Below are 72,089 nucleotides of genomic sequence, written 5' to 3' on the forward strand. Positions count from 1 at the left end.
AGACTGGATTAAAAGTCAGAATCCTACTATATGTTGTTTACAGGAAACACACCTGAAACAGGGTGAGACATTCAAACTAAAAGTAAAAGGGTGGAGCAGAATCTATTATGCTTCAGGCAAAACCAAAAAAGCAGGAGTAGCCATCCTCATCTCAGATCAAGCAAAAACAAATATTGATCTAATTAAAAGAGATAAGGAAGGGCATTATATCCTGCTAAAGGGCAGCATCAATAATGAAGCAGTATCAATATTAAACATATATGCACCAAGTGGTGCAGCATCTAAATTCTTAAAAGAGAAATTAAGAGAGCTGCAAGAGGAAATAGATAGCAAAACTATAATAGTGGGAGATCTCAACCTTGCACTCTCAGAATTAGATAAATCAAACCACAAAATAAATAAGAAAGAAGTCAAAGAGGTAAATAGAATACTAGAAAAGTTTGATATGATAGATCTTTGGCGAAAGCTAAATGGAGACAGAAAGGAATATACTTTCTTCTCAGCAGTTCATGGAACCTATACAAAAATTAATCATATACTAGGGCATAAAAACCTCAAACTCAAATGCAATAAGGCAGAAATAGTAAATGCATCCTTTTCAGACCATAATGCAATCAAAATTACATTTAATAAAAAGCCAGGGAAAAATAGACCAAAAAATAATTGGAAACTACATAATCTTATACTAAAGAATGATTGGGTAAAACAGCAAATCATAGACATAATAACTTCACCCAAGAAAATGACAATAATGAGACATCATACCAAAATGTGTGGGATACAGCCAAACCAGTAATAAGGGGAAGTTTTATATCTCTACAGGCCTACTTGCATAAAATAGAGAAAGAGAGGGCCAATGAATTGGGCTTACAACTAAAATTGCTAGAAAAGGAACAAATTAAAAACCCCCAGACAAACACAAAACTTGAAATTCAAAAAATAAAAGGTGAGATTAATAAAATTGAAAGTAAAAAAACTATTGAATTAATTAATAAAACAAAGAGTTGGTTCTATGAAAAAACCAACAAAATAGACAAACCCTTAGTAAACCTGATTTAAAAAAGGAAAGAGAAAAAGCAAATTGTTAGTCTTGAAAATGAAAAGAGTGAACTCACCACTAATGAAGAGGAAATTAGAACAATAGTTAGGAGCTACTTTGCTCAACTTTATGCCTATAAATTCGATAACTTAAATGAAATGGAAGAATACCTTCAAAAATATAGCTTGCCCAGATTAACAGAGGAAGAAGTAAGTAGTCTAAATAGTCCCATCTCAGAAAAAGAAATAGACCAAGCTATTAACCAATTTCCTAAGAAAAAGTCCCCAGGACCAGATGGATTTACATGTGAATTCTACCAAACATTTAAAGAACAACTAACTCCAATGCTATGTAAACTATTTGAAAAAATAGGGATTGAAGGAGTCCTACCAAATTCCTTCTATGACACAGACATGGTACTGATACCTAAACCAGGTAGATCGAAAACTGAGAAAGAAATCTATAGACCAATTTCCTTAATGAATATTGATGCTAAAATCTTAAATGAGATATTAGCAAATAGACTTCAGAAAATCATCCCCAGGATAATACACTATGACCAAGTGGGATTTATACCAGGAATGCAGGGCTGGTTTAATATTAGGAAAACTATCAGTATAATTGACCATATTAATAATTAAATTAATAAAAACCATATGATCATCTCAATAGATGCAGAAAAAGCATTTGATAAAATCCAACATCCATTCCTACTAAAAACGCTTGAGAGTATAGGAATAAATGGACTACTCCTTAAAATAATAAGGAGCATATATTTAAAACCTTCAGTAAACATCATATGTAATGGCGATAAACTAGAACCTTTCCCTATAAGATCAGGAGTGAAACAAGGTTGCCCACTATCACCATTACTTTTCAATATAGTACTAGAAACTCTAGCCTCAGCAATAAGAGCCGAGAAAGAGATTCAAGGAATTAGAGTAGGAAATGAGGAAATCAAATTATCACTTTTTGCAGATAACATGATGGTATACTTAGAGAACCCCAAAGACTCTGCTAAAAAGCTAGTAGAAATAATTCAGAATTTTAGCAAAGTTGCAGGATACAAAATAAATCCACATAAATCCTCAGCATTTTTATACATTACCGACAAAATCCAACAGCAAGAGATACAAAGAGAAATTCCATTCAAAATAACGGTCGATAGTATAAAATATTTGGGAATATATCTACCAAAGGAGAGTCAGGAATTATATGAGCAAAATTACAAAACACTTGCCACAAAAATAAAGTCAGATTTAAATAATTGGAAAGACATTCAGTGCTCTTGGATAGTCCTAGCGAATATAATTAAGATGACAATACTCCCTAAACTAATCTATTTATTTAGTGCTATACCAATCAGACTCCCAAGAAACTATTTAAATAACCTAGAAAAAATAACAACAGAATTCATATGGAACAACAAAAGGTCGAGAATTTCAAGGGAAGTAATGAAAAAAAAATTAAGTGAAGGTGGTCTAGCTGTACCTGATCTAGAATTATATTATAAAGCAACAGTCACCAAAACCATTTGGTATTGGCTAAGAAATAGACTAGTTGATCAGTGGCATAGGTTAGGTTCACAGGACAAGATAGTGAATAAAAATAGCAATCTAATCTTTGACAAACCCAAAGATCCCAAATTTTGGGATAAGAATTCATTATTTGACAAAAACTGCTGGGAAAACTGGAAATTAGCATGGCAGAAACTAGGCATGGACCCACATTTAACACCACATACTAAGATTAGATCAAAATGGGTCCAAGATTTAGGCATAAAGAACGAAATCATAAATAAATTGGAGGAACATGGGATGGTTTACCTCTCAGACTTGTGGAGGAGGAAGGAGTTTGTGTCCAAGGGAGAACTAGAGACCATTATTGATCACAAAATAGAACATTTTGATTACACCAAATTAAAAAGTTTCTGCACAAACAAAACTAATGCAAACAAGATTAGAAGGGAAGTAACAAATTGGGAAAAATTTTTACAGTTAAAGGTTCTGATAAAGGCCTCATCTCCAAAATATACAGAGAATTGACTTTAATTTATAAGAAATCAAGCCATTCTCCAATTGATAAATGGTCAAAGGATATGAACAGACAATTTTCAGATGATGAAATTAAAACTATTTCTACTCATATGAAAGAGTGTTCCAAATCACTATTGATCAGAGAAATACAAATTAAGACAACTCTGAGATATCATTACACACCTATCAGATTGGCTAAGATGACAGGAACAAATAACAATGAATGTTGGAGGGGCTGTGGGAAAACTGGGACACTGATGCATTGTTGGTGGAGTTGTGAAAGAATCCAACCATTCTGGAGAGCAATCTGGAATTATGCCCAAAAAGTTATCAAAATGTGCATACCCTTTGACCCAGCAGTGCTACTACTGGGCTTATATCCCAAGGAAATACTAAAGAAGGGAAAGGGACCTGTATGTGCCAAAATGTTTGTGGCAGCCCTTTTCATAGTGGCTAGAAGCTGGAAGATGAATGGATGTCCATCAATTGGAGAATGGTTGGGTAAATTATGGTATATGAATGTTATGGAATATTATTGTTCTGTAAGAAATGATCAACAGGATGAATACAGAGAGGCTTGGAGAGACTTACATCAACTGATGCTAAGTGAAACGAGCAGAACCAGAAGATCATTATACACTTCAACAATGATACTGTACGAGGATGTATGCTGATGGAAGTGGATATCTTCAACATAGATAGAGAAGAGCTAATCCAATTCCAATTGATTAATGATGGACAGAATCAGCTACATCCAGAAAAGGAACAATGGGAAATGAGTATAAACTGTTATTTTTACCTTCTGAATTCAATTCTTCCTGTGCAACAAAAAATTCGGTTCTACACACATATATTATATCTAGAATATACTGTAATATATTTAACATGTATAAGACTGCCTGCCATCTGGGGGAGGGGGTTGGGGGAGGAAGGGAAAAAATCTGAATAGAAGTAAGTGCAAGGGATAATGTTGTAAAAAAAATTACCCATACATATGTACTGTCAAAAAAAAGTTATAATTATAAAATAAAATAAAAATTAAATAAAAAAAAAGAAAGTTTAGTATGAGGTTGCTTTTCACATAGGGTATATTTGGTGACAATCTTATCACTTATTTTCTGTCTCCCAACTCCATCATCTTAAAATAATGTTATGTTGGTGCTACAAAATGAGATTTTCATCTGGTTCAAAAGACTATAATGCAAAAAAAAATTACAAATATGTATAGTTATGCAAAAATTATTTTCAACACTACCTATTTTCAGAAAAAGAAAATATGCTTCAATCTTCATTCAGAGTCTATTGGTTCTCTATCTGGAGGCACATAGCATGTTTCATCAAGTCATTTTGAATTGTGATTCATCACTGTATAGATAAGAGTTCTTAAGTTATTTGTCTTTACAATCTTGCTGTATTGAATATATATTCACTATGTATCAGTTCATACAAGTCTTCCCATGTAATTTGAAATCAGACATTTTGTTATTTCTTACAGCAAAAAAATATTATGTCACATTCATATACCATTAGTTATTTAGCCATTCCTCACTTGATGGGCTTACTCTGAGTTTCTCATTCTTTTCCACTATAAAAAAAAATGCTCTAAATAATCTTGTACATACTGGTCCTTTCCATCTTTCTTTGATTCTTTTTGGATATAGAACTAGTAGAGAAAATGCTGGATCAAACAATATTCACAGTTTAAGTGTTTTCTGCACATAGTTACAAATTGTTTTCCAGAATGTTTGGACTACTCAACATTTTTACCCACAAGAGCATTAGTTTACCAATTTTCCTACATCTGTTCCAGCATTTGATGTTTACTAATTTTTTTAAACCTTAATCTAATAGCAAAGTAGTACCTAAGAGTTGTTGCAATTTGCATTTCTCTGTTATTTAGAATATTTTAAAATATGTTTGTTGATAGTTTGGATTTTTAAAACTTAAAATTATCTATTTATCCAATGGATAATGGCTCTTTTTCTTGTCAATTTAATTTAGTTTTTTATATAATCTTATATAATCAACTCAAAGAAACATTTCTCAGCATCCTACTTTGGTTTCATTTGTGCAAGATCATTACTTTTATGTAATCAAAATTATCCAGCATACCTTCTATGAATCTTTTTCTTTTCCTTAGTCCTAGTCTCTTCTCCTATCCATAGATCTCACAGGTAATTTCTTTCAAGCTCCACTCCATTCGTTTATCATCATAAGCCCTTAGCCTTTGGCATAAGGTCTAAGTCTAGCTCTAGATCTAAATTTAAAACTAGCTCTCCAGTTTTCCCAACAGTTTTTGTTAAGTAGTGAGTTCTTTTCTCAATAGCTAAAATCTTTGGATTTATCATCGACTACTATGTTACTGTGCTCATTTTCTTTAATATATATATATATATATACATATGTATATGTATATATATATATTGTATTTCCAACTTTTTCTAATGCTGAACTTCTCTATTTCTTATCAAATTGTTTTGATACATGCTATTGTTGTAATTACTATTAAGCCCTTTCTGATTTTTAAAATTGATTTTTTTAGTATTCTTGATCTTGTCTTCCTCCAGATGATTTCATTTAGCTTTTTTTTCCTAGCTCTAGAAGGTAATTCTTTGGAATTTTGATTGCTATGGACTGAATAAGTAAATTCATTTATGTTGTATTGTCATTTTTTATTATATTTGTTCAAACTACCCAAGAGCAAACAATAATCTTCCAGTTGTTTAAATCTATCTATATTGATGTAATGAGTGTTTTGTAATAGTGTTCATAGAATTATGATATTTTTCCTAACATTTGAGATGTCCAAGTAGTTTATACTGCCCATAATTATTTTAAATGGAATTTCTCTTTATTTCCTGCTCTATTTTGTAGATAATATACAATAACATAAATGATATTTGTGGGTTTGTTTTATATCCCAAAAGTTTGTTCAAGTTTTTAATTGTTTTGGTTAGTTTTTTAGTTGACTTTAGGGTTCTCTGAGTAAACAAATTATATGCAAAAAAATGATAGTATTGTTTCCCTTTTTCTATCTTTAATCTGTCAATTTCTTTTTAATCTTACTGCTACAGCATTTTTATTAAAACATTGCATAGTAATGATGATAATGGAAATCCTTACTTTATTCTTGATGTTCTTAGAAAATGTTATCCCCATTACAGATAATGTTAAGTCTTGATATTAGATGTATACCATTAATCATTTTAAGGAACTCTCTAGGGACAGCTAGGTGATGCAGTGGATAGAGCATCAGCCCCGAAGTCAGGAGGACCTGAGTTCAAATGTGGTCTGGGACACTTAACACTTACTAGCTGTGTGACCCTGGGCAAGTCACTTAACCCCAATTGCCTCAGGAAAAAAAAAAGGGAACTTTCTGTTTATTGTTTTAACTTCTAGTATTTTTAACCAGAAATGTTATATTTTGACAAAAGCTTTTTTCCCATTTATTGAAATAATCATAAGATTTTTGTTGTTTTGCTATTAATATGGTCAATCAAGTTTATGGTTTTCCTAACATTTATCCTAATATTGAAAAAAAAATCCACCATGATCATAGTATATTATCATTGTGATATAATATTATAGTAATTTCTTAGATAATTAATTATATTTAAAATTTTTATCATGATTCATAATTTTTTTCCCTAAAGAGTTTATGAAGCATTACTGTGAATTATTCTTTAAATGTTTTGTAGAATTCATTTTCAAATCCATCTGGCTACATTCCTCTTCCTTTCAAGATTCCACTTGTATTTTTTTCAAGATCTTTTTTTCTAAAAAGAGCTAAGTATCTTATTTTCCATTACATTATTCTAGAAAAATTATCCATTTTATAAACATAAATTCATTTTCTTTAAGTTGTCAGTTTTATTAGCACTAGATAGTTGGGCAAAATAGCTCTTAATAGTTATTTTTGCTTCTTCATTTGTTGTAAAATCATCTTTTAAATTTTTATATTGATAATCTGTTTTTTTATAAAATTAATTTGCTGGCTTCTCTATTTTATTTTTTAAACTACTTTATATTAACAAATAATTTATTTTTACTTGCAATATTGCTAATTCATCTTTGGTTTCAGGATTTCTATTTTGATATTCAATTGGGAGTTGATTGGTTGATTATCCATTTTTTAATGGTTCTCCATTTTTTAAAATTGCATGTAATTAATTGATCTGGGCTTTCTTTTATTAAAAAGCAAATGTTCAGAAATATATATTTTCTTCTAAGTTCTGTTTTGCTGCATCCCACAATTTTAATATGTTTCCTCATTTTTGTCATTATATTTAATGAAATTGTTTATTGTTTCTACTTGTTGTTTCATCCATCCTTTCTTTAGAAGTAATTTATTTAATTTCTATCATAAGCTCCTGAAGACCCCTGAGAATTGTAAAATTTCATATAATCTCTGTATGTAAGAATGTAAAAAATTTTCTCAGTTCTCTTATAATTTTGTGCTTCTCTTGATTCCTCACTTGAATGTCAAATTTTCTACTCATTCTGATATTTTCATCATTTTCTGCTTGAACATACTCTATTTCATTTAAAAATATATCTTTTTTCCCTATAGGAATATCTTCAGTTTTTCTGGATATCTTATTCTTGGTTTTAATGCTAAAATCTTTGCCTTATATAATGTCATAGTACAAGTTCTCTGCTGCTTTATAGTGGTGACTCATAAGTCTTGTATGATCCTGATTATGACTGCATGGCAAAAAATTTTCTTTGATTCTGCCATTTTGATTTGTTAACCTGTAGAAATGTTTTAATATAACAAGTTAACATATCCAGTATCTCCATTTCCCTAGCAAACTAAAGAGTTTCACTGTAATTACCTCATAAGCATAAGGATAATATAAATGCATATATTTAAAGAAAGATATGCTCATAAAGAAAGAAAAATGCTCATATCAGCTTCAAGAGCTCTACCTATTTATATGTCTACACACACACACACACACACACACACACACACACACACACACACACACAGAGTATAGATTACAAAGTACTTTATTTTATGCAAAAAGAGAGGAAGTCATAAAGAAGACAAATTGAAGCCAGAAAATAAAACTACAGAATCCCTCCCTTCTGTTTAATGCCTAAGACTGTAATATTGTGTTTGCTGAAGTTAAATGATTACATGTTTATATTTTATTTCGGTTTAAAATTAGTATATTATGATGAAATATTTAATAAAATTGTGGTCTAAATGCAACAGAGAAGACCAAAATTATCTTGTAAAATGCCTTCATAAAAGCAAGGGGTCTTAAGGATATGTGGATTTAATATTCAGAATTTTAACACATTATAACAACTAATTTTTTTTTTGTAATTTCTTTTAAACATATTTCTTAGTTTACTAAGAGGACAGGAAATGATAATGAGAAATATGGAAGTGAATGTGAGAAAACTGGGGTGCTAATACATTGTTGGTGGAGTTGTGAACTGATCCAACCATTCGGTAGAGCAATTTGGAACTATGCCCAAAGGGCTATAAAACTGTTCATACCCTTTGATACAGTAGTATCTCTCAAAGAGATTTGAAAAAATGGAAAAGGACCTACATGTGCAAAAATGTTTGTAGCAACCCTTTTTGTAGTGGCAAGGAACTGGACCCTGAATGGATGCTCATCAATTGGGGAATAGCTGAATAAGTTATGATATATTAATATAATGGAATATTATGGTTCTATAACAAATGATTATCAGTCTGATTTTAGATAAGCCTGGAGAGACTTATACAAACTGATTATAAATGAGGTAGAACTACAAGAACAATATATACACAAACAACATGTGAAGACCAATTATAATAGGTTTGACTATTTTCAACAATGGTCAGGTCAATTCCAATAGATTTATGGGGGAAAGAGACATCTGCATTCAGAGAAAGGATTATGGGGACTGAATGTGGATCACAACATAGTATTTTCACCTTTGTGTTGCTTGCTTGTTTTTTTTTTTTTCTATCTCATTTTTTTTTCCTTTTTGATCTGACTTTTTTTGTGTAGCATGATAAATGCAAAAATATGCTTAGAAGAATTTCATATATTTAACCTATATTAAATTACTTGCTGTCTACGGAAGGAAGGAAGAAAAACATGGAACACAAGGTTTTGCAAGGGTTTATGTTAAAAAATTATCTTTGCATGTATTTTGGGGGAAAAAAGCTATTATAAAAATGTTTCTTAGGTAAATTTAGTATCTAAATTTGTTGAATGATTAAAAATAAAATTTCCACTTTAGTTTTTCCATATATCTTCACAATGTTAGAGGAGATTCCAGATCATTTTGTGTGTTTGCATTTATATGTGTGTATGAGTGACTACATGGGTATAGGGAAATGTGTTCTGAATGAAGGTCTTTCCCAATTATAGTAAACTATATATAAGACACTAAAGTAATGTAGAAATTAAAGAGTCAAATACCTCTAAAATCTTAACTGTAACATTCTTAATCTTCTTTGCTGACTCATCATCCTCAGTATCTGTATGTTTGTGTGTGTGTATATGTGTGTGTGTGTGTGTGTGTGTGTGTGTGTGTGTGTGTGTGTGTGTGTGTGTAAGGGTGCCTGCTGCTCGTGCTGGGCTAAAGTTAAGAGTTGAGTGCCAGCTAAACATCAAAGATGGATAAATAACCCTTAAAAAACCCAAAATTTTAGCAAGTGAAGAAAAAAAGGAATAGATCTTGGTTGTATTTCTAGATCTTCATGTTGTATGTTTTAGAAATCTTAACTGATCAAGAAAGATTAAAGAGTGTGGTCTGGCTTGGGATTAAAATTGAAATCTTTTAACCCAACAAACATAATGAAGGAATAAACCACTGTATATGGCCTTGCCACTATCCCATGAAGATAGATATATATATATCTCACTATCTCATATAAAGATAGATAGATAGATAGATAGATAGATAGATAGATAGATAGATAGACAGATCAAGTTGATGAATAAATCATTTACTAAGTGTTTACTATGTTCCAAGGATGTGTTAAGTGCTTAAGAAGTGATGAAATAATTAGATGTTTCATAGCTCTTTCTATTAGCATTTTAGTGCTTATCAGCTTGTTCAATAAGTTAATTGTCACCTTAGAAGGAACAGATAGACTATTCTAAGCAAAATTACATAGAAGATTTTAAAAGTTTACATGGGAAGAACAGAATCACAGAATCATGAATGCAGTCATATAATTTATATAGTACCCAGTATATTTTATGTTACTTAGTTCCACACAGAAAGAAATTGAAATAACCTTTATAATAGACAATGAATTTAGAGATTGTCTAAATGAGGTAATCTTAGTTTAAGATCCATGAACTTGTTTTTAAAAATACTTTGGTCACTATTTTTCAATAAAATTGATTTTCTTCTTAATCCTATGTATTTTATTTTAAAACAACTCACTTATGGTTACCTAAAGAGAAAGGGGGGTGACTCAAAGGAGAGAGTACTTCCTGAGTACTAACTCAGGAAGACTTGAATTCAAAACTGACCTCAGATCTCAAAAGTGACCCACACTAGTTATATGACTGTGGGGCAAGATACTTAATTTTTGTCTTAATCCATTGGAGAAGGAAATGTCAAATCACTCCTATATCTTTGCCAAGAAAGTACTTTGGATATTATGATGCAGAAGGTCATAGAGTCAAAAACAGTAGAATGACTGATCATTCAATAAACCCTTGTTTATTGGTGTAACTATCCCAATCTGAGATAAATGCAAAACACCAATGTAAAACAGAACTGGTCTGCATTTCTAAATTTCATGGTTCCTAACTTTCTGAAGACAAGAATACTTAGGGAAAGACTTCTCTTTAAAAAAAAAAAATTATATTGCTGAAAGAATTTATTTGAAGTTTACATTTGGATTTCTTCTTTGTTCTGACATAATCTACCTTGCATTATTATTTTTGTGGCCAGCATATTTTTGACTGAATTATATATGTATTGAGGAAAGGAATCAGTTTACTTTTCATTGGTATATTACCACTATCTAATACAACTAGTTTAATACATTATTAGTACTTAATAAATATTTGCTGAATTGAAACCTTTAAAATTTTAACTAGATTAGAGTTATCATTGGTGGTGTTGGTGGTGGTGGTGGTGGTGGTGTGTGTGTGTGTGTGTGTGTGTGTGTGTGTGTGTGTGTGTGTGTGTATAAGAAAAAAAGAGAGAAAGACATAGAAACAATCAGCGTCAAGGCAGACAGTAAGGCAGTAAGTAAGAAAGAAGAGTAAGAAGGGAGAGAAAGAAAAAGTAAGAAAGAGGAAAGATAAACAGAGAAGAAGAAACATAGAAAATACATATTGCTAGGTGATATTTACTTATAAATTTGAAAGCTTAATATCTCAGACCTACATAATACTGTCATAATATAGTGGTATAATATTAATCACTATCTTGAAATATTTTTACTTCTTAGATTTCTAAATTAGTAAAGAGCAGATGAATTATAATTTATGTAAAAAAACTGTGTAACCAGGGGCAAGTTTAGTTCATTTCTCTGAGCCCATTTCTTCCAATGGGCTGATTAGAAGCCTATTGAAATCCAAATAATACTTGTACTACCTACCTTAAAGAAATATACCTTTCCATTGGTTTATATGCTGGGTAATTAGACTCCCTATAAATGTAACTTGCTAATTATAGAGATAACTTCTCTTTCAGAAGCTTCTCAAATACACTACTACATCTCAACTATACCAGCACAACAAATCATAAAAAATACTCCCTTATTGGTAGTATATCGCCCTCTTCTTTAAAATCTGTTAATAATTTCCATTACTGCTCATTAATATGAAACTCTTCAACTCAGTAATTTGTAATTTAGGTGAACTATTTTTGTTGTTTTTCTGTTGTTTGTTTTGTTTGTTTGTTTGTTTTGGGCGGGAGTTCATTGTTTAACCTTCTTATTTTTTTAAAAAATCGTTCTATACTTTGAAAACCTGGAAGTCTAAAGTACTATCACCATGTCTTAACAATGAAGATTAATGAACTTTGATGCCACATTGAAAAGAATTTGTTGTCAGAGGAAATGGCTTCCACTAAGAACATATGCAACCCCAGCTAAATCACATAAGCTTTCTGAGCTTTTGTCCTCATTAATAAATAAAATGAGGGAACTGGAACTAGATGCCCTCTCAAGTCCTCTCCAGAATAAAATCTATGGTCCTTTGACTACACCTGGGGTGAATCAGCCTCCTGATTCCAGCCTCTTCTCCTAAAGGGGAGAAATCAAATAAACCAAAAGATACATATATATATTCAATGATTTAATAAGATCTATTTAAATCCACATAGTAGCTACAAAATCTCTTAATGAGTTGAATAAACAACTTTAATAAAGTCACCCTGAATCTTAGGATCAAGGTGACTCAAAAAAAAAAATTCTGTGCCTGTACAGGATGAACTCTGGTCAATTTGACCAAACTAGAAAAGTTCTGAGTAGGAAACCCATGAGACACTAAATTTGCCTTATGAGGATGAGGCTAAGTATGGAGAAACTTCTCAAGAGAAAGCTAGCCACCAGGTTGGTAACATTTTGCCCACAGAGACTCCTGTAACAATCTACCAAAAAAATATATATATACATATATACACACACACACACATATATATAAAGGGACTTGTGATTTGCATCACTGAAAGAAGAATCTATACAAATGAAATCACTAAACTTAGAAGCATTAGAAGAAAGTAAACAAATCAGTAAAACATAAGTTCACTTTACCTAGAAATAGATCCAAGTTTAATATTAAAAAATTAAACACATCTGGTGTTTTAATAAACCAAAGGAATTGGCAAGATATTTTGAACTATTCTGTAAACAGAAAACATTTCTAGATTTCATCATACTTCACAGGTGTATGATCTGTGAGGAAGGGGGAAAGCTGCCAAGATAATGTGATATTAAGTTTTTAATAAAAACAAACTTCTCAGTAAAAGAAAGGAAAGAAGGAAACAAACAGATGAAGAAGTTAGTCTTTTCTAGAAGCGAACATAAAGGAAGACGAGGAAAGGCAAGGGAAGGGAAAGGAAGGGAAGGAAAGGGAAGGCAAGAAAAGGGAGATCGGTACAATACACCTAAAGTAGAACCTGTAGGTTCTAAGCTAATTGTTTGCTTTGTTTAACTAATAATTTATCTTCCTTAAAGGATTATTATAATATTATAATATTAAATATTATACAAAAAGAAAATCTTTGTTAGTAAAATATACATTTTGATGTGCTGAGTAATTATTACAATAAATAAAAATGGGTTCATAACAAAAACTGAATTTAGTAATCTAGAAAAAATTGATAGTAGGTACCCACTATTTATGTACCTTATTCCTCTACATCATAGATTTAGAAATGTAAGGAACATTAGTAGATTGGGGATTAAAGAAGTATTTTAATCTAATTAATCTAAAAACATTCTGTCAAATACCACCTATAGGCAAGACTTGTGTTAAAGTCCTGGGAGATAATGCATGTATAATAGTCAATTTTGGGTAGATATACTCTTTCATTTCTCAAGGGTATCCAGGTCATTGATAAGAGAACATGAATTTTATCACCCACTGAATGCAGAGGATGGAAACTCATTTATTCTCATGGAGATCTCAAATAATTTGGCACTCCTTTAAATTTTCAGGTAGGAGGTACATCCACAGTTTTCTTCAAACAAAAGCTGGAAATAACCTTGAGCACACCTGAGAAGCAGGCATCTGTCTCCTGTCTATAAGTGAAATGGAAAAAATAAGTAATATAGGAAAGTTTACTCTTTCCCCAAAACTGTCCAATTGAGGTAGGAAAATTGTGTTACCTTAGGCAAGTCATTTAGTTTTTATGAGCCTAAGTTTTCACTTATGGAAGATGAGGGAATTGGACTAGATGATGTCAATGATTTTGTATCTTTTTTTAAAATTTTGTTAGTTCTGTTATTAGGACTTACTTTAAACAGAAAAAAAATACTCTAGGGTGCTTTAATTTCCCCCTAGGTACTAGTTAGAGCACAAATGTTTCATAGAAAGATTCAAAACTGAATTAATTTCCTCCTGATGTAGAGACAAGTAAATCTTGATCATGCTTTTTGATGTTGACAGTTTTAAAGAATAATTTAGAGTAGAATGGAGAATATTTCACATATCATTTAATTTTTTTAAATCATAAGTTATTTTGCTCCTTTTTATGTCACAATCATTTCCCACATTTCACCAATTTAAGTTTGGAGCATCTAGATGACATAGTAGATAGAACACCAAAGTTCAAAGCTGACCTCTGACACCAACTTATTTGTGACCCTGGACAAATTACTTAGCCTCTGTATGCCCCAGTAATCTTATAAGTAAAATGATAATGATAATAATATTATTCTAACCCTTCTAACTACAAAGACTGTTGCAAGGATCAAGAGATATAATAATTATAAAGTGCTTATCACAGTGCCTGGCCCATAGTAAGCATTCTTTTTCTCTGTCTCTGTCTCTCTATGCATGTCTCTGTCTCTTTCTTTCTCTGTCTATCTCTGTCACTGTCTCTGTAGGTCTCTGTTTCTGTGTCTCTGTCTCTGTCTCTATCCATCCATCTATCTATCTATATAAATATATCTTAGGTAGGTATAACTTGTTATTTCTAGAGATTATCCTTCCCACACACACACTTAAAATTGTCATTATAACAAAAGCAATTAAAGAGATACAGTCAACTCAATGCAACATTTTAACTGAGTAGTACCTCACCTCTCTGTCAAAAGAGGGAGTTATGTTTCATTATAAGAAAACTCTTCTGCCTCACAGTAACAGATTTCTACCATGATAATAAGCCTGAAATGGCTGGTTCTATGAAGATCAAGCTCCAAGGAAAAACTCAACACAAATTACACAATGAATTTTGGTATTCCACTGATTAACTATCCACTTTACTACCATTTGGCATTTACTGTGGGAGAGAAGAATAAAAGATATCACACCCTTTTTGAATGTCAACAGAGAGTTCAATTATTCAAAAAGGATGATAGGTTGGCAAGGACCTCCAAAGGCTTATACCCCAGCCTCCGGGAAGGGCCACACCTAAACCATCTGAGAAAGATTAATATCTCTCTTATATTTGAACTATCTCCATAAAAGAGATTCCATAACCTGCTTTAGTAATCCATTCCCATATTTCCCAAGTTTGTTATATATAATTTTATTTTCTACTGAAATGTAATCCAAGCCATGTTATGCAAGGATCTGTTGAAAAAATTAGGAATGTTTGGTTTGAGGAAGAGGAAAATTAAACATGATATTAATGTAGCATTCAAATATTTGCATTGTTGACACATGGAAAAAGAATTATACTTGTTCTACTTGGTCCCATAAAACAAAACTAAGATAAATGAATGAGAGTTCGAGAGAATCACTATAAGAAACAACTTTCTATCAAGTAAAACTAGACAAACATAGGAGAGGATGCTTCAAGAAGTAGGGAATTTCCTACTATTAGAGTGTGCAACCAGAGGGTAGATCATTACTCGTCAGGGATGTTAAAGGGTAGGTGATTCCTATATTTGAAGGAAAGCTGTACTATGTAACTCCTGGTTGCCCTTATAAAATTTTAAGTTTTGGGGGAAAATCTTGAGTCTATTTAAGGAAAGGATTCTCATTTTTGTGTCATGCACTCCTTTCCCAAGTTGTTGAAATCTATAGACCCCTTCTTAGAACAAATATTTTAAGTCTATACAAATATCAATAAGATAACAAAATAATACAATATTATCTGAATAATAATTTAAATTAAACACAAATTCAGTCATACCAAGAATCCCTGGTATAAAGTCAGAACATGCTTCTGTTATCAAAACATTATAGTAAATCATTGATTCTCAGTGCAAGTGTTATATTTACCAATCTTATTTTATTCCTCACAAATTTCCCCGTAGGATTCTTTAGCATTCACAATTCCATTACTACAAATGTTTGTGAATGCCTGTTATGTTATCTGGCTGGCTTTCAATTTTTTGTTTGTTCACTTTTCATTGTTTTTATTTATTTATGTATTTATTTTTGTAGTTAAAAGTTTGGGGCACATTTTGCAAATCAATGATTATACAAAAGTATGGAGCATGATACTAATCTTGTATGCTCTTGTAAAGTTATGGTTATTGGCAAAGGCTCCAAATCTTTTCAAGCACATAAACTGAAAAGTTGTCAAGACTGCTATATATTCCCCAAATATACTTCCTTCCTCACCCTGGCCAGGTGCTCATGACTAATTTCCCCTATAAACCTCCAGACTTATCTGACCTATGGATTATTTCTACTCAGCCATAAGAGGAAGAAAGACTAGAAATAAACTATCTCAGATAACCATCAATCACGGTCTATTTGTGTTTTTCCTTGCCCCTGGTGTATATCATTTAACACAAAGCTAGAAATATAGTGCTTAATAAATAGATTTCATTCATTTATTCATCCATTCTTCCCTGATAACTTTATTTTTATCTTTCTAAACTTTGCCAGCATGCCTCACCTGTGTCATTACCTGAGGCTTTTTCATCCTGGAAAATCCCTAAGTCATAAGCAGAACCAGGAGAACACTGTACACAGGTATAGCTGTATTCTAACGGAAATCTAATGGAGATCAAAACAATTCCAAAGGACTCATGATGAAAAATGTGTCTACCTCCAGAGAAATAACTGATGAACTCTAAATGAAGATTCCTCTTGTCTATTTTTCTTTCTTGGATAATATGGAAATGTTTTTTATTACTTCATATGTAAAATTTTTCAACATTTTTATAGTAGTTCTTAATTATATTATGATCATTGCATCTTTAAACTTTTTTTTTACTTTATATCAGTAACTCTAACTCTCCCTACGTGTCTGTGAATTCACCATGTGTCATTTCTTACAGCACAGTAATGTTCCATTACATTACTGTACCACAATTCCTCAATCAATGGACATTGATCTATTTTTTTTTCAAATTTGTTGATATCATAAAAAGTGAAACTATAAATATTTTGGGATATATGGAGACTTTCTTCTAATCAATGGCCACCTTTGGACATAATTGATCAAAGTGTATGAATATTTTAGTCATTTTATTTGCATAATTCCAAATTACTTTTCAAATTACTTTCCAAAAATGTGTGCTGATTCATATCTCCACCAACAATGTCTTCCCACAATCTTTTCAACTTCAGCTATTCTCATTTTTTGTCAATCTCTGTACAAAGATTATAATAAGAGTTGAAATTTACATAACACTTTAAAGTTAAAGTTTTCTTTCATTTAATTTAATTGAAAGAAAAGCACTATAGGAAATATTTTCCATTTTGCAGATGAAAAAATAGACTCGAAAAATTAAGCCTGTGCCTATGGGTCTCAGAAGAAAGGTCTCGGTTGCTCAGTGTAGAAAGTGCCCAGAATCAGAACTAAATTCAAATCCAACCTCAGATACAAGCTGTGTGATCCTGGACAAATAATTTAACCTTTGCTTTAATTCACTGGAGAAGGAAATAATATCTTTAGTAAGAAAGCCCTATGAACAATATTCGTGTTTGATAGTCTATGAGGTCATGAAGAACTGGGTAGAATTAAATGAATGAATAATAATAAATAGCCACATAGCTAGTATTAGAGTTGGAATTAAAACCCAGGGCTTTCTCAGCTGTGTTATCCTGCTTTCTTATATCATTACTAATTATTATTATCTTTTGGAATATAGCAAGTGCAGGATGTGATTAATACTACCAACCAGTTCTGTTGGTTGTGACCAAGGTTATACATGATCTGGAGCAACATAGAACCATTTCTTCATATAAAAATGAGAGGTTTGGATTAGGTTAAAAGGTTTTTTTGTTGTTTTTTTTTTAACATTTTTTGGTATCATGGACCCCTCTGCATATTAGTATCAACTAAGAATTCTTTCTCAGGATAATCTTTAATCAGAATAAGATAAAATAGAAAGGATAATAAAGAAAAAAGCTAGTAAAGATAAAAATGCAGTTTGTTTGTTGTTGTTGTTTTTTTTTTTTTCCATTCAGCTTCATAGGCCCTCTGAAATCGTTCCATATATCTCTAAGGAGTCTATACTGAATGAGATGTTAGATAATAGATTAGGCTACACAGAAAGCATTTACCTACTCAAGGGCCAAATAAAACTTCCCAGACCTGGCTTTAGGATTCAGTGAAGAAGTCAGATGTCTATATGATGTAATTTCAAGACATTTTGCCCCTCAAAATATCTTCCCAATTAATTCAAAGCATATGTTTGAATTCTGGAATTAGTATTTCTTTGGCTAATAATAAGAATAAAAATGATAGCTAATATTTACATAGTGCTTTAAGATCTCCAAAAAGCTTAACAAATATTATTTCACTTGATCCTCAAAACTGAAATTAGATCTTTTTATTATCTGTTTTAATAGATGAGGTACCTGGGGCAGATGTAATTAATATAAGTGACTTGCTCAGGGTTAAATAGCTAGTATACCTTAGGCTGCATTGGAACTCAGCTCTTCCTGATTCCAGGTCCAGCCCTCTATGTAGTGAGCTACCTAGAGGCCTTATTTATATTTGTTAAATAAAGCAATATAATATGGGTATTGCAAAATTGTCCAATCTTTGAGAAAAATCATCGAGGCGAGCTCTAAGCCAATAGGACATTTTAAAAGGGTCCATGGTTCCCTGTAATGAAGTGGACCTTAGCTCTTCATGATCTGACATGAACCCTTCCTCCAGAGCCTTTGTAAGATCAAAATTACCAGTGATCCCATAACAGTACACTCTAGTGATCTTTTTTCATTATCATCCTTTTTGATCTGTTTGCTACATTTGACACCACTGATTGTTCTCCTTCCTCTAAATGCTATACTTTCTTGGATTCCTTAACACTATTTTTTCATGGTTCAAATACTTTCCACATATCTGCTCCTTCTTAGTTTCCTTTGCTATTTCATTGAGCAGCTTAATCTGAGTATTCTCTGTGACCTGTTCCAGTCCCCAAGACCATATACTTTCTTTCTTGGTGATGTCATCAGTTTCTATTGATTTGGTTATCTATGTCAATGACTCTCAGATATATAATTTAGGATATCTATTATATTATAATATATAATATTATATATAAGATATATTATAAGATATACACAATATTTCACCCCAGCTTCCTGCTAAAACTTTAACCTTGTTTCACCAACTGCTTATTGGATATTCCAAAGAAGATGTTCCAGAAACATCTTAAATTCAACATCTTAAAATTAAATTCATTGTTTTCTATAATTCTCTTTTTCTCTTAAAGGTACCACCATTCTTTTAGAATCCAGTTTTATAAATTGGTATTATTATAAATAATGTCCTCTTTGCCCTTTACCTCACATATTAACTAGTTGACAAATCTTGACATTTCTATCTCCACAATATCTTTTGCATCTGACCCTTTTTACAAGCTAATACTTTAGCTGCATCCCTTTCCTAGACTATTATAGCATCCTCCTCACAGGTCTCTTTGTATCATCTCTCTTCACCTCAATCCATCTTCCACAGTGTTACAAAATTGATTTTCAAGCGCAGATCTATCCCCCATAATTCCTTTCTCAATAGATACCAGTGTCTTCCAGTTGTCTAACATTGAATAGAAACTCCTGTTTATTTTATAAAGCTATTCAAAACCTGCCTTGTAACTACACTCCATCTCCCCTCCATAAACATTCTGATTTACCTTAAGCTTGTGTTATCTCTATTCCTCAGTGTACTTTTGCATTGGTCATCTATCATGCCTGGAATACCTTTGGTCTTTACTTACTTAAAAATGCACAGAAATCACCTTTAATATGAAGCCTATTTTAATTCTCTCAACTGAGAGTGCCCTTTCTCCCAAATTACATTGTATTTAACTGCTTTTTTTAATTTGTTTTACACATACAAGAATTTGCTTCATTTTGAGTCTGACAACATTTATTTAAAGTCCCTCAATTTACAGATGTAAAAATATTCAATATATTCAAACTCAGATCCTCTCACCTCACATCAAGTATGTTTGATCCTAAGATTCTTTCCTGTTCTAATAGCTTTATGAGCATATATAATAAAAACAACCTAACTATCAGCAATATATAGTGAAGTATTTTTTTCTGATCTAAATGGATTAATAATTGTTTTTAAAAATCTGATAAATAGAAATCAACTAAATATGGAGTCAATTCTGGGATAAAACTCATTTTAAAATGAACTATTCATATTCTGAATAATAAAATAACGATCATTATGCAATTTGTCTCTGATGAGAATAATTTTTACATACAATTCCATATAGTTTAATTTAGATGCCTTTCAAAATATGAGAAATGAAGTAAAGGGAACAGACATTTATTAAATCCCTATTATGTTTCCAGGCACTGTGGTAAGTGTTTTACAAAGAACTCCCATTTGCTTCTCACAAACAGATAGGAGCTGTTACTATCTCCATTTCACAGCTGAGGAAATTGTGTAGGCCCCAAGGTTGTGACTTGCCCAGTATCACATGGTTAATACTTAAGTATGGACTTGAACTCATATTTTCTTAACTTCAGGTGCAGAATTCTAGGTGCTAAAAAAGAATAAATAGCTCTAGTTAATGAGAACAGACTACTTATACTTTTACTTTTTTTGGGGGGGGAGGGAGAGTTGGCAGGGTAGAAATCCAGAATTATAATTTTTTGTGTAAAAGGAATCCAAGTATGGAACCTCCTTCTTTCTCATACAGATTGGCAGTTCATTTATAATTTAAAGTCTTAGAGAGTTAGGTGACTTAACCAGTGTTACATAGTTAATATGTGTCTGAGGCAGAAATTGAAGTTCTGTCTTCCAGACTCCAAAATCAAACCATTTTCCACTATGATACATTATCTCTATTAATGTGGCAACTATGTTAGCCTGGAATTTCAAAATCAGCTTCAGTCACTTACTAGCTGTAACAATTCATTTATTTTTTTTTCTCAGTCTCAGTTTCCTCATCTATAAAACGGGTAAGAGCAACACCTATCTTACAGAGTTGCTAGGAATTTATTACTGTTGATACATCCTTCATTCTTGAAGAGAGTCAGAATTGGATGCAATTTCATTGGCTCCACAGCTGAATGAGTAAACTTCTGTCAGGGCAAATCAACATTTTCTCTAATGTATTAAATTTACTTAGAGCATTGAGAGGTTAAATGACATGAGCAAAGTAGGTGTCAGAAACCACATTTGAATTCAGGTCTTTCTTGCTCTGAATCCTGTTCTCTGTTTACCATGGTGGTACAAGATTGTAGAGAGAATCAAAGAAGATAATATATCATAAGGCACTTTGCAAAACTTTAAATATTAGGTAAATTTTGTTAGCTCTCTCTTATTGTTGCCTTCTTCATTAGAATGAAAGCTCCTTGAGGGCATGCACTAGTTTTTTGTGTGTATTTTTGTTTTGAAGGCTAGGGACAATGCAGGGCATAGAATAGGTGCTTAACTTGGTGACTGTATTTGATTAAATATTTTCTATTATCATGATTGTTATTAATAATAATAACAGATACCTCATTACTCAGGCAGTGGGTAGTTTTTTATTCCCTTCCTCCCTTCATCTCCTGCTCCAAGAGATGAACACTCTTTTTCTTTCTGTGACTTGTTTCTCCTCAACCTATCTCTCCTTTCCTCAGGAAGAAGCAACTGTTGTCCTGTATGTTCTCAGGGTGTTATGGATAAATCTTATGGGTGACTATTCCTATTAACACTGTAGCTCATGAATGCTCACTAGTTTATTTTTCATAAATAAGTCAGAACTTAATACTCATTTCATATATATTTTTTCTGGGCCAAGATGGCAGATTGGAAACACACAGCTGCTTGAGCTCCACATTTTCTCTCAGAATTTACTTCATGACAACCCTTGGAATTAATGCTTGACTGAAAAAGAAACCCACAAATAATCACCAAAAGAAGACATCCTTGAAATTCTCCAGAAAAGGTCTGTGTTTGCTTGGGGGAGGGGACAAACAGACTGGGTGCAGCCTGTGGGCAAGCAGCAAGAGCCAGGCAGGCAACTCACAATGCTCAGACCATAGAGGGGGAGGGGTACAATCTTTTCTGTTTCTGCAAAACGACCTTTAACCCAGTGTGGATATTCCGTCTTGGCAGCAAGTCAGGGGCAGCAGAGAAGGTGTAAATACTGAAGGTAAAGAATAAAACTCCAGAAAGCTAGCATCTCTCCCTACCCACCCCCACCCGGAGTGACTCAGTATGCAGACACAGCAAGCAGCCATCACTGTTCTGTTACTGCCTCACTGCTGTCTCCCCCAGTTTGTAGAAAAAGCCTGGTAACACCATCCAACCCCATCCCCCCACCCAGAAACAGACTAATTGTTTCACTTGTCAATTTGTTTTCTCCGAATTCCCACTCTGAAAAATTGAACAAAAAATTTTAAAGGGTTCTAACCATTGACAGCTTCTGTATGGAAAGAGAGAGCAGACTTTAAACCCTGAGGAGTCTAAAAGCAGACTGTCTCCAAAGGAATCCCCTAAGGGGGATATGATCTGCTCCTCAATACACAAAACTCTCATAGAGGAAATCAAAAAGGTTCTCACAAGAGAGATAGAAGAGAAATGGGAAAAGGAAAGGGAAGCTTGGCAAGACAGTCTGGAGAAGTCATCCAGAGGGGATAAAGAAATCAAATCATTGAAAAATAAAATTAGTGAGTTGGAAAAAGAAAACAGCTCTCTAAAAAATAAAATTGATGAAATGGAAAAAAATTCCATAGAAGATAAAAATTCAATTGGACAATTACAAAAAGATATTAAAAAAGTGAGTGAAGAAAATACATCATTGAAAATTAGACTTGAACAAGTAGAAATGAATTACTCAAGGAGAAACCAAGAAGTAGTCAAGCAAAACCAGAAAAATGAAACAATTGAAAAGAATGTCAAGTACCTGACTAGAAAGACAACAGACCTGGACAACAGATCCAGGAGAGACAATTTGAGAATAATCGGACTCCCTGAAAAATGTGAGGAAAAAAAGAGCTTGGACACTATTTTCAAGGAAATTATCAAAGAGAACTGCCCAGACATTTTGGAAACAGAGGGTAAAATAGACATTGAAAAAATTCATCGAACACCTACTGAAAGGGACCCTAAAATCAAAATGCCAAGAAATATAGTGGCCAAGTTCAAGAACCATCAGACAAAGGAAAAGATATTGGAAGCTGCTAGAAAAAAGCAATTCAGATATGGAGGAGCCACCATAAGGATAACCCAGGATCTAGCAGCATCCACATTAAAACAACGCAGGGCCTGGAACATGATATTCCATAAGGCTAAGGAACTTGGTATGCAGCCAAGAATAATTTATCCAGCAAAAATGAGCATCGTTTTCCAGGGAAGAAGATGGACATTTAATGAAATAAATGAATTCCATCTATTCCTGATGAAAAAAACAGATCTACACAAAATGTTTGATCTTCAAATACAGAATTCAAGAGATTTCTAAAAAGATAAAAAGAAATCTTGAGAACTATATTTCTTCCATAAAGAACACATGTATAATTTGTCCTAGAAACTAGAGGTGGAAAGGAAATTATATCATAAAAAAGTGTAAACTGATAGTACTACATCTCATGAAGGGGCAAAGGTAACCTATTATATTTGAGAGAAAGAAAGGAGGGGGATGAACATAGTGTGTATCAATAGACATATTCAATTTATGGTGAAACTTCTTCCACTTCAGTGAAAAGTGGGAAGGAAGGAGTAAGCTAAGGGAAAGGGGATACAGAAATTGTGAGGAAAAGGGGTAAAATAAGGGGAGGAACTTTAAGGTAGGGGAGAGACACTAAAAAGGAAGGGCTGTGAAAAACAAGTGGTACTCACAAGATTAATACTGGGGAGGAGGGTAAGAGGGAAGGAAAGGAGAAAAGCATAAGCAGGGGTTAACAGGATGGCAAGCAATATAGAATTAGTCATTCTAACCATCAATGTGAATGGGGTAAACTCCCCCATAAAGAGGAAGCGGTTAGCAGACTGGATTAAAAGCAAGAATCCTACTATACGTTGTTTACAGGAAACACACCTAAAACAGAGTGAGACATTCAGAATAAAAGTAAAAGGCTGGAGCAGAATCTACTATGCTTCAGGTGAAGCCAAAAAAGCAGGGGTAGCCATCCTCATCTTAGATCAAGCAAAAACAAAAATTGACCTAATTAAAAGAGAAAAGGAAGGGCATTATATCCTGCTAAAGAGTAGCATAGATAATGAAGCAGTATCAATATTAAACATATACACACTAAGTGGTGCAGCATCTAAATTCTTAAGAGAAAAATTAAGAGAGCTGCAAGAAGAAATAGATAGCAAAACAATAATAGTGGGAGATCTCAACCTTGCACTCTCAGAATTAGATAAATCAAACCACAAAATAAATAAGAAAGACGTCAAAGAGGTAAATAGAATACTAGAAAAGTTTGATATTATAGATCTTTGGCGAAAGCTAAATGGAGACAGAAAGGAATACACTTTCTTCTCAGCAGTTCATGGAACCTATACAAAAATTGATCATATACTTGGACATAAAACCCTCAAAATCAAAAGCAGTAAGGCAGAAATAGTAAATGCATTCTTTTCAGAACACAATGCAATCAAAATTATATTTAATAAAAAGCCAGGGGGAAAAGACCAAAAAATAATTGTAAACTAAATAATCTTATACTAAAGAATGATGGGGTAAAACAGCAAATCATAGACATAATTAATAACTTCACCCAAGAAAATGACAATAATGAGACATCATACCAAAATGTGTGGGATACAGCCAAAGCAGTAATAAGGGGAAGTTTTATATCTCTAGAGGCCTACTTGCATAAAATATAGAAAGAGAAGTTCAACGAATTGGGCTTACAACTAAAAATGCTAGAAAAGGAACAAATTAAAAATCCCCAGAAATTCTAAAAATAAAAGGTTAGATAATAAAATTGAAAGTTAAAAAAAAAAAAAAACTTTTGAATTAATTAATAAAACTAAGAGTTGGTACTATGAAAAAACCAACAAAATAAACAAATCTTTAGTAAATCTGATTAAAAAAAGGAAAGAGGAAAAGCAAATTGTTAGTCTTAAAAATGAAAAGGGAGAACTCACCACTAATGAAGAGGAAATTAGAACAATAGTTAGGAGCTACTTTGCTCAAATTTATGCCAATAAATTTGATAACTTAAATGAAATGGAAGAATACCTTCAAAAATATAGCTTGCCCAGATTAACAGAGAAATGAGTAAATAGTCTAAATAGTCCCATTTCAGAAAAAGAAATAGACCAAGCTATTAACCAACTCCCTAAGAAAAAATCCCCAGGACCAGATGGATTTACATGTGAATTCTACCAAATATTTAAAGAACAACTAACTCCAATGCTATATAAAATATTTGAAAAAATAGGGATTGAAGGAGTCCTACAAAATTCTTTTTATGATACAGACATGGTACTGATACCTAAACCAGGTTGATCGAAAACTGAGAAAGAAAATTATAGACCAATCTCCCTAATGAATATTGATGCTAAAATCTTAAATAAAATATTAGCAAAAAGACTTCAGAAAATCATCCCCAGGATAATACTCTATGACCAAGTGGGATTTATACCAGGAATACAGGGCTGATTCAATATTAGGAAAACTATTAGCATAATCGACTATATCAATAACCAAATTAACAAAAACCATATGATCATCTCAATAGATGCAGAAAAAGCATTTGATAAAATCCAACATCCATTCCTACTAAAAACACTTGAGAGTATAGGAATAAATGGACTATTCCTTAAAATAATAAGGAGCATATATTTAAAACCGTCAGTAAACATCATATGTAATGCCGATAACTGGAAGTGAAACAAGGTTTCCCACTATCACCATTACTATTCAATATTGTACTAGAAACACTAGCTTCGGCAATAAGAGCCAAGAAAGAGATTCAAGGAATTAGAGTAGGAAATGAGGAAATCAAACTATCACTCTTTGCAGATGATATGATGGTATACTTAGAGAACCCCAAAGACTCTGCTAAAAAGCTAGTAGAAATAATTCAAAACTTTAGCAAAGTTGCAGGATACAAAATAAATCCACATAAATCCTCAGCATTTTTATACATTACCAACACAATCCAACAGCAAGAGATACAAAGAGAAATTCCATTCAAAATAACGGTCGATAGTATAAAATATTTGGGAATATATCTACCAAAGGAGAGTCAGGAATTATATGAGCAAAATTACAAAACACTTGCCACAAAAATAAAGTCAGATTTAAATAATTGGAAAGACATTAAGTGATCTTGGATAAGCTGAGGGAATATAATAAACATGACAATGCTCCCTAAACTAATCTATTTATTTAGTGCTATACCAATCAGACTCCCAAGAAACTATTTTAATGACCTAGAAAAAAATAGCAACAAAATTCATATGGAAGAACAAAAGGTTGAGAATTTCAATGGAAGTAATAAAAAAAAAAAAGATCAAATGAAGGTGGCTTAGCTGTACTGGATCTAGAATTATATTATAAAGCAGCAGTCACCAAAACCATTTGGTGAAATAGACTAGTTGATCAGTGGAATAGGTTAGGTTTATAGGGCAAGATAGTGAATAAAAATAGCAATCTAGTGTTTGACAAACCCAAAGATCCCAACTTTTGGGATAAGAATTCATTATTTGACAAAAACTGCTGGGAAAACTGGAATTTAATATGCCAGAAACTAGGCATGGACCCACACTTAACACCACATACTAAGATAAGATTAAAATGGGTCCATGATTTAGGCATAAAGAACAAAACCATAAATAAGTTAGAGAAACATAGGATAGTTTACCTCTCAGAGTTGTGGAGGAGGAAGGAATTTGTGACCAAAGGAGAACTAGAGATCATTACTGATCACAAAATAGAAAATTTTGATTACATCAAATTAAAAATCTTTTGTGCAAACAAGATTAGAAGGGAAGTAGCAAATTGGGAAAACATTTTTACAGTTAAAGGTTCTGATAAAGGCCTCATCTCCAAAATATACAGAGAATTGACTCTATAAGAAATCAAGCCATTCTCCAATTGATAAATGGTCAAAGGATATGAACAGACAATTTTCAGATGATGAAATTGAAACTATTTCCACTCATATGAAAGAGTGTTCCAAATCACCATTGATCAGAGAAATGAAAATTAAGACAACTCTGAGATACCACTACACACCTGTCAGATTGGCTAAGATGACAGGAACAAATAATGATGAATGTTGGAGGGGATGTGGGAAAACTGGGACACTGATGCATTGTTGGTGGAGTTGTGAAAGAATCCAACCATTCTGGAGAGCAATCTGGAATTATGCCCTAAAAGTTATCAAACTGTGCATACCCTTTGATCCAGCAGTGCTACTACTGGGCTTATATCCCAAGGAAATACTAAAGAAGGGAAAGGGACCTGTATGTGCCAAAATGTTTGTGGCAGCCCTTTTCATAGTGGCTAGAAGCTGGAAGATGAATGGATGTCCATCAATTGGATAATGTTTGGATATAAATTATGGTATATGAATGTTATGGAATATTATTGTTCTGTAAGAAATGATCAACAGGATGAATACAGAGAGGCTTGGAGAGACTTACATCAACTGATGCTGAGTGAAATGAGCAGAACTTGGAGATCATTATACACTTCAACAATGATACTGTATGAGGATGTATTCTGATGGAAATGGATATCTTCAACATAGAGAAGAACTAATCCAATTCCAATTGATCAATGATGGACAGAATCAGCTACACCCAGAAAAGGAACACTGGGAAATGAGTGTAAACTGTTAGCATTTTTTTATTTTTTCTCCCCAGGTTATTTTTACCTTTTGAATCCAATTCTTCCTTTGCAACAACAACAGCAACAAAATTTAGTTCTGCATATTGTACCTAGGATATACTATAACATATTTAATATGTATGGGAATGCCTGCCATCTAGGGGAGTGGGTGGAAGTAAGGAGGGGAAAAATTCAGAACAGAAGGGAGTACAAGGGATAATGTTGTAAAAAATTACCTATGCATATCTACTGTCAAAAAATGTTATAATTATAAAATTAATTTTAAAAAATTTTTAAATATTCATTTAATATTAACTGTGTAAATGTGGAAATGAAAGAAGAAAGGAAAGACAGAGAAAGACAAAGAGAGAAATTCAAAGTGATAGAGATAGAAATAGATAGAAATAAAGAGATATCCTTAAGTCATAGGATAGAAACTCATATGCTTAAAGAATATACATGTCAACTCACAATTCTCAAACTGGAAACTCCAATAATTTTCCCCCATATAAATTATTTTATGAGTATAGCTTCAGTGTGAACAAAGGATTCCATCCATTGCAAACCTGTGCCTTACCAGACATCTCAGTTAGAGTCAATCTTCTAGTCTTCACTTTGGCTTATTTCAATATTCAATTGTACTACTTTCTTGAAAAAAACTGTGAGAGCTAATACATCCATCTTCAAGCTTAGATGATGCCTCTAAATTAAGTCTTGTTATTTAGGAAATGGCTGATATTCTTATCCTAGTAGAAAAATCATGTTCAACTTTATTCCTAGATAAGATTCTTTCCATCAAAAATGTAGAATGGAGGAAAGTATCCCTATTCTGTTCAGTTATCTAGATCAATGAGGTGCAGTAAAGGATCCAAAAACACACCCATTGCATCCTCTACCTCCTTTACATAAACCTTCTGAGAATTTCCCTCAAGGATTCATGTAACTCTAGTGCCTGACCTGAAGATTATATAATTGGGCTCAATAAGCAACAGAGAAAAAAAAAAAAAAAGCATTATTATTTGGTAACAAAAATATTACCTGCCATTTATAGGTTTGACCCTAGGAAGAAAAAAGTATGAAGTAATTGAACTTTGGTGTTCCTCACTTCCTTTTGGGGACCATCTTCTCCTTTTAGGAGCATCCTCTCAAATTGTTATTTGTCCTTCATTCTCAGAGGATCATGACATCAGGGAGGTGATGCCATTGATGTTGTTCTAGTGGTAGAGAATTGAGTGAGAATTCTCTCTGATCAGTGCATAGGTCCAACGTGAAAGAATTCACAAACCTGAAAAGTCTGAATGGCAAAAGGGATTTTTACTGGCACTGAGAAGCCAGCTTTGCTAGGAAGACAAGACTCCTTAGTGGCAAGAGATCCTGTTAGGGAAATAAAGATTAACATTGAGAAGAGAATGTCTTCACAGTGGGCAAGAGCCCTGGTAGGCAGCTTTGCCAAGACCACTTCTTTGGCAAAGAATAATCCTACTTCAGACTTCGGCAGAGATTTAGAGCTCAAAATTGTCTGGGGCTGGGGCTTCTATTCAATGCCCCCAGGCCTAGATTTCCAGTTGAAAAGAGAGTACTTATCTTGGAGTTTCAAGTCACTCAATAGGAATATCAGGCCCAGATCTCCAACTGAATGAGACCACTTAAATTCATGCTACTGGGAGTGGTCCTGGGCTAATCTTCAACTCAATAGAAGGTACAGCTAGAACCTGCCAAGATTTCCAACAGAATGAAACCACGTAACTGCCCTGAAGGGTGAGTCTCTGTCAGAGGAGAGTTTCAGAGTTCACCCCCATTGCTTCCCCGTAAAAGTCAATGGGGACAGTTTCAGGGTTTAGCTTCATCACCATGACATGCAAGTGAATTGTATTTAAGTGAAGGACAGTTATACAAGATCAGCTGCCTCATTTTTACCCCCAGAGCCAACTGATCCAGTGGCTAGAAATATATTAGGAAGACTGGATTGAGAATAACACTTTATTTTATTTTATTTTATTTTCCCTGAGGCTGGGGTTAAGTGACTTGCCCAGGGTCACCCAGCTAGGCAGTGTTAAGTGTCTGAGATCAGATTTGAACTCAAGTTCTCCTGAATTCAAGACTGGTGCTCTATCTACTGCACCACCTAGCTGCCCCCTGGATTGAGAATAAAATGGGAGACCTCTGATTTTTTAAGCTGAGATCTGCATCAGGTCACAGTTTGACTGAAGCCACACCCATTCAGTGATTAAGGCAAGGTAGCAATTGAGGCAAAAAAAAATCTTCTCTTTCACCTAGTCCAAAAAATAAAAGAAAAAAAAATATCTAAATAAATCATGGAGGAGAAGACTCTGAGGATTTCTGATCAAAGCAGAAATGATTGCTATTTACATTCAATTTGAGTCAATTGGGATTCAAACAATGATGAAAATGGGCTTGGCCCAGGACCTTCTAGTGGTCCATGAGAATCAGATTGGTTTTGGTTTAAGACATGACTTAGGGTGTCATATATACCCTTACCTACAGATACTCTTCAAAGCTTTTTTTTCTTCTTCTTTTTTTTTTTTTTTGTACAAGATATCTTGGGATTTACTGGGTAGATCCTCTCAAACATTCTCCCAGGAATGAATTTAAACAACTTACTCTTCATTCTAATTGCATTATTTTATGTGCTTTCAAAGTGCTTTCAGACACATTCTCTCACTTGAGCCTCATTTGAGCCTCCTGGATGGTGAGTAAATACAAAATTGATTATACCTGTTTTATAAATAAAAACACTGAAGGGTCAGTGGAACTAAAATAATTGTCTTGTAGTTTCACAAATATTAAGTATCAGAACTTGGGTTCAAATTCAGATTTGAAATTCATATCCTATATCTAATGTACTTTTCTATGCAAACATACAATAATGATGGTGATGTAATAAATACTTTTAATATAAGCTTATTTTATCCTCAGAATGTGAGAAGTGGTGTGATTGTTATCAGCAGTGTCATTTTAGAAATGAGGAATCAGAGGCCTAGTGACTTGAAGATAACAAGTAGAATTTGATTCCAAATTAAATCTAAAAAAAAAAAACACACAAAAATACAAACAGTAATATACCAAGTTCTGCCTTTATAAGCAAACTTAAACTTAATACATCATTTCTCCAATAGGGTATGTGCACTTTATAAAAGGGACAAAAAGGTTTAATTTGTAATAATGGAATTTCAGGCCTAAATACAGGAGAGATATTATTTGGGAGAAGGAGCAGTTAGACTTCTCAGAGTTCCTAGTGATCACTCTACAGAGGCAACTTTACTACTCTTCCTATTTATAAAGAAGACAGTGAGGTTTGAATAGGTCAAATCATTTCCTTCAAAACTCACAAAGAGATGAGATTAAAATCTGAAATTCATGACTTCTGGCCTCTATTCATTGTTTCTCTAGCCAACTTTCTCTCTGATCTCTTCCCTTTCTTAGCATATCTCCATAACATCCCTTTTTCTCTTTAACCCTGTTGATATCATTAATTGATTCTAGATACTCTGCTGGTCTTATCTTTTTTGTAGCTGCCTTAACTGATGGAGTATTTGTAGCACAATCATGGACAGTCTCGTCATTTCCCATAACAAACTCTGATAAACCCCAAGTCTCTATAGATGTATATTGGTTTCTCATTCCACCCCTTCTCTTTTCAAATTATTGCAGACTAGTGAGTTTTACTTAGGATTCTCCTTCACAATACTTCAGTTATTCAACAGATTGAGTCCAAGTATTTCCCTTAATATGATACAAATATGACTTCTTAGGTAATTTTAAACATCAACAAAGCTCAGATATTTTTAATGGACACCACTGGTACTCATTTATTAAAATTAAAGCACTTAAACTTATTGTTTTTTTTAATCAAATAGTAAAGGACTACAGATAATGGTACTAATTGCCAACTACTATGTTCTCTACTGCTTTGTTTAACTATTCAGGGAATTACATGTTATAGAAGGTATAACTATGAGTTACACAGGGTTTTTAGTCAAAATAAAATTAATGTTAAAAATACCTGCTTAGAATTTAATTCCTTTGTAATATGTCATGTGTGTATGCATGTAGGAAGGATTTTATTGAGTAGTTGCATGTGGACATTGGTGTTAACCTGGCTATGATTTTCTTCTTTTAGTCAATTCTTACCTGCCAGTAAGCTTTGAATCTAATACATTTTCATTTTAACTCTATTTCCCATTGTTATGCTATAAAGTCCTAGATCCCCAAATTTAAAAACTTCTTTGATCCTTCATGGGTTTTTAACCCAGCAGATGTCTGGGGAATTCCCATCCCCCAGGAGTTTGACACTGTGAGAGTTCAAGTGACCTCAGCAGCTGGTTCTCCCTCACCTACCCTTTCAGCCACAGCAGATGCCCATAACACTCTCTTTGTTTTGTGTCTTCAATACTAAACTCAAAGAATTCTCTCATCCAAATCTCTATATTGTAGTACTATCTTGCCCACTTTGGAAAACTTTATCCTTATCCTTTAAATATTCTTTTTTTATTGTTGTATTGCCCAGATGAATTCAAATCAGGAAAGCCAAATGATTGGTGGAAAAAAAGTGAAGAGGATGATAGGATCTTTTTAATATTTAAAATATTTTTATAATTATTACTTTATTAATATTAATTAGTATATATACTAATTAATTAGTTATTTTTAATATAATAGACTGAGCTTGTGTTTTCCATGAGGAAAACTGTTGATTTAAAAAGGGAGAAACATTCTGAAGTCATTTGAGCAAATGGAGAACAACTTTACCTTGCAAACTGATTCCTTGTTTCCCATAATGCCTAGGGTAAATTAGGACTACACACATGCTCTTTTCTATTTACTAAGAATATAGTAAAAATTTCTAATCAGGAAGGATGTGTGGTATTAAGTGACAAGAGGGTTGGACCTTAAGTCAGAAGACCCAGTTTCAAAATTTGGTTTTGTTACTTTGGACAAGTATTTGACTTTTTGAGCCATTTTTCTTATAGTATAAAGAAGACAATGATACTTTCACTATTTCGATCAGGGTTGTTGTGAGAATTCTTAGTAAGTGTTTAAGTGTTATATTAAGAATTATTATAATCACTACCCAGTTTTCTTTTCAAAATATGTCTTTAGTCAGCCTATTCCTTGGAAATTATTATACTTTTTTTTCTCCCTAGTGATGGATTTGAACTATATGGGGAAAACAAGTATAGTTTTAATTCTAAGACTATTTATGTAGTGTAATTTACAATATTAAAGACTTACAGTTGGAAGGATCTTTAAAAGTTGCCACAGAGCCCAACTCTCTTACTTTACAAATTAGGAAACTAAAGCACAGGAATGTTAAATGGCTTGAACAGGGTCACATAAAATAGTAAATTTCAAAGTCAGGATTTGCACCCACTCTTCCTGACTCCAATGTCACTGCTTTCATCTTTAATGTCAAATATACATTTAAAAAAAAAGTTACCAGTAAATTTTCAGTCATGAATTAATTTTCTTTTGTATGTAGATCATCTTCTCTTTGTACAAAATCCTATCTAGTACCTCAAAAAGAGCCTGAGTATTCTAAAGACATGCCAGTAGAGCATAAGGTCTGGCTTAGTTCTTCCATGATGAACAGGCTATGAGTACCATTCATCCCCACAAAAACAATGGCTATTTTCCAAAGATCAGCATAACTAAGTGCAGAGAGGGCAGTAGACCAGACATTTGGTGATGAATTGTTTGATCATGAACACCCATGAAACAAGAAAAAATATAAATTGGCTTTTAGTTCCCTGAAACCTTTTCTGCTTTTGTAGAGAAGGTGAAAAGGCAAAGGAATAGTATGCAGAGGCTGCTAAAAACTACATTTTAGACCATTTGCAAACTTTAATTTGTTCATTAAATGAGATACATCTTCAAGTACATACTGAAGAAACTGAATTATATCAAAAGTGGAAAAGTGCATACTGAAGGAATTGGATTATATCAAATTCTGATAGATTTACTCCAGATGAAACAGGATTGTAGCATGTCTTTCAAGTTTTCCTCGAAGAAACAAATAAATGATTTGATAGTTTTAGGGTGCGCCCAAAGGTAACAGAAAAACATCATTTTGTGGGACATTTAGCCATCTTGTTGCTCATTGAAAATATCTGGAAAAAAAATACCCACAAAAGTAAAATAGTAGCACATATGCCAACATCTGTTATAGATAATGAAGAAGTACAGAAATTCTATAAGGAACTTGATAAAAACTCCCCAAATTAAATCAACATATACTTTGATATTTAGTGACTTTAATGAATTAGACACAGACAGTGAAAAAATATGACTCAGGAGTAAGAAATAAAAAGTACCCCAAAATTCAATGATTATGCAAAGGCCTTTCTCCTGTATATCATTAGTGATTTCTTTGAGAAAAGAATTGAACTATACTAGATGTTTCAATAACTTAATAAAATCACAAAAACTAATTTGATTAAATTTCCAAGGACAGGAAATGACTTTTTAATTAAACTGGTAGTCAGTCATTCTTGAATCAGATGTCTATACGCAGTGACACCACTGATTTGTTAGAACAAAACTCTGATTTAGTAGTACTAAATTTTAAAAAAAGGAAAAGAAAATAAAAAGATATGGTATTGAACTAAAACTCCAATGTGATCCATTCAAACTAGTTAATGGAGGCCAAACATTAGAAAAGGATAGTAGAAAGAACATTATTACAACTCAGTCATAAAAATTTCATACTGAATGCTAACCAGTATAAATCAATTGCCACAATGAGGAGATCCAAAATACCTAAAAACTTTCTTATTTGCCAAAAAAGAGAAATGAGGCAGCCAACAACAATACTGGTTTAATAAATAAACTCATTTATAAAACCACAGAATGGGCAACCAAGAATGGGTTTTGATCTGTAACACACATTATGATCTCATGATCACAGATCCATTTGGGTATGCAGATATTCTTGCCATCACTATTAGTTGATACATATACAAAAAACAAAAAATGAATTTAATATTCATTTAAATATAGCATAAGACATGTTAAGCCAAGTAAAAATTATTCCTTCATTCTTCAATATCCAGGAATATCCATTCTTTCATTTATTCATGTTAAAAAAGGAAAGTTAAACATCCCTTAAAAAAAATAAGTTTATGTAGTATTCTTTATCAAAGGCAAATTCTGTTCTTGATCATTCTAATATCTTTGCCCAGAACCACAAATAGAATCAACTCAGCTTATGATTATTCTCTATTGAGAGTTTCCATACTTATATAATGATTTTATTGTTTCCTTAAAATGTATTTATTTTGTGATTCATTTTTCCTCACGATGTTCTAAGGAAAGTTCATATTCTCATAAGCTGTAATTATAATGTGATGAAACTGAAGGCCAAATGAGTTAGAAGACATCACTTCCAGTCCATGTCAATTATTCCCATCTCAGGACTCAGAATCATATGTCCTATAGATTCAATAATTCTAAAGGTATGTCCAGGAAGCACAGAGAATGAAAAGTTGGCTGGAGAGTTTATACTATAGAGACTTTCTATTCCATAACTATAGCTAACTACAATAGAGTATTTATCTTTGGAGTGACCAGTTTTCTAGGGACAGAATCAAGATATTGCGGCCAAGATAATAGAAATAGATTATCTGAATGGAAAGCTCTACCTACTCCCTTGGTGTTATAGGAATTATAGGAATGTTCCATGACATCAGTCTAACACTAGTCTGTGACTAGTACTTTGTCTGGACCTCTTCAGTCCCTCAGTTTATTTACTTGTTGACATGCCCCAGAATGGAATTATAGTATTATGATTTATAAAACTGAGACTATATATAAATAGACTCTTGATTATCCATAGCAAGGACAAACAGGAATAATATGAACAATTGAAAAGTATGAAAAATTATGAAACTATTAATTTCAGCACCCTGTATTTTTTAAATTATTTTTATAATGATAACATTTTTTACAACATTATCCCTTGAACTCCCTTCTGTTCTGAATTTTCCCCTATTTCCCTCCACCCCCTCCCCTAGATGGCAGGAATTCCCACACATATTAAATATTTTATAGTATATACTAGGAACAATATATATGTGCAAAACCAAATTTTGTTGTTGTTGTTGTTGCAAAGGAAGAATTGGATTCGGAAGGTAAAAAATAACCTGGGGAGAAAAACAAACAAACAAAAAATGCTAACAGTTTACACTCATTTCCCAGTGTTCCTTTTCTGGGTGTAACTAATTCTGTCCATCATTGATCAATTGGAATTGGATTAGCTCTTCTCTATGTTGAAGATATCCACTTCCATCAGAATACATCCCAGTATCATTGTTGAAGTCAGCACCCTATTTCATGAAACCTTTTTTAATATCAAAAAAGCAACATATTCTACATTTGCCTTACCTGAAGATATTTCTAAGTTACCAGTTGTCTAATAGGCAACAAAAAGAAAGGAAAGAGAAAAGAGACTTGAAATTTAAAAAAAAAAAAATCTAAACAAGTTCAAGATGTCCCTAAACTTTGAGTGGAGACAGCTACATGACTTAATGGAAAGAGTGCTGGATTGGGAGTCAGGAGAATCCCCAAGTTCAAATCCAGCCTCACATACTTACTAGCTATATGACACTAGGCTAGTCTCAATTTCTATTGAACTTAGTGAAATGGAAAATAAAAACAAACCTCTTCTCTATCTTTTCCAAGAAAACTTCTAGGACACTATCTAAGTTCTGTGATCCATAGGATCAGCAAAAATTGGATACAACTAAACAACTCAACAACAACAATAAAAATAAACACTGAGTAGTGAGATGAAATTGATAGAAAACATCAAGTTCACAGCTAAAAATGTTGTTTTTTTAATGAAGTGAATATTTTTCCAACTAACTCTTAAGATTTTCCCCATATAAAATCTTGCTACAATAGAAAGAATTACTGGAAAGCTCATATAAGTATTTGTAAATGCCAATATACATACATGCATATACACATATGAATAGATATAAGTACCTACAGACATATTTCAATATATTAAGTACCTACTTATATATATATATATATATACATATTTCAATGTATTATATATATATGTGTGTATATATATGTATATGTATATATATATGTGTGTGTGTGTATATATATATATATATTAAACACCACTTAACACTTTTATCCTAAAGACTGCATTTTTAAGAAGGAAGGATTTTTGCCTGGCTTAGGCTGCTATATCACTTCCTGAGCTTTTTACAACTTGCAATTCCATTGCTAAACAGTTGTTAAGTAATGTGATTTTTGTCCAGTTCATTGCTTTGGGCTGAGATTGGGATTGTCCTATGATTCCAGCCCAAACAGAAAAAGGCAGCACCCTAATGAACTCCTCTTTTACTTAGTTCTTTATAGTTCATTGTGGAACATTCTTTTCTTTATGAGCTGTGTGTTATAAAGAAGGTGTATAGAATGATGTTTAATGTGTCGTCGAAAGAAAAATTATTACATTATATATGATGCAGTCATATAATAAAAGAACTGAAACTTATGTTCGCTCTTATAGGAGATGCAGTCATATAATAGAGAGCCTTACAGCTAGGGTTTACTGTACTTTGGGAATTAATCACATAAACTATAAATTGGGTTCAACAGGCTGGCTGGGTAAATAGGCGCAGCTAATGAGGACACTATGAGATCTCATAAGAGAGCTGACTGCCCCGGGACAAATATGCCGTGGCGCACCTGATGGAAAACTAGGAGACATCAAAGCGTAAAGGATTAGCGCTCTCACAGTGTAGAGAAATGGCCAGGGGGGGAGATTCACCAACTTATTACCCACATCCAAGCTAATCCTGTTATCTGCAAAATATAACTGTGTTCAGGAACTGCCACCACCTAAACTTGCAGAAGGATAATTTGGTGTTTACATGGACAAAAGTGCAGGGAATTTTCATCTGCCAAAAAAAAAAAAAAAAAAAAAAAAAAAGCGACAAATGCTTTCAAATTTCTCTGTTTGCAAATGTGTACCAAATCCTGTGTATTTGTTCATGCATACACAAAACACATTTCACTGTCCATATAGGTGGAAAAGATAAATGAGGAGAGAATAACTGTGAATTATTTTTTTTAATTTCCTAAATTCCTGCTTTACTGGGATCCTAAAATAAAGGAAGGATTATGATTTAATATCTGCTGTTTTCTTTTTTTTTAATTACCTTTTATTGATGTATTTTATTTTCATACCAGAGTCATTTTTGGAAACCCTTCTCTTCTCACTAAATAAAACAATTGGTCAAAAATAATCAGCAATGGTGACATGTATGCAACATTCTGCAGTCATAGTCCACCACCTTTCTGCTGCATATATGTTATTTTCAAATGAAGTAGTTATTCTCTTCAAAGCATGAATCCAAATGCTATATTTTAAATGTAAAATCCATAACAGTTATAGAATTCAGAAAGAACCCATTTCCATCAACACACCCAATCTAATGCTCCTCTCTTCTCTCCCTGGGCAATCTAAGGAAATTGATTGCTCAGATAGACCCACCTGATCCCAACAGATGATCCCTGCAGGGGAAAAGGAGAAAGCTCCCGGAGGTCCTGGACAATCTGCCTTGAGGAGAAAATGGCATCTCTGGCACAGATTTGATGTTCAGTTTGGGCTTGTTTATGCAAGCAAGAATCACACTAGTTGGAAATCAACTGCAATTTATCTCTGAGCACCTGGGAGACTTTGTGGCCCAGTGATCAGAGCCAGCAGGCTATGGAAGGGAAAGCCTCTGAGTTCGGAAACTGTTTCTTGTCACTAACTGTCCTTGATGCCCTTAGGGCAGTAACTCATCCCCTTTGCCTCAGTTGCTTCCTTTGTGTAATGAGCTAATAATTTGTGCCTTGGGCAGAGGTGGAGATGGGGGGTTGGGGAGGCAATGTGGGTGGGTGAGCTGAGAAGAGAAACTAAAAGAAAACCCAGGAATTCTAATTCTGGCAAAGCCACTAACTGTGGGTGAGCTGGGGGGAAGGGTGATGCCTTTAGCTGCAAAACTATAAAAAATGAGACCTGGAATTTACCTTCTTTCTTTCAAAGGACTCAAAGGCCAAGAGTTGTCCTTTATGGAGACAAGAATGAAAGATTGGAGCTAGTCAGGGACTTTGGGAGACAAATTTGATTAAACATCTATCTCATTTTGTAGGTGAGAAAATTGAGACCCAAAGAGGAAAAAAACTTTGCTAAGGATGCAAGAGCTAGAACTAGAACCCAAAATCTTCTGACTCTTAGTTCAGTATTCTTTACACATGTATTGTGCTGTTTATGATTATTTCAATACATATTTTATCACTCTAGTTTATAAGACTTGTGAAAGCAAGGATAGGATCTCATGCTTCTTTGCTCAACCAACAATTCATTGAATCTGCTATTATATGACATAGTACGTACCATGAATAGGGATAAAAAAAAAAAAATGGGTTATTTGATTTGAGTTGAATCTAGCAAAAAGTATTTGACAGTAAAATGTTGAGGTGGGTATCAAAGGGTGATTTTGGAAAATTCTTCCCTAGAGATCCTAAAACAGTTATATCATTTTCATTGTAGGTGAAATAGTTATATTAGATAAAACTTGTGCTCAAAATTATAGCCTCACAGACCTAGAGCTAGAAGGCCTATTTTGGCCCCCTACCTTCCCCTTTCATTGACAAGAAAGGTCTAGATAGATTTAGTAATTTGTCTAATATCTACAAATAGTTAATGCCCAACTATAGAATTTGAACTCAATATAATTCCATGATTGTTTTACAACCATGAAGAGGGGAGGGGAGAGGAAGGGGGAGAAGACTGAAAAAAGACCATAACTCAGTACTAGAGAATCTGACCCTCTTGTTGCCTTCATAACAAACTCATTCTTAATTGCCACTCATCTCATTTGCTGTCTTAATTTAATAGTCAAAGATAAATAAAACAATTACTTGTGCCAGGCACTGGGGACAAAAATACAAAAAAGAAAGACAATACTGCTCTTCATGGGATTTATATTCTAAAAGGTGGAGACAATACATAAAAGGAATCCGGAATGGAGGTAAGGGATATACTCAGGGTATGGAACAGACATACATCCCTGCAAGATCAGGCAAAATCTGACGGATCAGAGTTCAGGGATTCAGGAATAGAAGCCAGGTTACTGATGGGAAAGAGGTAGAAATGACAGCCCCAGAAGAGGTGGCAGGATGATGTGCCATGGTCAGAGCACCACTATCTGGATTTATGGAATGACTATGGAGTCTGGTATATTTGAAGCTATCTTTAAGGCTTTTAATGAAATTGAGGACAGACTAGGAATTCTGTAAGAGTTGGTGAGGTTCTCTCTACCTGAGCAAAGGGAATGTGGGACTGCCAGAAAAAATGCAGGAGAGTGGAACTGTCAATGGGAGTCCTATTTTTAATGTATGCACAATGTTCTTCCTGCTATAGAGCCATGTGGAGGCTGGGTAAACTGTTTTCTGAACAAGCACAATGGTAAGGCCCTATTCCCTGGCTCAGACCATGTATTAGTATTGTATGGCTATATACTGTCTACTTACTGAATAGTAAAGAAAGGGCTGCTGAAAACTGGAACAACAGTGTGGTATAGTGGATAGAACTCTAGACTTATAATTATTAGGAAGATGAGCTTGAATTCTGCCTCAGACAACAATTAGCTGTGCAATCCTGGGAAAGTTACTTAATCTTAGTTTCCTTAGTTTCTTCAATTATGAAAGAGTGATAATAACAGTATCTACCTTTCAGAGTTGCTGAGGTGATCAAAGGAAATAATGTATGTAAAGAATTTTGAAAATTTCAAATCATTACATAAATGTTAACTTGTCACAAAAGATTTAAATGGGGGCCATTCAATCTCTCTCCCTATCTGTTTCTGTGTGTCTCTGTCTGGTTTTCTCTGTGTTTTTCTGTCTCTGACTCTTTGTCTAGCTTTCTGTCTCTCTGCCTCCATCTACCTTTGTCTTTCTTATGTCTTTGGCTGTGTGTCTTCGTGTCCATCTGCCTCTGTCTCTCTCTGTCTCCTCTTCTGTGTATGTCTCTTTCATTCTGAATACGTCTCTGCCTCTCAGTCTTTGTTTCTCTGTGCATCTTGTCTGTCTAATTCTCTCTCTCTTTCTCTCTCTCTGTATCTGTATCTACCTCTGTCTTTGTCTCTGTTTTTCTCTGTCTGTCTGTCTCTGCCTCTGACTCTCTGTCTTTCTCTGTCTCCCTTTCTCCCTCTTCCCTTCTTTTCTTCCTCCTTCCTTCCCTCCCTCTCTCTTCTTAGAAAAAAAATCAAGAACATCATTGATTAAATATCCCCTCATCATCAATTAAAAAAAGGTTTTTTGTTATTTTGTTTTCTGTTTTTTTTTTTTTTTTCTGAATTCTAGATTTTCTTTTGTGGGAAAACAAATGCAGTTTTTTTGTTGTTTTGTTTTATTTTGTTTTGTTTCATTGTGTGCCATGGAGAAGAACCTTCTCATCTCTTTTTTTAGGCTTTCATGACTAAACTATCTCTTGAAGCTTTTTCCTGGTTGTAATAAATGATGACTTCCTCAAGGAAACTCTCAGGTTTGTTTTTGTTTTTATCTGAAAAGTACTATGTTTCTATTAGAAGGAAAGCAGAAGCATTTTGTAAAAGTGCACTATTTTTTTTTTTCTACACTAGAAATGGTTTGAAATCCCTGATCTACTACAAACTGTGTGTTCATGGGCCAGTCATTTTACTTGGAAATGTAGGATCATAGATTTAGAGTTGCATAGGACTTTTCAGGTTATCTAATCCAATCCTCTTATTTGAATAAGAAAAGTGAGGGCCAGAGGAGTTAAATAACTTGTCCAAGGTAATATAAATAGTAAGTGGCAGGAATAATAGTAAAAATCTGCCAGAATGTGGGATATCAAAAAAAAAAAAAAAAAAAAAAACTAACAAACTCAAAACTGTCTCTCCACAACTGAAATAGGCTGCCTTGAGAGGTAGTTGATTTTCCTCTCTTTAGAGGTATTTGAACAGAAATTATATGACCATTTGTTGTGGGTGTGTTGTAGTAGGAAATCATTTTATGAGTAGATTAGACTAGATAGATCTGAAATATCTTCCAGCACTCAAATTATGGGATTCTTCTCACTATACTACATACTACATATATCTGTGGGCTTCAGTTCCTTTATCAGCAAAATGATGCATTTTGACTAGATGCTTTTAAGATTGTTTCCATCTCTACTCTGTGCTCTAAGTGGCACAGTGTTTGGCGTGTCAGATCTGGAATTAAGAAGACCTGAGCTTGAAGTTGACCTCACATCTTTATTTGCTACATGATTCTAGGCAAGTCACTGCTTAACTCAGTTTCCTCATCTGTAAAGTTGGGATAATAATTTCTTCTTCCCAGAGTTGTCATGAAGAACAAATGAGATTTTTAAAGCATTTAACACAATGCCTGAAACATATCACATACATTTTCTTTTACAGCTTGTTTTCCAGAAAAATGAGGCAAACAGGATTAAGTGACTTGACCAGGATTGCACAGCAAGTGTTTGAGGTTACATTAAATTTAGGTTTCCCTAACTCTAGGTCCAGCTCTCTATCCACTGTGCCACCTAGCTGACATCAATATGAGTGCTATATAAATGTTAGCAAGTCTTATTACTTTTGCAAGATGTTTTCTAGTTCTAATATAGTATAGCTTGCATGCTTGCTTTTTCTTCCTTCTTTCCTTTCCTTTTTCCTCCCTTCCTTTTTTCCTTCCCTTCTTCCTTCTTTCCTTTCTTTCCTCCTTTTTCCTTCCTTTCTTGTTTCCTTCCTTCCTCTTTCCTTCCTTTCAAATTCTACTTTACATAAAAATATAAGCATATCCTGATCAACATATGCTTTGTGGATATTGAATCCTGTGCTTAATTTGCAGCCCTTAGATTTGTCTTCTCCATAGCTGATATTATAATATTTCTGAAAAATATTGTCCTAAAGCTAACAAAAGGGAAAGATCAGTATAAATAGAATGAACATGAGAAAGAAATAGGAAAAACTGGAAAGATCATCAATGAGACAAATAGGACACATATTTAGAAATCCGTAATGAGACCAAGACACATATTTAGAAATCCAGAGTTCTATGGGACTTTGTTCTGTGAGCAAGTAGAGCTGGATTTTGGGTTCAGATCATCCACTAAGTAGATGTGTTACTGCAGACAGGTTTTAATCTTTCTTATTTGTTTATTTATAAAAGGAGCAGATCACACTAAATTTCTTTAGTCTCTGTCAGCTCTAATGATTTAAGATTTTATATGGACCAATCTAGGCTGATAATAAATTGGTTTTCCTTGCAGGAGGGAGCTTTCAAAGAGTTCTGGTTTATAATTTCCCTTAAAACAATTTAGGACCATAAGATACCTTTGGAAAGTTGGAGTGTTTCATCTTAGGACTTCCTTTTCAAGAAAGACATTCAGGATATCCTATCTGAAGTTATCATTATTGCTATTTTTGGAACTGTGAGGAAATGTTTGTCAAGTCCTCGCAGTGAATGGGTTTACATCCTAAGAGTAATTTCAGCACTTATAGGAGCCTCATTAATTCTTTCAGGCCATCAGAATTCCATTTCATGCTCTAATACAGTGTCATGCACCCTGTGGCCACTTGGTAAATGTTTGATGATGTCAACAGACAAAAATATGTCGTTGAGGACAAAAGCTGCAGATATCATTTTGGGCCCCGAAGGATTCTGCTGAGATGGATGAAGATATAAACCAAGGGTTCTTAACCTGGGGTCTGTGAACTTCTTTGTGTATGTAGGTGTAATAATTTGATAACTCTATCTCAATATAATTGGTTTCCTTTGCAGTTCTGTGTATTTTATTGTATGCATTGAAAAACATTATTCTAAGAAGGGGTCCATAGGCTTCACTACCAAATAGGTCTATAGGCTAAACTGCCAATGGAGTCTATATTAAAGTAAAACTTAAGAATTCCTAAGCTAAACTCAATGAAAGTATACTTCAGTACTATCACTTGCATATTTCATTATCTCAATAGTGACCTAGATATAGCCTTAACTTTACTTGATCAGTAAACCTTCCTCGTTCAAATAATTTCATGATAGTATGAAAAGGAAAAAAAAAAAAAATCTACATGATTGTGTTGATGAGTCCCCCCTGGTTCATTGAAGAATTGCATCAGAAATCTCTGCCAAAAAACTATTTTCAACTGGAAGGGAACACCCTTTTGCGCTTTGTAATTCATGGGTGGACCACAAGAAAGTGAAAACAGCTAATGTCTATGGAACTTTGCCACTCACACATAGCAACGGCCTTGTTTTCAGATACAAAAATCATTATTTATTTTTTTTGATCCCTAAAGTGCAATTTTTATGCTGGGGGGAATTTTCTAGTATCTCAGAAAGGCCAAAATTTCAAGGTGGCTTTAATCCAACCGCTAAACTTAGAACAACAATGTTGTGCACGCGATTTCAACAGTCTCCTCACTCTCTCTCCCACCTCCTAAACTGCTTTTGGCAGGTGCTAACTAGAGGAATGAAAGAAGTCCCAGTCCTTGAGTTATATGTTCAAAGGCCATCAAGAAAAGAATGCCCATTCCTGGGCTCAGAATTTGCCAGGCCTGGAAATTTTGAATAGAAAAGCAGAGGTTTGTAAATACACCATAGGCCTTAGTCCCTTTTAGTAGGAAGGAACAGACAGTTATCACCCTACTAGGGGATTTGTTTCTGGTCTCAGTTCCAGAAGTGGCTGGTTTTATGTCCTTTAGTCAGTCCTAGTTTTTCAATTAGCAACAAAAAAGATAGCATGAGATCCAGAAACAGTAGAAAAATAAGAGAAGTCGAGAAAAGCAAAGAAATGATATGGGACATTTTACATTGTCAGTCACCAGTTAAAACTGATGCGAAGTTGTACAGCAGGAGAGCCAATATCTGTGCTCAAGAGGAATGGGGGAGAGGAAGAAACAGAAGGAGGCTGGCAAAAAAGCCTCCTTTTAGAATCAATTTAACAGAGTTATAGGAAAGAAACAGTAAGCAAGTTCTGGCTTTAACAAGAGTAATCCAACAAATGCAAAATGGAGTATATTATAAGGATTGAATATATTATAGATTGATTGTTTGGTGGTAGAAAGAGAAATGTAAATATAAATTCTAGGTATATCCTCTTCAGAATTTAATAATCTTGTATGTAAAAGTATCTCAAAATTATAAAATGCAAGACAAGTATAAAACATCTTATTCATTCTGGGATTGGTTCCAGCTCTTCTCCTATTGGTGGAAGGTTTAGGTTCTATTCATTTTACAATTCACAGATTTAGGTAAATGTTAGGAAGAATTTGGGGTCCAATAGGACTTCCACCATCCCCAAAGGGAATTATAAAATGTTCTTTTTTTAATATTATTACGCAAAGAAGAGACCCATTTCTTTATGTGATCTGGTAAGCACCTAAATAGAAACTACTTCTGTGCAAATCTCCCTCATTTAAAGCCAATTCAGGAGCAAGTTAAGACATCACCCTGCTGATATCATTGGTTCTCTTTGAGAACTAAGGAAGAACAACAGCAACAACAAATCTTATCCACCTTTCTAGAATGTAATCTCCTGGAGGGCAGGTTTTGAGTTAGTACCTGACATGGTATCTTGCTTATAGTAGTATAAATAAATAGTTGGGAAATTAACCATGATATTCAGTTCCATAGTAATACTGCTTCATAGAGAGTGAGTGCAGAAGGAGAAAGAAACAGGGTTAGCACATTGTCCCCATTAAAGAATGTTGCCCAAGGCAGGGAAGTCCTATGAAATAAATTATTTTCCTGATATCTCCTGTTCCCTTTTATAGAGTATTCACCCTGAGAAATTTCATGCTGACTCTCCAGACTTGGCACTACTGTTATGAATTGTTTTTTGTCTCCCATCATACCTCTTGAATTTTAGCATTCTGATAAATTCTGGTTTAACACAGTGTAACTTGGTTTTACTTTCTCTGATGGTAGTTTAGATCTTATTCCTTAGACTTCTTCCTTGATCTCCTTGTCATTAAGAGATCATTTCATCCCTTTAAGATAGGGACTGTTAATCTGGGGCCACTAAACTTTTTTTTTTTTAATGACTATTTTAGTGTAATTTCTTTTGTAATGCTACATATATGTTCATAACATATGATATACATACACATGTATATATATATATATTACATACATATATATATGTAATACATATACTTACTAATTACGCATTTTAAAATGTTATTCTGAAAAGAGAAACAAATTTCACCAGATTGCCAAAGGGATACTCACACACACACACACACACACACACACACACACACACACACACACTGAACCGTGTTCTAAAGAATTCATTTCACAGGATCACTGGATCACTGAACCTTATTTTGTCAATGAGATTTTTCATTTTTCTCCACCAGGGTGTACTCCCTGCTGCTCCATGCTCAACCATTCTGGATTTTTTCAGTAGTTCATTCCTGTGTTAGTCACAAAAGTATTCCTAATATTGTACCCAATTGTTCCTGTTTTGCTTTCTTTGTTCTTAATAGAGACAGACAATTACTGATTCTGTCTCTGTCAACATATTATTTGTATGACTATGAACAAACTTTGGTATTAGAGGCCTTAGTTTTTTCATCTATAAAATAATGATGAAGAAAGGTTGGACTAACTAAAAGGTTCTTGATCTTTTTAGTATCATGGACCAATTAAAATTTGGCAATTAAAAAAAATAAGTTGTCACATCAAGAACTCTTATTATAAACGATGTCTAAATTCTCCTATCTCTAAATCTATGAACTTATGATTTCTAAATCATAACCATATGGAGAGCAAGCAGATCCCTCCTCTCCTGGGAACCCAGTAAAAGTAAGCATTGTAAAACTGTAAGTATAAATAAATATGATATTTTTGATAACGGTAGCATGTGACAAGGATACCAAATTATTATTTCTCAGAGAGAAAAAGCATATTTTCTTTGTCTCTGCTCTACTTTGGGAAGGATTTTCATATGAATATTCTATCCTCTTTTGTCTAGAGTAAAAGTTGACATAAATCAACAACAGGAATATAGAGCTATCGATTTATAAATGGAAGTAATCCTGGCTGTTATTTAGTTCAACTCCTTTATTTTACAAATGAGGAAACTGAGGTATAGAGAGAAGTGATGATCAAGGTCACAGAGATAACAAGAGACAGATTGGAGCCCAGGTTCTCTGGGTACAAATACAGCACCCTTTTCATTGTATCTAGCTGTTTCAAATCACTTTAGTCCTGGACCTGATGAGTAAGGAGTACCATGCCATCTGCCCATGCCCTCCATCTTGGAATCATTTGCTATTCTCAATATTGGACAGAAATACTTATGGTTTGAGGGAATACATTTGCCCAGGGGATTGTGGCACAAACTTCTTCCTCACTCATTCAAGTATTTTCAGGGAAAAAGGGAGATTTGGTCAAGATGTACAAGGAAATGCTTGTCACTAAGGCCGTTCTTTCCACAACCTGCCCTGCTCCTACCTTCCCATTTCCCTGTCGTCAACATCTGAATATATAGCACTTCAAAACAACAAGAATGACAACAATAAACAAAGGGCAAGGGAGTCAGTCTGGGAATTTGTCTTCACTTTGAAATTTCTGAGACATAGCATGATCCAAGGGGAAAAGCCCAGGATCTGGTGTTAGAAGGCTTGCAGTATTTTGTGACCTCTAACTCTTTGTGTTTCAGTGTCCTTATTTGTAAAACAGAGATAATAGCTCCCTTCTTCCTTTCTCAAAAAAATAATTGAGAGGATCAAATGAGATGGCATGTGAAATTCAGTACAATTCAACTCTCATTTTTTTACTATTTATTACTGTCAGTCTGGAGGCATGGCATTGTGATGAGAAAACTGGGCTGGAAGTCAGGAATATCTAAGTTGAATTCCTACCTCTGATACATATTGGTTGCATGATCATGAATAAGTCACTTAACTTCTCAGCATTCCAGTCAACTCTCTAAGACTGTAACTTAGTATTAACCTGCATTGTTAAGTCTTCTTAATTCTGTTTCATATATAAATAAACTCACAGGCCCAAACTTTATCCCTATCCCTACTTTTAATCTTATCCCTAACTATATCTTAATGCCTATCTTTATCCCCAACCTATCTCTGTCCTTCTCCCTATCCCTATTTTCCTATTCCTTTCCCTATTCCCTTTCTCTATCCCAGTCCCTATCTTTCCTTCCCAAACTCTATCCATTTTTCCCTCCTATCCCTAATTCTATATAGCAGACAGCATGTTAGGTGCCAGGACTATATAAATAGCCTTTGACCCTGAGGAATTCACATTTGGCTGGAACTTGGGGGAAGGAGGTGAAATGAAAGCACTATGAAAAAAACACATGATACTATAAATATAAGAAAGTTTTTTCTTTGAAGATTGCCTAGGACAAGTGAAACATAAGGACATTCGAGCTCAGCACAAGAAGGAATCCTGTCTAACTTCCTATTGTATGGTATATGTATACATGAATAAAAACCTCTCTCTGATAGTTGGTTATTGTTCTACAAAGGGTTAGAATACTTTGTATGTTGAAACTGAAATCTCAGGGTGGTCTGCAGTCTCTTAGAAGAACCTGAGTGATCAGATGATAAACTTTGGATGAGCTAACATTTTTGACTCTTGACCAAATGCAGACGTTGGAGCTTTGGAAATATGCCCATCTCAACAGCTTGTGTCAGAACAAAAGAATGGCAAATAGAGGATGGAACTGGAATTTTTTTAAGGAGCTCTCACACCTGGGCTTTGATGGCAAGAAGCTAAGGGAGGTGGGGAAAAGGAAGTTTTCTTATTTTATGTTGAATTAAAAACATTAAAATTAAGCTGCATGCAGACTTCCCTCTTCTAATTTGGCAAAACATCTTCAAGGGTAAAACAAAATAAAATAAAACCATGTGTAGTCCAAGTTACTTGACACCTGGGAAGAGACTGCAACAAGTTACTATCTGAGTGAATATCAAGCTATGTTTTTCTCATGATTCAGAAATGAGAAAGTAAACAGATGAGTTGAGATGTATAACATGTGCTCACTACCTAAGTGTTGCAACATACAGTAGCAATGGAAATCTCAACTGTGTCAATGGGTGGTATATTCTATACAATCTGCTTAGTTTCTATGGTAAAAGATTACTATTGTCTTCTGCTTTGTTTAGCTAGAAGAGCCAAGGGCCACCAGTAAAGTGGGCCCAGGTATTAACACTTAACAATTAAGACAGAAATCATTTCAGCTGTGCCTTCAACCTTACTGGAGATTGCAGGAGACTGAAAGTCTAATAGAGGTCTCACTTGACTCAGCAAATGCACACAAAAAGGCATGGACAAATACATAATGAAACTGTTTATGGCAACTTAAAGCCTGACACAATAATTTAGGTTTTCAAATAAATTTCTGATGTTTATCTTTATGAGGCTGTTAGTAACATTACTTTTGATGTAATCTCCCCTATATTGCATCTGGGTGATGGCTGAATTCTGAGTTACAATGGAATGATTGTGCAATGTGCCATAAGATCCTCAAGATAATGTCAAGGTTAACTGCTGTATTCAAGCACAAAGTAATTAATAAGGTGGGTCTAGAGGCCAGGAAACAATATCATCACTTCTCCCAAGTTGAAATTCAATAGAATTTGATTCCATATACCTCTGAAGGAATTATTCCACATAATTCTCAAAGAATTAATTCACTCAAAATATGTCATAATTTAACTGAGTTATCTGAGAAAATAGCAGATTTCCCTTCAGCTAAATTTGTTTAGAACCACCAGCTGCACTGGTCTTCAAAGCTTTAATCTCTGGTCTGTAATTTTTCAATTATTGGTTATTCTGTTTAGTGTCTTTTACCATCAAGAGTACAATCTACTTTTTTTAAAAAAAGGTACTGGATTCAGAGACAAGATTGTCTCTTTTAAATTTGATTTTAAATCCATGTTCTGCCATTTATTAGCTATGGGACTATGAAAAAAATCACTTCTCTGATTCTTAATTTCTTTATTATCATGATATTGTATTTCTTTCCTTTCTATCTATGATAGCTGTACTTGTAGATCAAATGAGCTACTAAATATGCATCATTTAGCCACCCAAATATTATCTCTTATTACCATAAGTAGCTGCTTTGCCTAGGGTGACTAGGAGAGTCAGGCTTATACACTGGGAAGAATAGAGGTACAATGAGTTCACCAGTCTGTATCCAGAAAGACATGAATTAAAAAGTAGTAGTGACTACTCAACACCCTGAGAGATAAGAGATTGAGTTCTATGACTTGAATTCCAAGTCATAACATGCCTCAATAGAAATCTTTAACTGACTAGAAACACTGGAGACATGGTTCCCAACTCGGACTATGGGGATAAAAATAGAACATAATTTATTGCCCTCAATTTCTCTCCCCATGCTGTACCCCATGGCTGATTCTGTGGGACCAGTGTTTACAATCCAACCCTGAAATAGTAGTAAATGATATATTAGACTGATAAGGCCAGTAGTAATCTACTAGAAAGCTTACAATGGATTAAGACCTGGTTTCTTCTTGTGTTTCTGCCTCTAATTGAATGTGTGATATAGGAAAAGTCATTAAAGCACTCTGTATTTTGGTTTCCCTACCTATAAAACTGGTACTAATAATGCCTGTACAATCTATTGGTATAGATTGTACCTATAACGCCTGTATAAAACATCATTAATAGAATAGACTGATACTCATGAGAAGTAGATATAAGGAATACTTATCAATATCCTCTATATGCATGTATGTGTATATAGACACACAACCATTCATATGCATATATGCATATAACATTATATATATATTTATTGTACATATCATGCAACTAAAATGCATACACATATGCATATATGCATATATTTGCACACATATAGACATGCATGTATTTATACAAATATACACACATGTACACGATATATGTATTGTATATTTATATCTATGTATATCTATATATGTATAGGTGTATATGTACATGTATATATTGTTTTATTTCTAATTAGTGTCTCCCCCATTTGTTCAGAAAGGTTTAATTTTCTCAGTGTAAATCTCAAAACAAATTCACAAACTTACATTTATTTTGTTTTATTTTGTGATTTCTTTTAATAATACTGTTATGGTATAGACCTTCCTTCCTAGACCCTCAATGATTAAAAGAAAACTGGATGCAGACTGTGATTAACTCTAATTAATTCCACCTAGATCTTAGGCAAATCCATTCTTAGCTTTTCAAGCCCACCACCCTGTCCAGACTCTGGCCCATATTAGCTAGCCACCCCACACCAAAAGATTGAAGAAATGTTCAAAGAAATAAATGGGTAAAATCCAAGAGGGAACTTTAAAGACAGACCATGGAAACCCAGTGGTTGCCTGAATAAACAACCTCACCATTACATGTGTTTCCCCCATCTCCTAAAGACCCCAGGCTTAGTTACTATAAATCTGTCTGTTACCCACATAGTGTTGGAAGAATGTCTTTGAGGTAAGACCTATCACCCAAATAAACTTACTTTCTGGGACAACTACGGAGTGAAAAGTGTTGGAATGAGCCTGGTGGCTGACATAAAAATAAGAAGAAAATATTTGGAGAACGGGAGGAGGGGAAAGCTGAAATTTCTGAGCTAAGAGGGTGAATAGAAAAGGCCTGAGGTACATCCTGTCTGCTGAGCAGTCAACAGGCACTGTAGGCCTGCTTGCAGGCCAAGTGGGGTTGGAAAGCTCTAATTAGATTAGTGATGTTTTGCTAGAAGGCAGAAAGCTTAAAACATTAACTTTTTAAACAAGTACATCAGTTCTGAGTAAACATTATTCTTTTATTTAGTCGTATGGTCTGAGTCAGCCTATTTCCAGGACAGTGGTAATGCATGCATTTGATTCCTGAATGCAAATATGCTTTCAATTTTACTATGCAAATAACCAGATTTTGGTATGCTTCTCCAGGGCTTTCAACTGGCTATTTGTGTCTCCCTTCTTATGGGATTTGGGGGATGGTAGACAGTTACTATTCCCTTCTAGTACTTGGCCATTAGGAGATGTGCTTTTTAATTTAAGGCAGTTCTTACTCAGAGGTGAGACTCTGAAATCTAGTGAATAGCAAATTGCTCTTGGATCCAGTAAGATGTGAATTTCATACTGTCTGACATGTATTGACAATGAGATCCTGTGCAAGTCAATTAACTTCTCATTGTTCTAGGCAATTGCAGAGTGGGCTTTGGACTGCATTGGTAGAGTGAGTTTTCTCATATAAGAGTTCTTTACAGCAAAATTATAGGTCCAGCGTCTAGTCCTAACTTATTTCTGCCATTGCTTAAAGGTATCTCTTGAAGATGGGAGATGGGAGAAGGGGCAGTGTGAAGGGAAGGAAGACAATAGTCTTACCTGATCATTAAAATTGGTAATGTGGAACCTTTGTCATTCATGCTATAGGTTCACAATCCTTAGCACCGCACTATCTACAATATACAAGATCATATTTAAGTAAATCTCCACCAAGTAAGTCATTTTCTCATTTTGGACAAAAAGGATCGGAGTCCAGCTACTATTCCCTGGTTGTCCCACAGTGGGTGCTGCTCCCTACTCCATTCTACTTCTTTCTTTCTTTCTCTCTCTCTTTCTTCCTTCCTTCCTTTCTTTTTCTTCCCTCCCCCCCTTCCCCTCCTCCCCCCCCCCCAGGCTGGGGTTAAGTGATTTGCCCAGGGTCATATAGCTAGGAAGTGTTAAATGTCTGAGACCATATTTGAACTCCGGTCCTCCTGAATTCAAGGCTGGTGCTCTATCCACTGAGCCACCTAGCTGCCCCTCTTTTTCTTTTTCTTTCTTTTTTTCTTTTATCTATAAAATGAAGAGATTGGATTAAATATTCCCTAAGGTGCCCTTCCATTCTAAAGCTATGATCCTATGAATTTTTTATCACTATGAGAACAATGCTACCACCACCACCATCATCATTATCATCAACATCATCAACATCATTATCATCACCAATAATGATAAGGAAGTGGAGACATAGGATACTCATTACAAAGGAAGGCATAGATAACTTAATTGCAGTTTGACCTAAAGATGAGAAAATAGTTTGATGATCATCTCAAACTCTCAGATTTCTAATCTTCAATGTCATATATATAGCATAAAATAGATAACCTTTGTTGGGAAATAGCAAAGCTAATCTAGGAATGAGTTTTGATTTCCTAACAGCAAAATGGTATTATCCAGGCTAAATATTTTGCCCCTTACTATCTATCTACATACTTCTTTAGGCATCATTTAGACATGAAAAATTCTTCCTGAATGGTGTATATTAATTTTCAATGGGCCATATATCCCCAAATCTTAATTAAAGTCTTCATATTTCTAGAAGGCACAAACAAAACAGACCTGAAAAGGGTAAAAATAATTTCTCCATTTTATTTTCTTTCTTTTCACTCTCCTCTTCTTTAACCTCTTTAAGCTCCTTTTCTTTCTTTTCTTTCTTTTTTCTTTTACCATGAGAGTTTAAGGGAATTCTTAAGAACCCCAAAATGGTCACTGATCAAAAAGTGTACTATTCAATCTAGCATATTCTATCTGTCATGGAAAATCATGATTGTTCTTCATTATCCAGTTAAAGGAAAAGTTTTAGATATCCCCCAAATACTTTCTAGCTTCCTATAATACTTTGTTATTGTAAAACAATGCCTTGTACAGAGAAAACATTTAAGAAATGCTTATTGAAGTGGGCTTCCCTCAAATAATTTCTCTAAGCTTATCTATATTTTCAATATACACTTTCTCTTGGGTTAATGAATTTTGTTTATTACCCCTTGTGTAAAATAACAGATCATGTAATCATAGAATGTTAGAACTGAGAGGGTGCTTAGAAATCATCTCATCTAAAATTCTTAACTTATTGATGAAGAAACTTAAATACAGAGAGAACCTGATTATTTATTTATTTTTTATTTGTTCATTAATTCATTGATTTAAACACTGTCCATTACAATTCTTAGTATGTTAAGGATTCAAAGAACAACATGACCATTCATATGTTCCAGTATGTCTCAGGAAATAATATCACAGAAACAATTCATTTTTATTTTGTTTTGTTTTTACACTTTACCTGACAATTTCAACTACTTGAGATAAAATCAAGTAATATTAACAGCCAATATTTAAATAGTACTTTAAAGTGTAAATTATTAGCAACCACCCTCTGGAATGAGCATTCTACTATTATTATTTCCATTTTCTAGATTAACAAAATGATATTCAGAAAGGTAATAGGATGACAGATGCAGAATATTGCAAAACATATTAGTCCCATTCCAATGTTATTGTTTTCCTTTGTTAAAAGAAATAACTCTTGTGTATAGTGAAAATAAGTAGCATCAATAAAACTGGGATGAGGGGTTTAAGTGATTTTTTTCCAAGGTACTATATCTAGCGTCAGAGCGATCCCTCAAATCTAGGTCTTCTAACACTAATTCCTGTATTTGTATATTTTAAAACCCTATATAGAAGAGATTTGTAGCACAGCTGGAAATAAAAAAAGAAAGCAAAAAAAGCTGTTCATTTGAACAGCTAAAGAGACCACTAAGTTCATATACTAAAGGGATACACAATTCAAATTAATCTATTTTTCATGTTTTCCAAACTATAGACAATTAAAAGGAATGGAGAAGCTGGGTAAAGGTACAGTGGCAATTTAAGACGTGGCAGCTTAAAAATTAAAAGAGAAAAACTGTAAAAAGCAGACCAAAGAATTCAAAAAGTACAGTAGTCTATGACCAGTTTTTAAAAAAGGCAAACAGCTTTATTCATATCAAGAACAAAAATCATAGGATATCACTGTGTTACAGTATATAATTAATGCTTAAAATTGCCTTGGGCTGAATAAAAATTAAATTACATTCAGTTTATACTGATTAAGGATATCAGAGAATTGTATAATACATTTCTGAAAGATTTTCATTGAAAATAATAAAACATTCTAAAAGTGCTGATGTTTAAAGGGACAATCTTTAGTTATCTAAAAAATATCACTCATGAATTATCAAGGTCTGATAAATAAGACTACCATATGTGTAAAAAATAAAAAATCAACAAGCATTTATTAAATGATTAATATATGTGAAGAACTGTGTTGGGTGTGAAAGATACAAAGATAAAAATCAATCTCTGCCCTCAAGGAGCTTATATTTCCTTAGGGAAACAACATGTGCACCGAAAAAACAACATACTAAAAAGAAAGAGCTAGAATCTATGTGTATATGTTTATCTATGCTCTATCTAATATATGTACATATATATTTAAAAACACACACATTCCATAGCTCTGGATTTTAACAGTATAGAGGGTTTCTATTGAAAAACTTCCTCTTTCAATCAGAGTGTACCTTCTCTGTAACTTATGGTCTTTATTGCATGAGAGTATTGAGTAGTACTTAACTTTTTCAGAATGACAAAGACAATATGTATCTGGGGCAAAACTTGAAGTTAATGTTTCTCGTTCCAAGGCCACATCTTTATCCTCAAGACCATGTTACTTTTCATATATAAATATAAAGAAAATAAATACCATGTAACTTTTTCAATCAGGGAGAGGAATTCCAAGAATGTAAAAAGGAAGAAATATATCACAAACCTAGAAAAGGAGGTTGAAGCAAGCTTGTGAAGAACTTTGATAACAATAGCTAGTTAATTTTTTTTCAGTAGTGTCCAACTCTTCATGATCCCATTTGAGGTTTTCTTGACAAAGACATGGAGTGGTTTGCCATTTCCTTCTCATTTTACCGATAAGGAAACTGAAGTAAACAGTGACTTGCTCAGCCACACAGCTAGTAAATATCTGAAGCCAAATTTGAACTTACAAAGATGAGTTTTCCTGACTCCACACTGGGCACTCTACCTATTCACTGTGCTACTTCACTGCCCCAATAATAATAGCTAGAGCTACTTGAAGTTTTCAAAGAACATTACTTAAGCTATTAGATTCAATTTGACTTCAAAGCATAGAGAAGAGTTTCTCTCTAAAAATAAAAAGAATTTCTGGCATTTTATAAATCCTATAGTGACCTGGGTAAAACTATACTTTAGGAACTATATTTTGGCAGCTGGTTAAAGGATTGTTGTTGTTATTGTTTATCCTTTGTTCTCAGAGAAGACCAAGACATCAGGGAGGAGATGCCATGACATGCAGGTGAAGTGGATTTAAGTGAGGGAGAGCTGGGCAAGGTCATCTGCCTCACTTTCCTCTCCAGAGCCTGGCCAGATATAGATGTCCCTGTCACTGGAAGATCATGGCCTTTTTAAGCTAAGATCTTAAGAGGTCTCAGTTTCACTGCGTGTTAAATGATAGAAGTGAAGGGAGAAACTTGAGGTAGGGACATCAGTTAGGAAGGTATCACTAGACCAGAGAAGTGATGAGAGCTGTGGAATATGATAGTGGCCTTATGAATAGAGAGAGCAAATATGAAAGATGTGAAGGTGAAATTAATAAGACATACTATGTAAAGAGAAATATAAAGGTATTCCAAATGAATCAACTTAAGCTATCTGAATGATTTGTTCTTTGGAGTGCACAGTTTTTGGTCAATATTTTTTGTTTAGATTTTTTTCCCCCTTTCTCTAATACTTTACCTTATTTTTTCTACCTCTCATATACACATTTTCCCTCAGTACTGAGGCTACAAAAGCACCATTTCCCTTCTCTCTGAGAAAAAAATCTTTCTGAAATTACTGACCTCCCAAAAATTGAGAACTCATGATATTCATTATAAAGTAAAAGTTAATTGCCTTTCTTTTATGCCCTAGTTGTACTGTCTAAGAAAGAGGAAAAACAATGTTAATCTACCTGCTGCTATTAGGAACAATTATGGGTGTGTCTCTACTTGTTCACCAAATCTGCATTATGGCCAATAAATCCCCATTAGTCATCTAACATTCAGAATTGCATTATGGTTTGCTCATTTCTGTGCCTAAGCTAGGTTAAGAGGTTCTTGATTCATAAGAGGGTGGGGAATGTGGGTGGGTGTTGGCAGATAAAGCAGTTTCAAGTTAAAAAAAAAAAAAAAAAAAAAAAAGCTGACTGGTGAGAAATAAATAAATAAATAGTCCAGTAAGAGAAATTTTCCATGTTTCTCTGAGAAACCAATATGGAATAAGTAGTATGGCAAAGTATGAATTATTCCTCTTTCTCCAGGGAAGTCTGCTTTATAGCTCTTGCAGATGTCCCCTAATAAGAAACAGTTGGCCAAACCCCTTTTAGTAAGTTCCACCTTTTTAAAGCAGCAAATATTTGATATACAGTTAGTTCAGAATTACAAACACCTGATCTAAAGTTATGGCTTTTAGGATCTGGAAGGGAACACATCTTCCAACTCTCACATTTTATATATGAAGAAATCAAGACACAGGAATGAGAAATTTCTTCTTGCTTAATATAGTAAACAACAGCACCCAGATCATCTGATTCCAAATTCAGTGCTCTCTACCAGCTTCTCTCTAAGTATGATCCATAGAATCCTGGAGGTCTTCAAGACTCTTTCAGACGGTAGGCAAAGTCAAAAATGTTATCATAATAGTAAGATATTATTTACCTATTAAAATACTTCTCCTTTTTCCAAATTCATATCTGGGTGAAAACAGATTTTCTTCAGTCAAAATAACATCATAACAGATAAATAACAAAAGTAGATATGACAATTCATCTGGCTTCTATTAAACCAGACATTAAAGAGATTTGAAAAATATATATACATATATGTAAAACAATGTTTCTCTTCTCACTAATTTTTATTTGTTTTGGAAAATTCCAACTTCATAATTTTTATTGTGTAAAGGGGTCCAAAAGTAAGGACTGTTGTACTCCACAGTGAAAAATCCTATATGTGTGAATGTCCAATGTTCAAAACTCCCTATCCCCTAAGGGAAGCCCAGTTCTTGACTCCAACAGAAGTTTCAGGATCCTATTCATCAACCTCTGGCCCTGAAGCTATCAATGCAAAGTGAGGAGTGGAGGAAATGGAAAAGGAATATTTGTTTTTACGTCCCTTGGCAAAGCAAAATATTCCCAGGAATCTGAGCTGTTGAGTAACAGACTGAGTAGTCTGAATTTTCCCATAAAAGTAGTATATTTCACCTAGAAGTTAGTGCTTTCTTTCTTCCTCCCTCCCTCCCTTCCTTTCTTTTTCTTTCCCTCTCTTCCCTTCCTCATCCTGTCCCTCCTTGCCCTCTTCCTTCTTCTCCCCATCCCCATTCTTTCTCCTTCTCCCTCTCCCTTTCCTCTCCTCTCACTCTTCTTTTCCCCATCCTCCTCCTACTTTTCTTCCTCTTCCTCCTCACCTCTTCAACTCCCCTTCTTTATCCTCCTTCTCCAATTAATACGTAATACTTCCTAACTGTGTGACCCTGGGCAAGTAACTTAATCCCAATTATTTCAGAAAAAAAAAAAAAGAAAGAAAGAAAGAAAAGAAAAGAAAAGTAAAAAACAGAAAGAAAAAGAAAGAACAAATAAAATAAAATAAAATAATGTTCATCAGTTCTTTCCATGGAGGTGAATAATATGGTTTATCATGAGTCCTTTGGGATTGTCTTGGATCATTGTATTTCTGAGAATAGCTAATCATTCACAGTTTTTCATTATACAATATTGCTTATTTGTACAATTTTCTTCTGGTCTGCTCACTTAACTTTGTATTGTTTCAAGTAAGTCTTCCTAAGACTTTTTTATTTTGTTTTGTTTTGTTTTTTTAATTTTCCTGTTTGTCATTTCTTATATCAAAATAATATTCTGTCATAATCATATACTGAAGCTTGTTTAGTCATTCCCCACTTAATGAGCATCCTTTCAATGTCCAATTCTTAGCTACCACAAAAAGAGCTGCTATAAATAGGTTATTTTTTTAATGTCTTTATGATATAGATAATAGTCTTGTGATATTAAAGGGCATGCATAGTTTTATAGCACATTGAGGTATAGTTCCAAATTGCTTGCCAGAATGCTGAATGCTTGGATCAGTTCACAACTTTATGAATAGGGCATTAGTATCACAATTTTCCCAATCCCCTTCAACAGTTATTATTTTCCTTTTTTGTCATATTAGTCAATCTGATAGATATGATAGTACATGAGGGTTGTTTTAATTTTCATTTATCAGAAAAAAAGTTCAAAGTCAAGAAAAGAAATAGGCTGGAAAATGAACAAATAACAACAAAAATATTTACCATAGAAGGTTACTATGGAGACAGGGAAGAGCAAAGCACAGAAGGCAACACTATAGCAGCTACTTGAAAAGCTTTGAAGAAAAATGTGAATAGGTGAAAGACTCAAACAGAATTCCTAGAAGAGCTTAAAGAGGATTTTAACAATCAAATAGAAGTGGTAAAACAAAAATTGGGAAAAGAAATGAGAGTGATGGAATCATGAAAACAGAGTCAACAGTTTGGCAAAAGAGGCACAAAAAATTAGTAAAGAAAAATAGCACCTTAAAAAACAAAACAAACAAACAAAAAAAAAAAAAACAGAATTGGCCAAGTGCTAAAGGAAGAACAAAAATCCACAAAAAAAGAATTTTTTTGGAAAGCAGATTTGGCCACAAAAAGGTAAAAGGTTGACTGAAGCAAAGAAGTCCACAAGAAATAAAGTTGGCCAAATAGAAAAAGAAGTACAAAAGCTCATTGAAGAAAATAATTCCTTAAAAATTAGAATTAGGTAAGTGCAAACTAAGGACTCTATGATATACCAAGAAAGAAACTATAAGACCCAATTTTTAAAATGGGGAAAAAATAGAAGAAAATATGAAGTAAGTGATTGGAAAAACAATTGACCTGGAAAAATAGATCAAGGAGAAATCATTTAAGAATTATTGGATTACCTGAAATTCATAATTTAAAAAAAAAATCCTAAATATCATGTTTCAAGAAATTATCAAGAAAAACTGTCTTGATATCCTAGAACCAGAGGATAAAGTAGAAATTGAAAGAATCCACCAATCCACCCCAGAGAGAGATTAAAAATGAAAAATATTCCTAAGAATATTATAGTCAAATTGCAGAGCTCCTCGGTCAAGGAGAATATATTGCAAACAGCTAGAAATTAATAATTCAGGTCTCATGAAGCCACTGTCAGGATAACACAAGATTTACCAGCTTCTACATTAGAGACTGGAGGTCTTAGAATTTGATATTTTGAAGGGCAAAGGAGCTAGGATTACAACCAAGAATCACCTACTCAGAAAAACTAAGTATAATTCTTCAAGAGAATATATGAATGTCTCATGAAACAGAGGACTTTCAAGAATTTCTGATAAAAATGCTAGAGATAAGTAGAAATTTTTATATTCAAACAGAAGATTCAAGAGACATATAAAGAAAACAGGAAAGAAATCATAAAGACTTCAATAAAGTTAAACTGATGCTATTTCTATATATGAAAATACTTATGACTCCCAGGATCTCTATCATTATTAGACAGTTAGAAAAAAATATACATAGAGGGTGAGGTATGAATTGACTAATATGGGATGATTTCAAAAATTAATATTAAGGAGTGAGAAAGAGAGATGGATGCACTAGGAAAAAGAAGAAGGGAGAGATAGTATAGGGTAAATTATCTTATGTAAAAAGGCATAAAAGAAAATCTTTTACAGTGAAGGGTAAGATGCAAAGTGCAGATAACACTTGAACTTTATTTTCATCACAACTGGCTGAAAAAGGTAATATCATAGGTGCTCATATGAACATAGCAAATGATCTTACCCTACAAGGAAGTAAGAGGGATAAGAGATGAGAGAAGTGGGACAAGGGGAACTGATAGAAGGGAGGAAAAGTTAAGGGAGACAGTGATCAGAAACAAACATTTATGAAGAGGGACAGTTTAAGAAGAAAAAGAAAAGGTTTAAATGGGGGGTAATAAAATGGAGAGGAAAAACAATTAGCAATCATAATTGTGAATGGAATGAACTCACCCATAAAATAGAATTGAATGAGAGAATGGATTAAAAACCAGTATCCAACAATATGTTTTTTATAAGAAATACAGTGGAAACAGAATGACACACAAAAAGCAAAAGTGAGGGAATAGAACAAAATCTATTATGCTGAAACTAAAAACAGAAAGGAGGAGCAATCACACTCTCATACAAAACAAAAATTACAAAATTACAAAACAAAAATACAAAAGCATGAATAAACCTAATTAAAAGATAAACCAGGGGGGCAGCTAAGTGGTGCAGTGGATAAAGCACCAGCCTTGAATTCAGGAGGACCGGAGTTCAAATCTGGTCTCAGACACTTAACATTTCCTAGCTGTGTGACCCTGGGCAAGTCACTTAACCCCAATTGCCTCAGCCAAAAAAAAAAAAAAAAAAATTATATATATATATATATATATATATATATATATATATATATATATATATATATATATGTAAATAAGATAAGCCAGGAAATTACCTTTTTCTAAAGCAAAGATAATAAAGTAATATAAGCACACATGTATCAAATAGCAGAGCATCCAAATTCTTTAAGGGAAAAGTTAAATGAATTCCAAGAGAAAATGCATAATAAAATTCTACTAGTAGGGAACCTCAATTTCCCCCTCTCTGAACTAGATAAATGTAACTACAAAATAAATAAGAAAGGAGATGAATAAAATTTTAGAACAATTAGATATATTAGATCTCTGAAGAAAGATAGATAAGAATAGAAAAGAATATGCCTTTTCCTCAGATTTGCATAGCACTATAACAAAAAATAACCAGGTATTAGAGCATAAAAACCTTGCAACCAAATGCAAAAAATTCAGAATATTTAATGCATCCTTTTCAAACAGAATGCAATAAAAATATATTCAATAAAGGCTTATGGGAAAAATAGATTAAAATTTGGTTTAAAACAAAATAATCTAACCCTAAAGAATGAAATGAGTCAAAAACAAATCATCATATCAATAATCAATAATCTCATGAGAGAACAACAAGGTGGCAACACAATAAAATTGATGAGATGCAACTAAAGCAGTACTTTGGGGAAATTTATATTTTAAAATACTTACATTAATAAAATAGAGAAAGAAAAGATTAAAGAATTGTGTATGCAATTAAAAAATTAGAAAAAGAAATTAAAATTCTTAATTAAAATGTCAAATTAGACATCCTGAAAAAGAAAGTCTTAGTTAATAAACTTGAAATTAAAAAAAAAAAACATTGAAGTAATAAATAAAACTACAATAGATTTTATAAGAGGAAGGATAATTAGATTTTTTTTTAAAAAAAGAAGAAAATTACATTCCCAGTATATAAAAAAAAAAACCAAAAAAACAAAAAACAGTGAATTCACCATTAATGAAGATAAAATTAAAGCAATTAATAGGAGCTATTTTGTCTAATTACATGCCAACAAATCTGACAGTACAGGTTAAATGGAGGAATGTTTGTAAAAATATAAATTATCTAGATTAACTGAAGAGTAAACAGAATACCAAAATAGCTCTACTTTAGACCAAAGAAAGTGAAAAAGCCATAAATGAATTTCCTAAGAAAAAACTTTATTTAATCAAGTTGTCAACACTAAAAAAAAAAAAAAAAAAAAAAAAAAAAAAAAAAAAAAAAAAGGAAAATGGATAAAAGAACAGATATTGACATATAACATATTACAGCCTCATCAACCAAATACTTAACAGATCTCCATTTTTCATCAGTTTGGTCATCTTTTTTCCTATTTTACCTTTGAATGCCTTTGTTGAATCTTTTTATAAAGCTTTCTATAAACATGTTTTTCTTTCCACTACTTCTCACTGTTTGATGAAGTAATATTTCTCATATTCTTTTACAAATAACTTTGCATTCCCTAACTCTAATATCTTTCTTCATTGAAAAGAAATCAGGTATCTGGTTGATGAGTTAGTTTTAAGACTGTTCATCTCCTTGCTGTAATGACTAATTCATATTGGTTAAATTTCTTTCCTTAAGACATGATTTTATTATATGGCATTGTCTGTTCCTTTAACCATTTTCCATTTTTTTAGTGTTGACAACTTGATTAAATAGATCAGGCTGGAGTTGCCTCAAATGCACCCTACATCTTCTCATTTTTATTCTTCTGATTTGGCTTTGATTTTGACTTCTAATTCACAGAAATTGCTGATTTGGATATGACTCTCCCATTAAGAACCAGTTATTTTTATTTTTATGCTATTTTGTATTCAAACTGTGAAGTTTTCTTGAGTTCTTGAAATAGATTTGGAAATTCGTCAAAATTTGTAGTCATTTGAATTAAATAAATATTTAGTAGGATTAATTATGTTCCTAGAAGACATAAACGAATTATGAGGGGCAGCTTCTATCCTTAATGTCTTAAGATACATTTGGGGAGAGAAGGAATAACTTAAGACAGTATAGATTTAATTATTATGTTATATAGTGAAAATAGTAAACGTAATATTTCTTCCCAGAGAAAAAAAGAACTCAAGGTATTCATTAATTCACTTCTTCTAGAATATTTAAGGGATAAATTTGAAATGAAAAGTAAGATGCAGACTATGGTGAGATTTAAATGTTAGATAATAAGCTACAATGTATAAATTGTATTCATTTTAAATAATGGAGAGCCATTGAAGATTTTTCTTCTGTGGAATTATATGATTAGAATGTGCTCTAGAAGTACTATTATGGTATTTTGTAGCAATGATTAGAGAGGACAACAAAAGGATAAGGTTTCAGAAAAATTGAAGATACTTTATGTAGGGGCATTCTGGGATTATGGGACCATGGAACCAAAAGGAACAATAAAGTAGGAAACTGGAAACTATAGTTTGGAATTACAGGAAAATATAAAGAATGGAGACAAAGTTATGAACCATTTACATAGATATAGAAGAATCATTTATATATATATATATATATGATATATATATATATAAATGATTCTTCTATATCTATGTATATTTATCTATCTATCTATAAGAAGTAAGGGATAATGAGAGATATGTTTTAATATTACTTTTCAGTAATGTCCATGTTTTTAATACTAATAAATTCTGCTCTCTGTAGCTCTTAAGTTTTGTTTTGTTTTGTTTTGATAAACTACCTTGCACCAGAAGACAAAGACAGGGGTCCCAATTTCAAATGGTTCCTATGATACACAGATATCTAACCAGTCTCTGCAAACAACAGAAGATGAGAGAATTGGAGTAGTTTGGAGAAAGTCTCATAAAAGAAGTAACAATTTTGTTGAACCCAGAAGATAAGGTTTAGTCATTTAGGGGGCCACTTTACCCAGAAGAAAGAGTGAAAGAAAGGAAACAAGGTAAACAAGGCAGCCACAATGGCTTTTAAAGAGACTAGGTATAGTATAATGGAGTTAAGATATATTGCTTTTAAAGTCAGAAGATCTGGAGTAAAGTACTGACTTTATTATTTTCTGAGTGACCATGAGTAAATGATATAGCTTTTCTGTGTCTCAGTTTCCTCATCAGCAATACAGTATAATAATGCTTGAAATCAGAATAATGGAACATTATTCTTTAATTCAATCCAGCAAACATATATGGCATATTCTATATGTAAGAAATTATGGATGAAAAAATAAATTTTTAAAAGTCAAATTTTTAAAATAGTCTGCTATAAGAAGGCATTAGATACAAAAAGATTAAAATAAAAACAGTATAGTAAAATGTAAAGTTCTGTTCGTCTCTCAGTTGTAATCCTTCTCTGGGAGGAGATCTCTTTTCTGTAAAATCTTTTCCTCTGTGAGCAGGTTTCTTGGGAGGTTTCTGGAGCCTCCAGCCAGCCTCTTCTTCTTCTTCCTGAATCCTGGCTCTGAATCTCCTCCAGCTCTTGTCCTTCCCCAGTCCAGACTGCCTGTCCAGGTCCAATGTTGTCTTCTTTTATTCTCCCAGAGAATGGGCCCATGAGAACTCAGGGGCCTGTGGGAAATACTTCAACCAATGGACTTGATCCTCTTAAAGGTGCAAACTCCTTTAAACATGTAAACTGCCCCCCAGAAGTCCAAAGATGCAAACTCCTTTCAAAGGTCTGAACCAAAGGTGTGAACTCTGAGCTAGAGAATTGTTTAGATAACCTGAGTTATCACCTTGTAATCCTAACAGTAAAAAAATAAATCAGACCTATAAAATTAAAAAGGGTCTCAGCAAACATATAGTCCAACCTATCAGGGATTCCCTGATAACATATATAACAAGGGTATAGCTAATATTTATTTTACTTGAAGATTTCTAATAGGGTGGGAACTAACTCCTTCACACTTTTGGTTAGCTCTAAATACTATTAAATTTATCTTAACTTTAAGCAAAAAAAAAAAAAAATGCCTCCTTATTACTTCTATTTTTGCTCCTAGTTCTTCTCTCTAGGACCAGAGAGCACACTTAATCATACTTTTGAATTACAACCCTTCAAATTCTTAGAAATAACTATTATGTCCCTCCTGACTCTTTTTTTCTTCAAGTTAACATATCCAACTTTTCAACCAGTCTTTTTTATACTAATATACTTCTTTGAAGTTCAAAACTATGTAACTTTTTCTTTATATCTCTAGCATCTCTATGGTGCCTAGGAGCTTAATAAATGCTTATTGATTGATTATTGAATGAAATGATAGAGACTTAAGGTTTTTCATCATTTTAGATAAACAGATAGATATTTGGATGGATGTATGGATGTATGGATGGATGGATGGATGAAAAAGGAAGAAAGAAGGAATATCAAATGATTACTATATGCCAGACCTTGATAGAGATTGGTGATAAAAATTCGACAATATAAAATGGTCCTTACTCTTAAAGAGTTTACATTCATGCAAGGGAAGATAAAACACACACACACACACACACACACACACACACACACACACACACAAAAGATCTGGAAAAAATCAGATGGAGAAGAAGAAAGATTGTAAGAAAGTGGAACAATCCAAACAGTTAGTTGAGCTAAAAGTTAAGTGAACAAAACTCCTCAAGAAATGATTGCTTCTTCTCAAGAAATGACAATCATAAGCAGGGTTTCAATAATCAATGAGTGAGTCTTCTGCTGAAGTCATCCCTTGATGGGAAAACCATCTGGTAAGGGTTAGAACAATCTACCTTTTCCTTGATACTCTCTTATTCATCCTTATCTTTATGACTTTATATAGACTGTGTCCTATGACTCTGCCCTCTTACCTCTTCCTATTAGAACCCTTACCTCCTTTCAAGGTGTAGCTTAAGTCCAACCTCCTAAAGGAGGGCTTTGTTTATGCATAATAAATGGAACACTGGCCTTGGAATCAAGAAAATGCATCTTCATAAATTCTAATCTAGCTCAGACACTTTGTAGCTCTGTGACCTTGAGCAAATTACTTAATTCTGTTTGCTTGAATTTCCTTAGCTGTAAATTAACTGGAGAAGGAAATGGAAAACCATTTCAATATTTTTGCCAAGAAAACCCCAACTAGAGTCACACAACTGAAACTACTGAATAACAGTTACAAACTCCAAATACTAAAATTGTGTTTTGAGGATCAAGGGGAAAAATAGTGATTTGCAAAACACAAAGTGATTTACAAAATTTAAAGTATCAATCAAAGGTTAGTAATTATTTTTTATCAATATCATAGAAGCTTTTCCTCTAAAGTTACCTTTCACTAAATAACTTTATATGTTATCTTTACACTAAAATGTAATCTTGTAATATCAGGAACCATATTTTGCCTTTCTTTGTGTCTTCAATGCCTGACATATAAGAAGTATTAAATAAATGCTTGATGTATTTAAACCTTCTTGATAGCTCCTCAATTATAAGCACTTCACTCCCCAAAAGAACGTTTGTATATATTTTGTATAGTTTTGCAACTCCTTATTTCGTGTATATTGTTCTCTACCCTTCAGCACTTAATTAATATTTAAGCTCAGTAAAATCAAGGATTATTTTATTTTTGATTTTTTATCCCCAGAGCTTATCACAGAGCCTGACATACAGTAGGAGCTTAATAAATGAGAGCAGAATTGAATTAAGCCTTGAAGAATGTAGTTAAGAGTCTTCCCAGTCTCAAAATGAAAGTGTATAAGAATGACCAACATCTACTTATCAGCTTGGTTTCCCCTGCACACAAGTGGAGAATTGAAGTAATTAATTGCACAGTCTGTTCCTTGTCAAGCATTTTCAAACAATGAACTGCTCAGGAGTGTGAGGGATGCCAAAGCATATTCTCAAAGAAAACCTTAACAGTTATTTTAGGGTATGTGGGTGATTGAAGCACCACTGTGAATCCACTCCTAGGCATCTTTACAAAAGAAAAGAAATAAACACAGCATTTGAGTTGTGCCTCAACTTCAAAACTGCAGGCTTTTGCCAGTTTTTAAGTCATTTGTAACCTTTAACATCACTTAAGCTCTGAGTTTCTCTGTTGTAATTATCTGAGGAGAACAGATAAGCCTCTAGTTCTCCAACCAGCGTGACACAGTTTTAATGTTTCATCTTGAGATGAATCATTTGGAAGCTTTTTCCCCCCCTTTCCATTATATCTCTGACCATTGTTTAAATGTAATGTCAAGGATAAAGAATGGGATTCTGAATGCTGATTTTTCTGGCAGAAATCCCCGGATGTCTTGTGAAATCAGCTGCTATGTGAGTACATGAGCATTAGCACATTTATGGGAGAATGAACCTAACAATACATTGCACTGATTTTACAACTTTCTCTGAGGAGCACTGATTCCCACAATAATCCCATGAGGAAACGGGATGGGGGGAGTCTTATGACCTCAATTTTACAGAGACAGAAATTGAGATTCATAGCCCTGAGGAAACCAGAGAATGGCCCAGAAGAGAGCCCCAGGTCTTTTCAATCTTAGTCTAGCCATACTTCCATAAGATACTACCACCTCCTCCATGGGCACTTTGCCAGATGGGATCATATTTATGTTGCTATGTGAGTGTAGAACTGATTTCCAAATACTGCTAACAAAAAGTTTCTACCTTAGTCTTAATTGGCATGCAAACCTGAATTATCATGGTTTACCCATTGTTGTATACATGGTTTAAAAGATTACTACAGCCAGGTGGTTTTCTTCATGCATGTCACTTGGTTATGCTTTTCACTGGTAGAAGGGGGAACTACGGTAGCAAAGATACCCATAATTCCTCCAGCTCCTGTGCCCAGTTGAGTTTTAGCAATAGTAGCTGACAATGTAATACTCATTCAGCAGCTGATTATAATTAAAAATATCAGAATAATTAAAGTCCTCAGCTTGACAAGCAGAGCCATAACTTTGCCTTCAGACATTCCTCTCTAATTAGTTAATTAATCCTAATGCAAATTATAAGCAATAATTAGTCAGCCAAGCTTGACATAAAAGTCTGCTGACTTACAGCTAAAAGCCTTTCTGGTTACTGGTTTATAGTTTCTAAAGGTGTCTTTTGTCCACTCATGGTTTCTGTATCCATCTTCCAACTTTCTGCAGACATACAGATGCGCAAAGTAATTTGAGTAGAAGAAAAAGGCATGGCTATAAAAACCTGTATCACCACAGGCATTTTGTTCAGTTTTACATAATAAATTGGGTGTTCAGTATCTGTATTGAATGTAGGGGATCAGATCCGAGGAAAATGAAGAATAGAGGAGGAGGAGGAAGGAAGGAACAATGACCAAAAGCTGATTTTCTGATATGTTGAACATTCATATATGCTGAACATATCATCATACGACTGCTTTTTAGCACGTGACTAGAAATTGTCATAATATAGCATATCCAAAACTTGATATCTTTGTAATAGGGGAGCTAATATTTGATCCAGATTTTCAGTGTGTTTGACAGACCAGAAATCTGTTAACTGAGATAATACGAATTATCTTTTGATGAATCAAAACTAGAATATTGCATTTTCAACATATCATTACTACTAATGAGCTCAATTCTCTCTTCCTGATTACTAAGGGAAGCAACAAATGTTCTCTGAGGCCATAAAAAGAGGAATCTTCTTGGAGTTTCTGACACCTCTCAAGATATTTATTCACTGGTCATCACTACCAATCTCTTATCTGTACACAGAATCAGAAAAATAGTAGCAAACTGTTTTTCCTAGATTATCTATTTACCAGGTGGTCTATTTCCTAGAATGAATATTCACTGATCCCTAGGCTTTCCAGGCTAAAAAATCAGTCCTTTGAAAGATGGCCTCAGGAATCATCATCATCAACAACAACAATAGTAATAATAATAATAATAATGACTATAATTATAATAATAAATAAATAGAAGTAGCTATCATTTACATTGTGCTTTAAATGTTAGGTATTTGACATATATTGTCTCATTTCCCCCACACAACAGTCCTAAAAGATAAGTGCTATTATTATCATCCCCATTCTATAAACAAGAAAACTGAGGAAAACAGATTAAGGATATTGCCTAGAATTAACTAAAGATATATGTGGCAGGATTTGAAATCAGTTACTCCTGAATTCATGTCTAACAGTCTATTCATTGTGCCACCTAACTATCTGAAATTAAAAGAGAGTTATGGTAGAATATGAAAGATAATGTTTGCAACACTCCTCCAGATCACAGCTCTAATAGGAAACTACAAATTTGAAAAGTGCATAGAATAAATGTCTTCAGAGCTTCCATAATCTTCTGTGATAGCAGAAATACATTTATCATAAATATCAACTCTTGGAAAAGTTTCTTAGGTATTTTTCCAGATCCCGAGAGGGAAAGAGTAAATGAACATATTTCATTGCTCAGCGTGTGTTTAAGTGGATATTGAACAGATAAAACATAGAAAGGTCTACCTCTTTCTATGTGTGAGAGTAGGAATGCTTTATTTAACCTAAAAGGGGTGGAAGATGGGCAATGAACAAAGCTGGAAGAGGGAAAATGGAACACAGCACTGCAGAGGGGAAATAGTAGAAATTTGGGGATATTTCCTATATTGAAATGCATGGGCAATGTCTTTGACCACAAGGCATGCATCCTGATTTAAATTTAAAAGCATAGGGAAGGAATGGCAAACACAAGAACTAGGATCAACATAATATATACATCTTGTTGAATTATTATTGATAGCATTGCTTAACTAGTTCAGGATTGAATTGTTTCATCTGAATGACAATCAATTTATTATTATCCATTAGTTTATACATAATTGGAAAAACAACAAGCTGGATTGCCTTCAGACAATTGTAAAGCTCCTTTAATAACCCCAGACTTATGGAAATAAAGATGTATCTTTTTACCACTAATATTCAGTGATAGAACTAAATATCTTTAAGTTATGGAATACAAGTTTGTTAAATTAAAAAAAAAATGAAGAGAGCCATAGGGGTATGAGCAGGCTGCAACAATAAGTAACAAGGAATTTCAAAGAACAAGAGTAAAAGATGTCATCAGATCATCAGAGAAAGATATATTAGGAAGAAAAGATGGTTTAGTCATGGTCTAGGGGGCAGGGACACAGGTAGACAACCCAAGTGTTCCACTGGTGTCCTACTAAACTCAAAAGTGGAGAAGGTCTCCAGGATATACTCTCACCCCATACATTTTCCGGAGATTTTGCACAAAAGTGTCCTGGGATGGGCAGGCAAGGGAGGATTTCATTCTTAATTAGAAATGGCTTTTACTTTTACCTTTTTTCTCAAGTACTATGTAAAATTTAATTCAACAAGTATTTTTAAAATTTCTTTCATATTCTAAGAATTGTACCAGCACTATAAGTGATATAAAAGAGAATACCAGGGAGTTCTTGCCCTCAAGCTGATTAAAATCTGCTTAGGGATGGATTACATGTAAATGTAATAAAAGAGAAAAAAAAAACAAAGTGCAAAATCTATTTTTTTTCATTTATTTTAAAAAATTAATTTATTTGTCAAGTACGTATATATAGAGAGCATCATGTTACATACTGGATGAGTTGCAAAAATAGATACAACACAATTCCTGTTCCATAAATCTCATAAACTAGTAAAGAGATAAAATATATACAGATTTCCTTACTGAAAAATAGAATATTTTAGAAAAATGAAGTAGTTTCAAGCAAAGTGTTATGTGCACAGAAAAACCTATGAGTACAAAGAAAAACATTTCAACAGAAAGGATATGGAATTTAAATCTAAACCCTGAAGTATGGAGTGGAACTAACAGAGCTATAGAGAAGTTAGCCCAGGAATAAGGTATAGGGTAAATAAAAATGGGGCAAGCAAGGGCATGGTAATAGAGTGCCAGGCTTGTAATCAGGAAGACTAATTTTTCTGAATTAAATTCTGGTTTTAGACAAGTATTTACTAGCTATATGAACTTGGTTAAATCACTTAACCCTAATTTCTTCATCCAAAAAATGAACTGTAGAAAGAAATGACAAATCACTCTAGTATTTCTACCAAGAAAATCCCATTTGGGATCCAGTCAGACATGACTGAAAAACAACTATACAAGCAAAGACACAGACATAATGGGTTATTGGAGAAAGTGAATACTCTGATTTGATTAGAACAGGTTGTAATATAGACTAATATTATATAATGCCAGAAACTAAGATAACAACAGGTTTTGGAGGACATTAAATGCCAGGTTAAAAAGGTTAAATTTTTTTGGGGGGTGGGGAGGCATTTGAAAGCCACTGAAGAATTCTGAACAGAGGGGTGACAAGTACAAGGAAATTATACACATAAGGAAATGTAGACATATAGCCAGGAGTAATGTTACAGAGGCTGCTAGGTGCTGTTTAAAGAACAACTGAGAAGGCACAGAGATAGGTGAGCTATCTTGGAGAACCAAGAAGGGGGAAGAGCAATGTGGCCCTTCTTTGCTTTGTGATTCCCAAGAGAGAACAGCTGTGGTTTATCAAGCTGAAATTGGAGCTCTGAGTCCATAAAGGAGTCCCATATTTAAGTTACCTGGCACCTCCAGGGGAACAAACTCTCATTTTGTAGAAGAGATAGAAAAAAAAAAAAAAAAACACTTAAGAGATTCCTGCTTATGACATTTTCCCATAGGGTCTGCTTATTTTTTTTTTTTATCATCATCCATATCTCAAAGTATTTATTAGCTGTTCAAATTTGCATGGCAACCTATCTGCAATTTTCCATTTCTCACTTTGGAAGCTTTCCCGGTTTAGAAGTTTTTAATGGATGCTCCTTTGAAAACATCTTAAGAGGGCTTTTACTGTAATTCCTTTTCCCCTAGCACTTATTTAATAGGT

Source organism: Sminthopsis crassicaudata, chromosome 4, assembly GCF_048593235.1.
Source record: "Sminthopsis crassicaudata isolate SCR6 chromosome 4, ASM4859323v1, whole genome shotgun sequence".
In the NCBI taxonomy this organism is placed as follows: Eukaryota; Metazoa; Chordata; class Mammalia; order Dasyuromorphia; family Dasyuridae; genus Sminthopsis; species Sminthopsis crassicaudata.